The 72,089-nt window shown below is 37.9% G+C and overlaps 3 protein-coding genes across 5 annotated transcripts in view; 1 reads left to right on the top strand and 2 right to left on the bottom strand.

Annotated features, from left to right (window-relative positions):
- Window positions 1-17,310: 17,310 nt before the first annotated feature.
- On the top strand, window positions 17,311-23,775 carry fsta (follistatin a). Of its 3 annotated transcripts, none has more exons than XM_036598974.1 (6): window positions 17,311-17,529; window positions 18,877-19,068; window positions 20,001-20,219; window positions 20,719-20,943; window positions 21,480-21,710; window positions 23,584-23,775. In XM_036598974.1, exons 1-6 carry the CDS (start codon window positions 17,439-17,441, stop codon window positions 23,673-23,675), a joined length of 1,050 nt encoding a protein of 349 aa, XP_036454867.1. In that variant the 5' UTR covers window positions 17,311-17,438; the 3' UTR covers window positions 23,676-23,775. The 3 variants fall into 3 exon arrangements, with proteins under 3 accessions (XP_036454867.1, XP_036454868.1, XP_036454870.1); XM_036598975.1 differs by having other exon boundaries at window positions 23,561-23,775; XM_036598977.1 differs by lacking the exon at window positions 23,584-23,775 and adding an exon at window positions 23,296-23,550.
- A 2,113-nt stretch (window positions 23,776-25,888) lies between these two features.
- ndufs4 (NADH:ubiquinone oxidoreductase subunit S4) lies at window positions 25,889-51,728 on the bottom strand. The gene is made up of 5 exons (XM_036598670.1): window positions 51,609-51,728; window positions 47,209-47,284; window positions 27,867-28,039; window positions 26,363-26,436; window positions 25,889-26,087 (listed from the first exon to the last, which is right to left on the bottom strand). Exons 1-5 carry the CDS (start codon window positions 51,689-51,691, stop codon window positions 25,984-25,986), a joined length of 510 nt encoding a protein of 169 aa, XP_036454563.1. The 5' UTR covers window positions 51,692-51,728; the 3' UTR covers window positions 25,889-25,983.
- Window positions 51,729-71,049: 19,321 nt separating this feature from the next.
- arl15a (ADP-ribosylation factor-like 15a) overlaps window positions 71,050-72,089 on the bottom strand; it is a 101,837-nt gene continuing 100,797 nt past the window's right edge. Inside the window, exon 5 of the mRNA XM_036598177.1 lies at window positions 71,050-71,495. Coding sequence (XP_036454070.1) covers window positions 71,343-71,495 — 153 coding nt within the window. The 3' untranslated portion in view covers window positions 71,050-71,342. The remainder of the gene's footprint in view (window positions 71,496-72,089) is intronic.

The raw sequence follows: 72,089 nt of genomic DNA, 5'->3' as shown, positions 1-72,089 counted from the left end.
TGTCAAAACTCGGCAGCGCACGAATGGCTAATGTTTTTCATCCATTTTCCCTCGCAGCTAAACGCGACTGGCCAGAGCTGCGCCTGTTCGCCACCCCGCATCTAACCAACCCCCTCCTCCTTCCCTTCCCTTTTTTCCCCCCTCTCCACTGATCCACCCCGTAGTGCAAGTCAGCCAGCCATGCTAAAAAACGTTTGCTTTTTAATTAATCACGGCAATACAACAGCGGTCCAGTGCACCGACCCCCTGCTACCCCCCCACCAAATTCAAATCAATGGCACAACCCTGAGCTCCCTGTCAATATTTTCCAAAGTGCAAAAAATGCTCAGAGTCACAGCCTGGGTTGACCCAATAATGTACCCTGAGGGTAGGGTGGGCGGAGGAGGGGGTTGTTGGTCAGAGGGCTGGACAAACACAATGGTCGCTTCGCCTCCCTGCACAGATTAGGCTTCATTCTTGTGTTGCCAGCTAGTTCGTTTTACACAGGAAACACCATAGCTAGGCGTTTACAGTGGCAATGAACTCAAATATAGTTCTGTTAAAAGTTTTGATCTATTGTGCATTGTACTGGTTCAGCTTACTGTTCCACTATTTTATTAATTACTAAATTGCTAACTCTAAACAGAACAGCTTTCTGTTCATTCTGGTCAAATCAAAGCTCTGTAACTCTGCATTTTTGATTTTTTCCATTTTTTCAAAACTATTTGAAAAAGCTGCCATTCACAGTGTGTGAACATTTCATGAGCAGTATACCAAAAGAAAAGGTCGAAAATGACTTGGAATAAAATCTAGGTTTTGTTATGACAGTGACACATTCTGCAACGGTCAGAAAAAATGAGGCTCTCATTTATACAGAGTTATTTTACATAAAATTAAAAAATACATATAAAAAATCTCAGAATATCAGATTAGTATAAGAACCAAAAGGTTATGAATGATTAATTATCACAGAGAACGCTGGGGTAGTTTCTTAAAAAATAGTAATTCATTACAATTTACTAATTACACAACAAGAATACTGTACTTATTAATTTACTCATTTATTAATCTCACTACTTACTTTCTGTCTATGTTACTCTCTAAAACCCTAATAAATCTAAATAACTGTACAAAGGAAAACTCAGAAGTCCTTTTCAGTACTTTATTTAGAAACAACCAATAAAAATACACACTTAATAGCGGGGATGCACAATCCAAATCTGCCAGGATTAGAATCAATTTTTGCTCAAAATATGAAATCAGCAAACACCCAATTTATTGTTTTTATTTTGGCAGATGCGTTGAACTTTTATGATTTAGGTGACGTGCGGCAGGTAAGTGCACTCTATGTGCACTCTGTATGTGAATGCTGCTACTACACCTTTACCAAAATGTCACAGCTTATGCATGACTCAATTTGCTAAATAGCCAGTGCTGCTTCAATGTGTGACTTCATTTGATTCATGTTATTTAAAAGAGGTAACTTACATAATTGAACAACTTTAGTAATGTCAGTTTGGCCCATTAAAGACAAAACAGAATTGTTTGGCTAATAAAAAACACATCGCGTGTTCATTTCACCCACACAATGTGAACTTCAGATAAAGAGGCTAATAAAAAATGGCCTTCTGCCAATTTGGCTGTAAAGAAATCGGAATCGGTCATAATAATGAACAATGCATTCCTACTTACAAGGTCTGTTACTTTGCCCAACTTTGAACAAGACAGAGCCAGTTATACTTGTTTAAATTCTGATTTTTTAAAATCTATTGACTATCCGCTAGAAATGGTCTTTTTTAACGAATAAAATGTAAAGCTTACAGAGCTTACTTCCCCTGCTCACGAGGCACTGTGATGTTCATGTTCAAAATTATGGATTTTTTCATTTACGCATCTGCCGATGACAGTTTCCAAAGCCTTTACAGAGTGTAAAAATTGTGACTAAATCCACCTGGATAAGCATCATGGAGAAATATATACATATATATATATATATATATATATATATATATATATATATATATATATATATATATACACGCATTCTATACACAGACCGTGCTGCCAACGCACAACAGGAGAATCCAAGTGAAAGTTCCTGAATGTGCAGCTCATACTTTGTAGCAATAAATGCAGCACACTCTCATGGCTGCCGCCTCTCTGTTCACTATTTAGTCATTTTTTTTCCAAAGAGGACCTCCCACAGAGAACATCAATTTCTAGCCTTTAGGTGGCTTGTTCAAAGGACAGCCACTGTGTAAAGTTTTTTTTCTTTGAAACAGCTGGGAGCATCTCTCAAATGTAATATAATAACAAAGGCACTTCAAAAAAGGACAGCTCTGTGAAAAATCTAATGAAGTTAGATTTGACTGTCAGGCCATCTTAAATTAAGTCCAGCTCCTGTGATAGGCTTGTTATATTACTGTTATATTGTTTGCTCATGTATCAAGAAAGCGTCTTTACCCAGAGCTTAATTTTCATCTACACTGCACATTTTATAGTTCATACCACCACACCTTTTTTCTGAAATGATGACCAAATGATGTGATATTTTACTAACCACACCTTCCATGTAGGTGTACTGTCTGGACAGATATCTGCACTGAACCGGAACATGTGATAAGAACAGTGTGTGTCTAATGCTGCTGTTTTATGAACCCAACGCATCTAAATGAGCGTAATACCATACCTTCTAGCTAATTAAGTAAACTCAAATGCAAGGAGTTCTGATTTACTGCCATCTTTCTGTCAATCGTGACGTGTGCTACAGTGAATTTCACAAAAAACTGTACCTAGTCAGTGGTGTAGATACAATCTCTTGGTGTAAAAACATTACTTCATATGAAATCAACTAATATTACAACATAATTTGTATTTTTATTCACTATTGCTATGTATCGACCAAACTGATCCTCAAATTCTTGAAGAATATTGTCACTGTCAAAAAATTCTACCTGTGCAGAAGGCAAAAGCATTCTGTAGTAATGTAAGTCTGTGTAATTAGACTTTTTTTCCCAGTAGTTCCATTTTACATTACGTTATGATATGATATAAAGGACAGCTGTTTTGTTCAAATAATGTAGAAAAATACAGAAGGTCTTTTTTTACAGGTAGTGATAGAACCCTAACCCTAACCCTGGATTTATATCTCAACCATTGAATTATGCAATTTTTTTAAAAAATCAGTTGACTTCCCCTTTAATTAATGATACAGGGGTAGAAAGAACTATAGGCCCTAGTGCAATTACCCTGCCTGCAACAGATGTCCTTGCCAACACAGCCACAATTCCTAAACTTGAGACTTGCTTGGACTACAGATCACTCTCATCTGCACAATTATTGCAATAAACAACATCATAATGATTCAGTTGAGTGAACAAACCCATTCCCCTGTGAGCTAGCTTCTAATATTATTTAATTTATAATTATAACTATATTCTGTGCAGACAGCACATAACACTACTAACACATCCAGTGGTTCTCCATGTTCATTTGGCTGAAAACCAAAACAATGCCAAGCTGTCACGTTGGCATCCTTCTTTTCAAAAAGTTAGTGAACAGTACTCTCTACCAGAGAGTAGGTCTCATGTATCAGAGTTTCTTTGATTCATTTGCACATTTCCCAGAATTCTTTGTCTGAAATCTGTTATAATCTTCCCAGGTGGTGTTAAAAATATTTGTGTTTAGCTACTTAGTTGGTGATGTTCTGTTTGTAGAGTATATATTTCAGTGCAATCATATATACTGTATATGTTTATCTAACCACAGATTAGAATGATTACTAAGGGAATGGTTAAGTAAAAGCAAAATGATGTAAATATATATATATATATATATATATATACACACACACACACACACACACACATATATATATATATATATATATAAATATATATACACGTATATATGTGAATATGGCACATGAAAGAGAATAATAATCTGCATATCAGCACTTCAGTATCAATTATTGGCCCAAGGCTGGTGATCGCCTGTGCATACAGCAAGTTTGTTATTACTTTTTTTTCTTTGATGCTAAAACACCTCTAAAAGTAACCTGAGGCACCACCACGAATGAATGAGATTAACAAAAAGTTCTAAAGACATTGTTTCCAGTGGCAGCTTCCACTTGTATTGACTCTGTCCAGCCAGCAGATGACAGTGATTGATTTTAGCTGGCTTTTCCAGTGAAATGGGATCCTCACGGAGCACCGTGGGAATGCTTTGGCTCCCTGATCAATGCTGCGGGTGCCCCTCTAGTCGGAGAGCATCAGGCCGACATGGTGTCTGAGTCCTTGGAGTGTCCAAACACCTCTCGTCCTTCTGCTGCAGCTCATATTCCTTCCATACAGGCGGTGAAATACCCCACTGGTAAGGTCCACGTCGATGAAATTCCCCTTTTCAAATGCCATGTACAACAGAGACGGTTATCCTCTGAGGTTCAGCTGCACGATATAGACTCAATTCCATACTGCAATTACATTACTACATATCTCAATTGAGAAAATAAGCTAATAAATCATCTACAGCCCATGTGTCAAACACAAGACCCACAGGCCAGACAAGCCCACGACACAATCCTCTCCGGCCCCCAAAACTATTTTAATTTTCTATTAATATTAGCCTGTTTTACAATGCGCTGCAGCACAGTCCCCAGCATGCACTGCAAGGTAATGTGCTCAGACTCTCCTACTCCAACAACAATCTATAGGACAGGGGTTACACCTCAATTCTACACAATTCTACGCAATTCCACACCAGTCATATCACCAAACACACTAGCTGCATTTCAGCTGCAGTTCAACCAATATAAACACCTAATGTTACCTAAGAAATTGAGCCCACGTCTTAATGAACTTGCAGCAAAGAAAGGATGCTATGGAGTCTAGTTCAAGCAAAGAGGTAGGTTTAAAAGACCGAGGACCTGGGGACATTTAAATTTTGAATATTTCAAGTATTCATGTAGTATTTCAAGGTCTACTACAAGTGCCTTTATTTTACTGCTGAAGTTCTGGTGTATTTTGAATAAACAATAGCCAGTTCGGTTTATAACACAACATTAATTAAAAATGAAATAAAAATATTATTTTTTCTGGTCCACAGATTTGTTGAGATTTTTTAATATGGCCCCTTTAGTGGTTGGGTTTGACAACACTGATCTACAGAGAACACGCTTTTGCACATTTTAATATACAATTACTGTTTATTTGCTGAATATTAACATTTTGGAAAAATCTGTGGCCTGTGCAAAAGTTATGTTACATTTTATACTGCAGGTGCCCCTCCAGTTGGAGCATCGGACCGACATGACACATTTTACACTTAAAAAAAAAAGTTGTTTTTTTCTCAACACAGTTTATTTTTTCCAACACATTAAACTGAGCAAATAAACATAAATTGCAACAAATAAAAAAAACATAACCTAACCGGGGCATTCAGACGGCTGCATTTGACTGTATTAACAATACACTGGTGAACTCTTGATGTGTTGAATCAGATGAACATCATTATTAATATTAATTCCATTATTTATTAGTCAGGATGCTGACAGCACTCAGTAAAAGTATGGACACTAGTAGAATAGTGGGCTTGTTTGCATATTGCAGCCTTCTGTAATATTACTGCATAGGCTGATACCACAATAATAATATACAGTGCAGTCTTAATCTAGGGCTTCTTTAAATGACAGCTGTTTTAACAGAAAACTCTTAGATATACAGAATGAGTAAGTGAGCAGAACTGACTATCGTATGAAGCAAAGTGCTGGTAACTGTGAAACACAGTATGATGAAAGCACACATTCTGGGCAGTGAAATATGGAACCATCTCCTGAATTTGTTGCCAGCATTACTAGGTTTAATTCCCTCCTAGATCAGAAATACACTACCACTAAAGACGTTTCAGTTCCAGTTAGCAAATGTGGCTGAATGCTGCCATCTACTGAGAGAAAAACGTATAGTTGGATAAAATATCAGTGTCACTTCTAGTGATTCTATTGAAATTTAAATATTTATTTAAGAAGCCTTTATGTATAGTTTCATGTATTTACAGACATGGATCCAGCAAAAATAGCTTGTATTATAATTCATTTGTTTATGACAAATAACCTCACACAACACTCAACAGTGATAATACTTAACAATACTCAATAATTTTACCTATAATCAACCCTGAAATATTTGACATAATAATATTTGACCTAATATGCACAGCATAACGGTCAATTTGCAGCAAATTCCACAGAAATGAGACGTGAACTCTCCATTGCTCAATATTAGATCTACTTCTTAGGCCCAAATGAACAAGCATAAAACAGAAGCAAAATAAGATGGATGTAGGCTCATTGCATGTAACATGATTACAAAGCCAAGTGTCCATACAATGATTATATATTTAAAAAAATAATGATAAAATAAACCTGCAGCATACTGAATCATAACTGAGTTTATTTTATGTCAATGTAAACAACTCCAAAGCAGCAGCGTTTTTTGCTTTATTTATTTATTTATTTTATTTCCTGGCAGAATTCAGACTTTGAATCTGTGCAAAATATCAGATTACAGAGCTAAACTTATGTTCAACCAGTAACTATACTGGAAAGTGTAAAGGGCTAACACAAGTAGGAATCTGGCTAATCATACAAACTTCCTTAGCATTTGCTGCAGTGTAATACAGCGGATAGGTGGCCATGATAGGCAATAAACAATTCAAGCAATGTGATTATTTGTTGGCTGATTTAAACTGGCTAATAAATTATGCAGAAAGAACTTTTATTTTACTAGCTCACTCTGCCCAGCAGCTCAGATTCCAGACACAGATGTCAAAACTGGGTTCCTTCAGGGCCTCAGCTCTGGAAAAATTAATGTTTTCTATCTTCTAACACTCTGAATTCAACTCATGAAGGCCTTACTACTTAGTGGATGAGTTGAATCAGATGCGTCTGCGAAGTCTGTAATTCTGTGGCTTGGAGAGAGAGAAGGAACAGCTCTCAACTCTTCTTCAAAGCCCAGTTTCACCTGAAATGCTCTTTTGCAAAGTAGGCACTGCAGACACTTACTAACTAGCTTACTCACTGGTAGTCGGTCAGGCACAGCCAAAGAGATTTTGGCTTGTGGTAAGCAGCCGCTGACAAAATATCTGAGTAAACACTTATCATCAGCATCTTCCAACACAGTCCTGCCCAATCCACCAGTGGAAACACAAAAGTACAAAAATCTCTCATTCAAATGACCAACACTGTTCTTTGACAGTGAAAAGTACATTCACACAAGACCCTATAGTTACAGTAACAAAATAAGTTGACAGCCCCTTTAATATTGTGAGTTGTACCACACTGTGCCATCTCTTGCAGAGTTCTTAGAAGCTCTGTTGTTATTTGTGGTTGACAGTCACACTCTGTCTGAGTAGTTATCTTAGCATCGGCTTGCATCAATTATATCATACAGTCATATTTCAAGTTATGCAACAGTTAGTTCCCGCCACGCAAGCTGACTGGTTGAGAAGCGTCTCCTACAGCTGTCAAAGACATTGCTTAGCAACTGTGTCTCAGCGGAGTGATACGGTGTTTGTGAAAAACCCGTGAAGTTATGGCAAAATAACAGCACAGTTTTTTCACAAACACCGCATCACTCCGCTGAGAAACGTAAGAAGAAAGACGTAAAAAACAGAGTTAACTAGTTAATAATGTTATTTTGTTCTGGTTTATTTCCATAAAATTTAGACTACATCAGGCACATTCCATGTTGTATGGACTGAATATGGAATTAGATATTTTTCTACTTGTAAATCTGGGCTCATCACTTGGCATGAAATGATATATTTCTACCAATAATATACAATAGGCAAGAACATGCTGGCAAACCTACTAAAATAGTTTCTACACAGCAACAGCAGGAGAGTCACAAACAGTCCAAGAAGTGAGAGAAACAAAAACTATGCCCAATGAATACTGATTTTTGTTATGTAGAATAGCCTATGTACCCCAAACTAGTGTAAACATACAATGAAAGAAACACAAAAAGTGTTCCAAAAAACACTAAAAGCAATAAATTAATAACGTATAACTTTACCCTACTATGTTTCGGTATTTCATTCTGTCATTCATTGAGACTAACAATGAAATGCTGACTGTCTTTTACTATTGAAATAAACTATTCATTATAATAAATCTGATAAATCTGAAGCTATCTGGTAAGCTACTAAGTTGACACATGAACAAAATATTTTCAGTTTAGCTTATTTTTTTTAAAAGTATGTACACATATTGTAACTTTTATTTTCTATTATTTAGTCATTTCTTTATTTGCCTAAAATTGAGAGTCAATTGTGGCAGTAAGACTTCTAGTACTAATGACAATGTCTGGTGTAGAACACCTGCAATTCCACTAAAATGCACAAGATGTCACTGTTTTCACAAAATGTACAAGGTTATCTGCAGTTCAAGTGGAAGCTTCACATCTTATTCATGAGTATTACATTGACTCTTTAAGAGTTGAACTCATTTAGTTGTCTGGACTCAAAGCACCATGAATCTTTCATCAGCCCTCCGCTTAAGAGGAGCACAGAGATCACTTCAAATACATGTTATATCTTGTAAGATATTATTTAAAGACAAAGCGAACAGAAAAATCACAACACCTTTTCCCTTTGTAGCATGATGTATTTCTGAGTGAAACATGGTATCAGGGAGCTGAGCGTTCTGCTCAATGATACGTGGGGTGGGTGAGAGGGGAAGGTGAAACATAATATTAATGGTGAATATTTTCACCCGCCCACTGGTGCACGGTGATGCAATCAAAACGCAAGACGTTTTATTGTTGGTAGAAGTCAGGACATTTTGATGGAGTATTACAGGGCAAAAAGTTTGTCTTTTAAGTGATATGATATGATACATCTTGCTTAATATGATGAGGGTCATGACCTAACAAGGTCAGTTTTGATTTCCGGTTGTGTTTTATAAAAAGACCTTCATTGGCGAATACTGTTACTCAAGCATTTTTGTGGCACGGGAGTTGACAGCAGCCAAATCAAATACTAGAAACCTGTTTTTATACTGTTGGACCAAGATGGCATTGTAGAGTGTCTCGTATATGGTTGAGATCTTAGATGAATTACTTTGTTTCCACAGTCAGAGCCATCTGAATTAGTTTTAAGTAATTTACCATTATTCTCCCATGTGTCTTCCTAAATAGTTTAATATTATGTTTGTTTTTTGTTTGCATTTCAGTTCTGGTTATTTCTTTGCCTTATTTGTTCTTACGACTTCTGTATTACAGGAAAGATTTTTTTAGCCTTTAAGTATATCAACCATCGTTCACATTTCTTTTATTGCCATAGTCACAAAGCAACAGCCCCACTTAATTGGTAACAAACTCATTTTTAATGGCACACTTTAAAAAGCCTACTTGCTTTGTCAGAACATAGCTCATCACTATCATTTAGAGCAAAGACAGCTTGTATGTGCTTCATTAAGGAGGCTGTGGGTTGGTTGACACATGTAATCTTGATCAGGTGTGTCTGAAAGTGTTTCTGTTGCCCAGCTATCCAGAATCCCTGCATTCTTTATATTGTCGCTGTCCAAAAATATATATATTTTTTCTACTTCATTTGAACACAGCAGCTGTCCTTTACATCATGTGAAAATTCCATTATAAATGGATCAACAGACATTACTCAAAATTACTTGAAATAAAATCACTTTTAATTAACTTACATTAAAATTAAAGAATGTTTCTGCCCTCTCCTACAAAATTTCCATTTTGGAGATACTTGGACAGCGACAATATTTTAGTTTATCTTGTCCTAAGAAAATCTAGTGTGAAAACTCCTCTTCTGGTGCCAAAAGAACAGCTGTATTTTTTTTTAACTAAGGTCTTGTAGGCTACTGTGCCACAGATTCACACTCTGGTGGCTTAACTAAATCAGTATTAACCCAAAAAGCCTTGGACTCTAGGGCTCAGCAACCCTTCATGTTGCAGACTAAGAGACTTGAGAAAAATTGTTGGTCAGAGTTCAGAGTTGGTTCTTTATCACAGGCAGAGACATGAAGTTTATTCTTTGTGAAACCTGTTTGTATCTAATGTTACACAGACAACTGGTTTAGACCTTATAAAGTACATAGCACTTCCAGTTCACAGAATAACATGTCAAAGAAATGTGTATTAAATGTGTATTAATAGTGTATTTTGGGCATGGCTAATTAAATAAAAGGAACTGAAGGTCACTACCCTCAACTGATGCTGACTGTCATAAACTCTCTTGCATTTCCCTTTGTATAATCTCTGGAAAAACAAGGCCAGTGCTGGGACAAACATAATTAACAGAGAGTTATTTAACAGATGAGTACCAATCTTGGTCCTAATTCCCAATTTGAATGTAAATTTAACTTTCATCCTAAAAGGATGAGGGTCCAATACCACAAACAGAACATTTCGATTTTCATGTTTTTATACTTTTATATCAGAACTTTATATAACATATTTTACATGAGGTCGTTTCTAGCCTGAAGCTTTACTAGGGCAATTAATGGCGGGGCACTTACCTCAGACCTCCTCCCTGTGCCCGTTCTGCTCTCACTCCTTCTGCCTGTACCTGTTCCTCTCTCACTCCTTCTTCCTAGGACAGCTCCTTTCTCACTCCTTTTCACTGTGCATGTTTCTCCTTAACTCCTTCTTCCTGTGACAACTACTTTCTCACTTTTTTACTGTGCATGTTCCACTCTCACTTCTTCTACCTGTACCTGTTCCTCTCTCAGTCCTTCTGCCTATGACAGCTCCTCTCTCACTCCTTTTCACTGTAGATGTTCCTTTCTCACTCCTTCTCCCTGTGTTCATTCTCAGCTCACTCCAGCTCCCTGCCCAGTCTCCCTGTCATTAGGAAAAGTTCAATTACATTATTTCGTTACTTTTTTTTAATCATTTACATACACGCCAGTTAAATTTTTCGAACAAGAGTACATGAGATCATTAGCTGATCTCATTTAATTGGTCTAAGATCATCTCCTCATCTGCTGCAACACTACAGTACATTACTCTCCTATCAAACATGTATGACTCCTTATATCAGACTTTAACTTATAATTTACAAGTGGAAACATGTTAACAGAGATCTGATTGTCCTATTGTATTAACTATTTTAATTAACCATAATGCGAAGCACTTTAAGCCGCATTTTTGTGTATTAGAAGTATTACATAAAGATATTATTATTGTTAGCTGGTTTGAGAACCACAGGTCTACATGCTAATGACTATGAACTGTGGGTCAAATTCATGCTTTGAGCACTGGTGCACACAAAATTGAGAATCTCACTCCAGTCACGTCATCTCAAGTTGGCAAACCTGTATTCCAAGCATTTCATTATTTAATTTGGTTTACACTGAGAATTAGATATTCATAAAATGATGAGTGTGTGCTAGGCCCACATGTGATTATACTGCCATGTTTAATTCGCTCTATAAGTAGCACTGCCGAACCATCATTATTAGAATTAGGCCTCCATTCCGGGGCATAAACAACAAAACTGTCAAAAATAAGGAAAAAAACACCCACAATATTGCTGATATCTATGGAAGCCCATTCCACCACTGGAAAAAAAATCTAGCCATTTAGTAAGTCATAATAATGATGAAGTTTTAAAGTATCTCATATGACTTTTCATAATAATGAGATTTTGTTTCTAAACTAAGACCTAGTGTCTCATAATTTTGGCTTACTTTCTCATAATTAGGACTTGGTAGGCTTTCACATAATGATACTCAATCTCATAATAATGATTTACTATGTCATGACATGGCATCTCATAACACAGAAAATGCAATAATCAACCCCCAGTAAATCATTTAAAAGACTGACAGTTTTCCCAACTTCTACTGTTTAAAGATCGTTTACAAAACTATTCAATGACAAGTTCCTAAAGTTTTTAAGTCTTTCTGTAACAAATTCCAGTCAAAGAGGAATTTGGTATAATTAGCCTGTTTTCCTAATTCAGTGCGTGCTTGTAAAAGAGATTACATGTTTCAGTTGAACCTCTTGTCAGATATTAAGACATTCTGTTTACCTTGTATTTTGCAGTTTTACAGTAAAGAGCTCTGACGCAGCGCTGCTGCCGCCGGTTTTAAAGACCGACTGAAACCTGCCCGCGTTCGTGACTCAGTGAGAAATGGAAAGTTTACGACTAGGTGGGAGTCAGTCATTTTAGCGTCCCTCTAAATCGTAATTTTCACTCGGAAAACCGGAGTTGCTCCACAATTCTCCGAGCTGCTGATCCGTTACATCATTTCAACATGGCGGCCAAGAAAACGAGAACAGCGCGTTTTCAGCGACGTTTCTGTTTGTGTATGAAATGATATCTGTGTCGATAAACACACGAGGATATGTGAATAATTGTAAGGCTGGGCCCTTCTGTGCAAGATTATTGACCAAACTGCACGCTTTCGTGTCATATTTCGACACTACATTAACGGTGAATTGTAATAGCCTACAACCGTGTTTTAAAAACACCAAGCACTAACCAAACATCGATACGCAGACAGCAGCCAGACCAGCGGGAGCTTATGTGAGCATCCATTTTTCCTAGGAACAGCTTAAGTTGTATGAATGCTTTTAGATGGGAAATCGGAGATGCCAAATTGGAAAATGAGCCCCAGTTATCCTGAAGGAGGCTGTGAGCTCCTACTCCCAGTAAGTGAACAGTCTAAACCCAGAGGTAGCGCGATGACTCTTAATTAAGAGAGACTGTCTACAGTTATTTTTAAACAGAACTGGGCCCAGCCATTGTAAATCAAAATGTGATTGGTTGAGTCCAGTGTCACTAATTATGTTGGTAGTTAATCTAACGTCCAATGAGAGAGCTATCTTTGGCTGTATCGACCCAGATACCGCAGAAACAAATCCTGATTGGACAATTTTTTCAGTTTGTAACGCTTTTGAAATAAGAGTATTAATACAATACTTGCACAGTTTGAATACAGCATGATTTTGTGTCAATCTAGACCAGTAACCACCTGCAGGAAGTTAGATTAGTTTTAGCTAATTTAGCTTTGCAGGAAGGTGGATCTCCAGGACAAGGGTTGGAGACCTCTGATGTAGACGTTTACTCCGTTTTGTCGCTCATTTAGGCTTTTTTTTTTTGATATTGAAAATCTAGAATGGCTAGAAAATCTATTAGGGTTCTGATGTTTCTGAACCATAGCCAGGTCTGTTTTATCAAGTTAAGCTAGTCTGCCTCTTAATGGCGAACTTTTATGACAAGACATACTACATACTATAATAATCAATGAACCTCAAATACGAATTGAACATCACACCTCCCTCCCAACTATGGCTTGAAAATAAATAAATAAAAGTGAAGTCTTGATGATGATGATGAAATATTAGCGTGAGGTCCAACTGGGTTTAGACATCATTTCTCAAATATTTATCAGGCTATTTGTTGAGGTTGGGTCATGTTCAAGTTTCTGTTTTTCATAGCTCATCTCCCACCTTTAATATTAACATTTTTTGCCCTGCTCTTTGGCCCTGCTTTTTCTACCTGTTTCTCATTCCTTCGCCTATCTTTTATTACTTTAAACAAATACTTTGAAAAGTAAATTAACAGGCCATAAACCTTCTATACACTCAGACTGAAGCTTCAGTGTGCTGCAACATATTGCTTGGAATTCTGTGTTGCGTTATGAACTTTGGGAATGCATTTCATTCTGCGTTAGCCTCAAGTCAGGGGTGGCTTGTCACGCCAATCTTTGATAAAATATTTTTGCAACATTCGTAAAACCAAATGACATGGCCTTTCTCTTAAGGCCACACTAAAGAGTTACACCGAAATGGATGGAATGTCCTGGTTTGGTAAAGCACTAGGGTGGAAAACCATCATTGCTACAAACAAATTAAGCTTCTGTAAAGCCATTATGATCTGATGAGAAAACATATCAGCTGGATTGTTGTAATTATTCACACATGTGCAGACAGAAAACAGGAATAGCGCTTTGAATCAAATGGAATAATAGTCAGAGGCATTGGAGAAGCTTTGTTTTAACGCCTTAAATGGCCAGGGCCCAACGACAGGCCCAAAGTTTTATTACACACTTCTATGACCTATAAATAGCTCAGCCAGTTTGCAGTGAAGTCCCTGTAGTTACTGAATAATAAGCCTAAGAATGTAATAAGCCTGGGATTTTGGGGTGTTTAAGGACTGAAGACTCAGTGGTATCAGTGGTAGCAAATGTTCAAAGACTACAGGAGCAGAATCAGGTGTATGAGAGGACTGAAGATGAGGAGAGCTATCATGCAGTAGATCACATTATTAAATCACCTTGGGGAAAATGTAACACTACAAATGGATCACTAGATGTCACCATTGCAAAACCCATTATTTGCCTGACACAAATAGTCTAGGCTCTTTTCTGGTGGAAAATAATCAGTCAAAATGCTTTAACTTAAAGTATAAACACAAAGTTCTGAAGTGTGTATTTCAATCTTAGAACAGCAATCTTGTGCACTAGGAGTACTATACTATAATATACTATACTATAATATACTATACATTTTAGGCCTATTTAAATATTTAAATATTTCAGATCTTGGTATAACTATACAGATTTAGAGAACCTAAAGAGCATTAGAACACTAATGCTTCTGATCCATCCACTCAAGGACTTCTGAAGAAGGTAATTAGCTGGATGATTGTGGTTAAAACTAGGCTCTGCTGGAAGACAGATCTCTAGGACTAGTGTTGGTGACTATACAATGAAAAAGTGTTGTAAAAATACTGGTGGGGAAGACTGTACAACGCAGAATGAATATAGATATAATATAGGATAGAAATAAGAAGTTTTGGTTTGTTTTTTTTATAATTCCCTTGCGTTCACGATGGACTACAGCCTGTTTAATGCAAAGTGAGAGATTTCCAGGAATAGGCCTGACAAGAGACAGAGAGAAATTGCACTTTTGTTGAGAGGTGGAGTAAAACAGCTATAGTTTGCTGATTGTCATTATGTTCCCATGTTTAATGTCTTCACCAGTCCCAGCTTTTTAGAAACTCATGGGTTCAGTAGATTGAATTTGGGGCACAAATAAAGTTTAGCCCATTTTCATTACCAATGTAAATGTGTTACAGAGGGCCCTTTTGCATTGTATATATTTTTTCTTTCTATCTTTCTATCTTTTTTCGATTTTCAGATTTTTTAACCTTTTTCTCATCTTTATTTAAGGCTTATTAACACACATGATCTCATTTTTCCCAGCTGCATAGGTACATGAACACTTTGGACAGCCCAATGACACAAACTGTGTATGGCTTTTCAGACAAAAAAAAAACTACAGAGTCAAATGCTGCATCAATTAATCATTTAAATCTGATTACACAACAGAAAAGAAATAAAAATCATTGAATTGATTAGATAAATATGGAGATAAATAAAAAAGTAAAAAAAAAAAGATCATATCATTATACTGATATAATGACAGAAATGTTGTATGTAGTCTGTATCGGGTCATCATATTCTATTGTGTCCAAAACTTTTGATTGATTGGATTATCAACAGTAAATATGAGTCACATGTTCATGACAATAATATAAACGTGGTAGTATGTTATTAAAATATCAATAATAGACACTTTATGTGCTAAAAATGGTAGCTGCAGATATATCGTGTTTTCCTTGCTTTGTTTTGCAGAGCTTTAATGCAGACATCACCTTTCTCAGATGCATGCTTGAAGTTAATGGCTCTGGTCATTTGAACATTTACACCACCCATATTTCATATGAAATAAAAAATACAAATTACTATTATATAACTATATTTAACTTTAATATAACTATACTATAATGTTACTATAATACACTTTAATAATTTACCAGTCAGCAGAAAACACATTAACAACTCAACGTTTGAGCTTTACAACCACAAAACTACATTTTGATTACAGTTGCGATGACCAGTGAGATTAAATGGACTAATGTAGCATAGAAAGGCTAAAAAAAATGACCAGCAATTTGATTCAAATCCAGAAAGAAAGAACATAGAAACAAATGGGAAGAGGTCGGAGATCTTTATTTATTCATCAATTGATTGATATTTATTATTTTTTGCGTTCTCTAATTGGGACAACCTCGACAACTGATGCGATATCGGTTACTGATCACTACACGTTATAACAGGATTAACATGGTGACGATGTAACTGCCCTGTCGTATTAAACACGAAAAATAAATCTTTTTTTCGTTCGTTTGGCCTTCTGCTTGAGGCGAACAGTAGAGGTCGCTGTTGTACCTCTGTGTGAAAGGCTATTGCAGTTCCAGAGTCCTCCGCAGGGTGGCAGTGTTTCGCCCCACAGAAACACGGCCAGTAAAGCTGAGGGCTTTGCACGACGGCCGTCCGGAAATTGAACAGGATTCATTTCAGTATCTGAGCCGTGAATGAAACCTCAACAACTGTTGCTTCTAATATTAGCTCGTCTTTGTTTTAAGGTATATTGTCTCCTTGAGTGCATCCTCTCTCTGCCCTTAAAGGCGGATTAGACTGTTGTCGGAAAATAACAGATCAGTCGCTACCAAACAAGTTGACTGATGAACGAGGTTTTAATCACTGTAGACTGATACAGCAAACCGTGTTATGGAGTTTCAGTCTGCCAACATATCGATTAGCAACATCAATTGTATTATTATTATTATTATTATTGCTTTTATTTTTAAATAATTTTATTTATTTATTTATTCATTTTTAATTTCCCATTTTCTATTCCTGTTACTTCTCCTGGTGCTTTAGTCCACTTTTACTACGTTTCCAAACCGCCACCCCGGGGCTAACATTGAAACCTTATTACCAAATAGGAAACTAGGTCGTCCAAGCCTGGCTCACGACAAGTGATCTGATTGTTAAAAATGTGTTGCTGTCCTGTAGAGGCTTTTGCATCCAGCTGGCCGCCTAGACTTAAAGCTCAGCTCAACACTAACGTAGCCTACTTTTCTGTCTTTCTTCTGCTCGTGAGACACAAAACCTTAAGTGAGCAGAGAAACGGATCTCCATCCTCCGAGCTGACAGAAGTCCAGCCCACATCACCACCAGCCTCATGTGAGCACTTCTTTATTTTGCTCAACTTTTGATCCCAATGGATGATCCCAGTCCAACAGCCATCAAGTACACTTCAGTGTGACTGGAGAAAGTTGCAAGTAGATGTCACCTGATTAGGACTGAAGAAGAAGGAAGAAAAAAAACTTAAAAAAAAAAAAGAAAAGAAAGCCAAACTCCTCCCTTCTCCCCACCCCCACAGAGTGAAAAGCCCGCCCACTACAGACAGTCGGCCCTTAGACCCCCTTATACACTTAAAAAGAGGTGGCACACTCACACAGTCAAGCATTCATTCAGCACTGCCTCCTTTAAGCAGATTACTTTTGCGCTGCTGTTGCTGCTGCTGCTGCTGCTGCTGCTGCTGCTCCATATCCTATTCCACTTTGCCTTGACCATGCTAAGGATGCTACCAGTCCTTCAGCTCCGGATCCTGCTCCTCCTGCTCCTCTGGCTCTGGCATTTCACTGCAGACCACAAAGTGCAAGGTGAGTTCTTGGCGTGTGCCATTTCTCCACTGTCTGCTGCCAACTGTCTGCTCGTGTGAGACGGTTTGAGTTCTGCTCAAGTCAGTGAGGCTGTTCAAAAGTTCTCTGTGTGTGCTGTTGGTGGTTAAGGCTGTTTGCTGTAAGGCTGCTGACAGCGAGGCAGGTGTGCTCAGTTAGTCCACCTTGAGTGGGCAACAAGATTACAGAAGGAGGGGGAATAAAGGCCGTTAACCGAGGGGGAAAAATGCTTAAATAAAGTTGATTGAAATGCAACAAGAGGCCATACAGAAATTGTCAGTCATCGAGGAGACACCATTGCTGACCACCGGTGACACCCACGACCTGAGCTGGACTGCAGAAAGATAATGTACAGGAATTCAAGAAATGTGAGGTGTTTTATTTTGGGCTCCCTCTGAACGTGATTCTGCCCCCCCCAAAAAGAAAACTGGCCCCCACGAATACAGGTTTTTATTATTATTAATAATATTACCTTTTTATTATAATTTTTTATATATATTTTTTTTTGTTACTGGCTCCTCGTTTGCTTTCCAAAATGCAAGTCATTGGGCACAATTCAAATTCAACACAACTGCCTAGCATTTATTATCTGATGCTCAGGTGTTCGTTGATTGCAGTCGTTTTCTGGATCTGTCGTCAGATGGCACGTTTTTTTTCTATCAAAAAAAAAAGTTTGTTAAACGCTTTAATAGGATCGTCTGGCGCGTGGTGTCTCCCTCTAATTTAATAAATAAAGGAATATGACAGTGAATAGAAATTCTCCTTTTGGCTCGACCTCACAGGCAAGAGGGCTGATTATTCTGAGCTACATTAAAAGCGGCAATAACGGTATATTTTTTATTGATTTTGGTCCAAAAAAACGAAAAAAAAACCCAAGCCGTGGTGTAGCGCTAATGGTCTATCCTGAGCAGTCTGGTCCAAGTGGGAGCCTGAGGAAGTGGAGTCTAGACTGCACATTGTTTAAATAGGTACGAGGCTGTCAGTCTGGCACTGGCTCCGTCCAAAAAAATCGCTCGGTCGAAAGAAAAGAGGGGGGAAAAAAAGGAAAAAACGAACACGGGCGACGGGAAAAGTCCTAGAGACCGAAAGGGGCAGCCCCGTTGAGTTTGTCTGGGTTCAGGCATGCAAGTGTGAAACAGTCGCATTACTGAGAAATCAGACAAAATAGAGAGGGGGAGGGGGGAGCGGGGCAGCTTCCAGCTAATACAGCCTGCACGTGTTGTGTCTGGGTCATTGGCTTCAGACTTTAATGCGACTGGCTTTCTGTTTTTCTTTTTTTCCTCCTCCTCCCCCCCTCCTCTTTTTTTCCCTCTCTTTTTGGTTTCCCAGCTGGCAACTGCTGGCTCCAGCAAGGGAAGAACGGGAGATGCCAGGTTCTCTACATGCCCGGCATGAGCAGGGAAGAATGCTGCAGGAGTGGAAGGCTCGGGACATTTTGGACTGAGGAAGATGTGCCCAACAGCACCCTGTTCAGGTGGACCATCTTCAACGGGGGAGCTCCAAACTGCATACCTTGTAAAGGTAGACATAGCATTGTCTGGCTGTTGGGGGGCAAGTGTGGCACATTTGTGTTAATTAATAGCAATTTGGAGTTTACTGACAAAAAAGCATGAAATTTTGGAATGTATTGTAGGATATGGATTGAAGTCATTGCACACAAGTTGGCCCGTATTTATCAAGTGTCTTAAATTATTAATACTAGTATATTGAGCGCCATTCAGTGTTATGTCAAGAGCATAACGTTTCTGTTGGATCCAAAATGCTAACTTTACATGAGAGGAATGAAATATTCTTAACTTTCAGTGTGAATTAATGTAAAGGGATTTTATTCTCTTAGGTAATTTTGGACCATTTGTGTTGGTTCATTTGGCATCATATGTTCACATAATGTAAAAAAGCAGCTGGTACTTTCAAAGCAAGTAAGTAAATAACGCAAAAAAAAAAAAAGACAATCCAATGCTACACTCCCAGCCTCACCACCACCAATACACAACCCCTGCATCCCTTCCTCCTCGCTTTTTCTTCACAAACGCTTTACAGAAACCCTCCCATTTGTCAGATCTAAGCTACAGAAAAGGACTAACATTCTTTACTTTTAATGTAAGTTAATGTAAAGAGATTTTATTCCGTGTAATTTGGGACCATATCTATTGGTTTATTTGTCATTCAATTTTCACATACTGTAAAGAGCAGTAGGTATTTTCACATTAGGCCAAAAAATGGAGATACAAGGTTTTGTTCCAACAGTGATAATACATTTTTCATTCTTATACAATGATAGTTTGATAAATATGGGCTCAACTAAGAACAGTGACACTGTGGAACAGGTTTCAATTGATGTATGGGTTAATATGTTTCATTAAGATTTAAGCACAAATTGCCGAACCGAATCACCACTCTAATACCAAGTTGCCTAACATCCTTTTGCCTCTTGGCCTGTGGTTGATTTTTAGAGACATGTGATAACGTGGACTGTGGCCCCGGAAAGAAATGCAAGATGAACAGGAGGAGCAAGCCGCGTTGTGTCTGCGCCCCCGACTGCTCCAACATCACCTGGAAGGGGCCCGTGTGTGGGTCAGATGGAAAAACCTACAGGGACGAATGTGCCCTGCTGAAGTCCAAGTGTAAAGGGCACCCTGATCTAGAGGTGCAATACCATGGCAAATGCAAAAGTAAGTTATGTTTTAAATAACTCCAGTGGGTCCCTTTCAGTTCCTCACAATCAACTATGTAGCTACTTATATATTAGCCTGAAAAACACACAGTAGTGAAGGTAATCACTGAATATGTCTTAAGATTAATACTTGAATAATACATCTGCAGTTAAAGGAGTTAAAAATGCAGTTCAAGATTTTACACATTCTGTTTAGTCATCTACAGTTAGCAGAGTTAAAAGTACATACATACTAGGAGCTAAGGTATAAATGCTGTCCAAGTCTCAACTTAATAAGACTCCAAACCAAATTTGGTGAAACTCCAAGTAAAGACAAAATAATTGACTAACAAGTCTTTAATTCTGAGTAATGCTGAAATCTGAGAGATTGCGCTTGGGGAACACTACTGTCAAGGCAGTCAGCAGTGTAACAAGCAACTGGCTATTGGCAAACAACATGCGGGGGGAAAAATGATAGTGAAACAGTAGCCCTAAGTGTTTGCCTTTGGTTTTTGCAGAGACATGCCGTGATGTGCTTTGCCCGGGCAGCTCGACGTGCGTAGTGGACCAGACCAACAACGCCTACTGTGTGACGTGCAACCGCGTGTGCCCCGAGGTCACGTCACCAGACCAGTACCTCTGTGGCAATGATGGCATCGTCTACGCCAGCGCCTGCCATCTAAGAAGAGCCACATGTTTATTGGGCAGATCCATCGGAGTGGCCTATGAGGGAAAATGCATCAGTGAGTGGCAAATGGGAAAACAATGTTGCATTTGTTGATCCCAGTCGAGCATGAAGTTTAGAGGGTAGATGAAGTTCAGGAAGCTTATTGTATGCAGACTTTCAAAGTGGTGGTGGTGGTGGGGGGGGAGTGGGAGGTGGGCTTCAGTGACTTATTTTCCAACTTGCAGTTTATGTGCATATGCAACCATGCCAACATTCCAAACAAATTCTGACCTTTCATACTCTCATGACAATCGTGTTTGCAATTATTATTTGCAAAGCAAAGTCGTGGGTGTCTAATTGCTTCCTGATGTTGGCAACACCGGCCTGTCTCTTATTACAAACTGAGTGTAACTTGCCTTCCAACCCCTTTTGTGCAACTTCTACCTCCCAAGTGCTGTTAACCCCTCAAATCCTAGGCTTATTATTTAGCTATTAACCTTAAGACTTATTATTCAGTGACTATTATGAAACTGTGTGGGGAGCTATAATGTGGGTTTACCACAACAATGTAAAAATGTCAAAAATTCAAGGTAGCTTTTCATTTACTTGCAGAAGCCAAATCATGTGATGATATCCAGTGCAGCGCAGGGAAGAAGTGTCTGTGGGACGCGCGGATGGGCCGAGGCCGCTGTGCCCTGTGCGAAGAGACCTGTCCCGAGAGCCGCTCGGAGGAGGCAGTGTGTGCCAGCGACAACACCTCGTACCCCAGTGTGTGCGCCATGAAGCAGGCCGCATGCTCTTTGGGGGTTCTTCTGGAGGTTAAGCATTCAGGATCTTGCAACTGTAAGTAACACCCAATTAAAGACAATCCAATGGTACACTCCCAGCCTCACCACCACCAATACACAACCCCTGCATCCCTCCCTCCTTGCTCTATCTTCACAAACGCTTTGCAAAAACCCTCCCATTGGTCAGATCTAAGCTACAGAAAAGGACTCAAGATGGGAAGTTGTTTTGCATGTCCTCTTGGGCTGACTTCATGCAATGCTGCATTCTGCAATTTTGTTTTGCAAAAATAAATACATAGTCAGGAATAATCAGCTTCGTGAATAGATATACACCATGTAAACACAGTAAAAAGGATTTGTATTACATTTTTGGCTCATTTTTGGGAGTCATTTGAAATACTAATTTACTGCATATAACTAACAAGAATATATGAGCAGACTAACTTTTGCAGCTAGAACATGTAACATTTTTATCCTCATTCTACTGAGTTGTCATGTTACCCAACAGGCTGCCTTAACCTTTTTTTATTATGATTTTTTTAAAATTGTTGTAGTTTTTATTCCAGAGACTTACAACATACCATATCACTATAGCTTGTGAATTCCATGGTCACGTTGCTAATTTCATGATAATCATGTAATTTTGTTTTTTAATTTTGTATTGTTTGTTTTAATGTTTTGTTTGCTTCTGGCTGTAATCAATCATTTCAAAATGCACTACGTCTCCATGACATAAACAGCCCTGCCAATCTGTATGAGAGTCAGGAAAACAGCAGCATCCATGTTCTAAATAAGCATAAGGTGATTGTAACATTGGTGCCAGTGTTTAAATTTAAGTTATGTTACGCTATAGACTACCTATTTAGACAAAGATGGCTCCATGTCATCAAATACTCTCTGGTCCACTAATAGTTTAGCAACATTCCAGTTTATGGTGAGTCTAGCAAGAAAGTCTGGCTAACAAATTTCCAGTCCAGAACTGGGGGGGTATTCACAGTTTCGCCAGATAAACTAAGCCTAGTCAAGCCTTTCTAATAGGAAAAGAGCTGAGAGACATTCCTGTTGGATGAACCTCAATTTAGGGCTTAATTTATCTGGCTCAGAAAACTCAGAAATCCCTCTTTGTGAAATATTCCCTAGGTGCTTGGACCTCTAATAATAATGTACAACAGTAACTCCAAGGGACCAACTTTATGATCACCTCATGGAAATAATCGAGCATTTTACAGTTTGCAGGACAAGCAGAAGGACTTTGTAGTTTGTAGAGCAATGCTTTTCTCATTTCTACTAGGCTAGTAAAAGTCTAACAAGGATAAGAATTTGTGTTTCGCAGGTTTGCTGTGAATGTGTTTTCTTCTAAGTGTTCATATGGATTATGAGGGACTGCCTATTTCGTTCTGTTGCTTTGTGTATTTTTTTTCTCATTTTCTTTTCTTTTATTAGTTCCCAATGTAAACATTTCTGTAGAAGAATATACCTCAAAGCTGTGCCACTACTATGACCAGTTTGCTAAAGTCATCTTAGGGCACAGGATGCCATCCTAGTCAAGCAGCAGCAACTGTTGTTCAGAGTTTTAGATGGAAACCAGAAAAAAAGAGCCAATCCTATAACACACGAGCACTTTTTTTTTCCTTTTTCAGGAATCTGCGAAATTAGACCTGAGCCATTGAACTCTCCGATCACCCTCTATTGTCACAGTACTGACTTTCTTCATTATGTAAAGCTTGTTGCATAATTGGGGTGGGCTGGGTTGGTGAGGGGAGCGGGAGGGGCAGAGTGCATTGCCGCTGCCAAATCTGCCTAAAAGACAAAGCTAGATTGTGGCATTCACAGAAGGCTGAGGAAAAAAAAAAGACAAACATTCACTTAGATTCTGCGCTGTTGTGGTCTTTATTCATACAACAGCTACCATGTATTCTCCCATATAGCCATTACGGAAGACCAGGAGGAGGACGATGATGATGATGATGACCAGGACTACATGGCTTATATCCATTTATCGCCAATACTGGACGGATAAACTGCCATCAAATCAGTGGAAACAGTCCTGTGGGAAAGGAAACATGTCCACACTGTACAAATGTGTATGCTAATTTATTTTTCAAAGAAAAAAAAAGGAAGTATACATATAGTTCAGTCTGATAGATGTTTATTTATACAGTGTTTTTTTGTTTTGTTTTATAATTTATACATTTACAATGTCTGACTTACTATCTCTATCATGTTATTTTGTGTTCACTTGTTTTGTTGTCTTTTTCTCTATTATGAAGAAGTATATTTGTCCAAAGAGAAGCAGTGTTATTTATTGTGAGGTTGAAAAAAAAAAGCTACCATGTAAAGTGTAAGTCTTCTGCAAGCTGTAAATTGCATTCCCTGAGCTGTAAAAATCTGCTTATCACTGTCCATTCTATATCACAGATGTTTATTTCACACTTAACTGCATGTTTGCCTGTGTGTTTATTTATTGGGGGAAAAATATGTCACTCTTTAATGTACATAACCTGTTTCTGGTTTTGTTTACTCTTCACTATAACTGACCAAAGGGATTTTCTCAATGGTTCTTCAACGTTTTGCTGCACAACGCAGCATGGTAATATTTGAACATGAGCCATTTTTCAAGACAGAAACTTTTTTTGTATTTGTTTTCGTGAGATGTTCAGTTTGCCGTTGTTCATTAGCAGTTTCATGCATCCAGCTATAGAGCAGAAATCAATTTTGGGTGAAACTTGATTGTCAAAAATGTGCCATTAACATGTGCTATTGTTTTTGCCAACGTTCTGCTCCATACTGCTTTCTCCAAGCTCACGTGATACAGGATCAAGTATCAGTATATCGAACGTTATCACTTTTCTTTGCTTGCATTGTTTTCAAAATGCATTTTTATTTTCAGACATCACAAAATGAATACAAGATTCAGTTAAAAATATATAGTTTTGTATTTTTTTAATGTAAATGTCATATGTATATACAAAGTTTGATGGTATTTGTACAGATATGAAGAGTGAAACAATAAATAAAAAAATAAATAAATCTACTGTCATTCTGTCTTGTTTTATGACTTGGGCTCTTCATTTTAGATGCTGTTGGCTTTCCAACATTATCCAAAGAGGATGCTGGCTTTGAAGTGGTAAGCCACTGAACAATCAAATCAAACTAAGCACAATTGATCCGATAACACATTTGGTGTCTTAAGTTTTTTCTGTAGTTTTGGACTAGAGCTACAAAGCTAATGTAGCTAACAAATAACAGAAGCATAAAGCGATCCTGAATTTTGTACAAACTTTTATTCATTTTCTTAAAGCTTTAAATGTCTTACATTACAGTGCAGTACTTTCAGTGCCACTCCAGCACTGATCTTACGGTAGGTCATCTAGTTAAATATTTCATTCAGCATTATGAGCATTATGCAAACTAGCTTTATCAGTTTTCCAAGTTAGTCCACAGATATATAAAAAAAAATTATTCTAAATGTATCTGAGGACTTTATATACTTAAAAAGTTTATAAACTTACATAAAGATTCAATAGGCCAGAGTATTGTGACCGAAACAAGTGAAATTCCACAGGAAAAATGAGGGCATTTGTTTTTAACTCCTCAATGGCACGGATTCTGTTTGCATCTGTGATTCAAAGTTTAAAAAGCTTTTAGTAATAAAAAAAAGGCACCTGAGTGCAATTTAGTGTTAAAAAAAAACACATGAATTGCAGATTTGTGCAATATGTTACAGCAGTTATGTAAATATGAGAAGACAAAGCTTTTTCCAACAGGTGGTTTCCTCATCTCATGTCATACCCTAGAGTACCATGAGATAAAACATACCTACCTGCTCTCAGTCTTTCAAAGCTGGACACTTACAATGTTCTCCTATTTCAGAAGCTTTAAGCGCTCTTGAAGAAGCAGAAAAACAAAACCATATCTGGCAAAAAATAATCACTTTCCAAGAAAATGAAAATATCATGTTACTGCAGATTTTCTGAAGAACAAGCAGTTCTGAAACTTCAGCAGTAAGATCAAATACAGCCTTTGTCCATAACTATTATTAATAACACTTCCCTTTAAGACATGTACTTAATTAAGTACATGTAGTCACTAGAAGTACACCATTAAATAGTCCACCCTGACTACTATCCCAATGCTAAATGGTGGCTATTTTTATGAACTGGTTGCAACATTAGCATTATTGACTGAACCACTTCTTTCTACTTTTAATAGGAAAAAACAAAAAGGCACATGTGTAATTGACTCCAGGAGTCTTTATTAGATATAGATACAGAAAACTTATACAAGACTGTTACAGATAACAGCAACAGTTATCAGTGACTGATCGTCTACTTGGCAGATCTTCTAGTTCTTTTGTCCCAGGAAAAGTTTGCTCCATATGACTTAAATCTCGGCTTCGGCGTCCTTTTCTCTGTTATATCGTAATTCCAACCTGCAAAAACAAACAAGACGATGAACGAGTATCTTCTAGGGAAGTATATTCTAGGGAATCAATTTGGGAGCGGCCAGTTGGTGTTGATGTGGAAAGTAAACACAAGACACGAACAATTGGGGTGAAAACAAAAGCAAATCTTTAAGTAACAAACATGTCTATTCTTTCAGTGATCTTTCCCTTGGGAAACCCATTTTCCAGCTAGAATCTGACAGTGCAGCGTTACACGGAAACACTGTCATGATTTAGAAAAGACTGATGTTTAAACAGCTTACCATTCTTCTCAGCAAACGCAATGGCGTCCTCCTTGGTGCTGAAGGTAAGGACCATGTTGGACAGTGGGTCGGCTCTGTAGAAGACATACATCAAGATAAGGTTAGGATGAAAGGATGAAACATTAATGCGCTGAAACTGTCAGTGGGTGAAATGATGATCTACAGCCAAAGGAACCCACACACCAAATTACTAGACACCAATGCCATAAAAATACAAAAAAGGGCGAAGCTGCTGTCAAAAGGAGTTTGCTTTTCTTTGATGTCTTTTCTTGTTCTGACTGCACTTCGAAGCATGAATTTGATTTAACCTCAGTAAACTGCCTCCCACAGCAGCTTTCCATTTTTTGTCTTACATTTTAATTTACTTTAACATTATTAAAATGTTAAAGCAAGATTAAGACCAACAAGTAATTCCAATGGTCATGAAAAGTTTAATGTAATGGACAGCTGAAGTTTAATGGTATAAAATGGTCTAAAAATATTTTTAAATCAAACAATAAAAAAACACTATAAACTGCCTAAAACCAGCAATGGTTTCTATAGTTCTATTTAAACACAATCCATGATCTTACTAAAAGTGATACCACAAATGTGGTTTATCAGCTCTCAAAACTGGAAAAAACAGCCTACCTTGGATAGCTGACTAGCCAAGCTGTTTGAAATGCTGACCACATGAAGTAAGCTTGAACTAAAACAAGCAAAATCATCCTTGCACTCATCTCCTGTTTGGGAACACTCTGGAGTGGTAGATCACGCGGTGACAGTGTGCCGACACTGCTCAACACAAGGATCAAATACCCATGCTAATACTTCGACAATGCTAACTCATTTGTGAAGACATCACCGAAATGTGTCAGTTACCAGAGCTTTGTACCCGCAAGCTTCTTTTTAGATTTTCCGTCCCACCTTAAATGGAGCGGCAGTTGCATTTTCCAAATAAGGTCGAATGAAACATTTTAAAAGAAACTGCCAAATAGAGAAAAGAGAAAAGACTCAGCAGCTACTTTTCCTACTTACTACTATTGCCGAATGAGCGAAACAAATAACTCACTCCGTATAGATATTTATAGCTTCTGATTTAACCCTCTACTCGGCTCTAAAGACTGCTGGATCCCAGTTTGCTGGGAGTGATTTAGCCACATTAGAAAAAACCTCTCTTGCTCATTTCAGCCAATAGGTAGGAGCTACACTGCCTATACAAACACAAGATCTGATCGTACACACACTTTGAAAGGTCAGTTTGTTTAATTTTGAGAGGTAGCTTTATAGTCTGTAATTTCTTTTTGTGTACTTTTATTTTTACAAACCATAACACACATGTGCAACATGCAACGCAGATTTTTTTTTTTCATCTTTTATTTTTTATTTCATTTATTTATTTTAAAAAATTGGGAACTACCAATAAATAAATAAATTTGTGTCTCGTTAGACGCCTAGACAGCGTATGTGTCTTCACTTCAATCCTTGAATGATAGCGCTCATTCAGTTCATTTAGTAAACTTACGTGGAGGCCCAGCCCATCAGAGGGTTCTCCCAGCGCTCCCGGGTGTCGAAATCCATCTTCCACTTCTTGGTGTTCTGGACCCCTGACTGCATGGCCGTACGGGTGGGCACGAAAATGCGCACTTTACGAGTCTTGATGTGCTCCTCAGGAACACCAGTTAATGTTGTGATGTCCTGCAGGAACAAAGAAGAGAACTACTGTAGATCTCCAAAGCATGGCGATTAACTTTATTTTAACATAGTAATAATTTGTTCAGGTACTTTCTGGCTGACGAAAAATATTTGGGAAAAGAGTCTAAAAAGTCTATGCTTTGTAAAATGCAAATTTGAGCTAGTGGTAAGCATCCAAGAAGGGGGGAAAAAGCAGCAGCATTAAAGAGCTTGGCAGCCCTCACGCACTTACACCTAAGGGGCATAAAAGCCCAAATATTTCCTTTTGAATGTAGACGCGCACTCTGTCTAGACAAGCTAATTTCTCACACACGCGAAATGCTTTGAGACAGTCCATTGTGATCTTTCTTTTTTCACCACAGGGCTTCAGTCACAGGCCAGAAACCTGCGCTTTCAGGTGTGAAGGCAGAAGGAAAACACTTCCAATTCCTACATTAGGTGAAGAATGAAGCGAGGAAAAAAATCTATTAAAGGCAGGCTAATTGATTCTGAAACCAAGCAGGCTGTTTAATACAAGATTACACATTTTAATATGCAAATTACCAGTACTGTTTTGTGCCTTTCTGTATTTTTAAGTATCAATACAGAGTAAACAATCATTTGTTTATCAACCATCATTGTTATTAGGGCTGGTGACATCCCAGTTTTATTGTTTAAAGGACTGGTATACCGCAGGATCTAATTTACATACCTTTTTTAATATATATATATATATATAAAATAATATTCATTCTTTTCTTTTTTATTTGACCAACTTTGATTATTCAGTGCTGAATTTAACAAAAAAAGTGGGCTGTGCCAAAAACTTATGGTACATTGTATGTTTCATTTTTCTCCAATATGTTAAACTCAGCAAATAAATAGCAATTGTGCACAAAATGCCATCATTTTTTTGCAGACAAATGCCATATTTCAGGTTGTTCACTATAGAGGACGTGTTAACTTATCAACAAAACATGCAATTTGACCAGGGGTGTTCAAACTTTTGCATACAACTTTATCTTACTCTCCAACAGATACAATATCTAATATATACAGGACAGTAACTGACAACTAATCACTGCTGATTCATTAAGATACATCAAGTAAATTTGAATTGTTTATATTTTTTTTTTAAATCAAGTTATCGATTTTAATCAAGTCGCACTGTGAAAATGTCAACCAGCAACAAGTAGTGTGAAAACTAAGATCTGTTCAAAAAGCAGGTGTTAACTGACCATGGTCCTGAGCAACAGGCCTCTGCTGAAAGATTGTGTGAAAGCCTGGCCCAATTCTTCAGGGAATTAGCTGACGAGCATTGGGAAGTCGGCGACGACACACACACACAAACCTCCCAGCACGCAGCCGGTAACCACCCAAGGTTCTGAGCCTCACAAGCAGCGCTCCTTTCAATTCTTCTTCACACATTTCAATGGCCATTACAACTTCAAAGAATCAAATTTTTATCATTGTCTGTCATCTGCCAGTTGATTCTTTGTAAAAGGGGCTCTTTAGCATGAACCCTGAACAAAGACACCCTAACAAATTGGTGTGTAGAGAGTGTTCGCATAACATTTGGGCAGACTGAATAATAGTCAACCAGAGAGACTATACAGTACCCTATGGCCTAATTCGTGCAATAGGGGGCAAGATCATGAACGAGTCTGTCTTTCTAAGGGAAATATATGTGAAAAGATAACCAGGTTTAATTCACAGCAAAAGGTAATTAAGAAAAGGTAACAGCTTAATTTGCATCACAGAAGCAAATTCAAAGTTTTGTTTATCTGGCATATTTTAAACAGGGGATAAAACTCCTGTGTCAGTATGATGGTAAATTAACAGGGAGACACTAAATGGATGTTTTCAGTAAGCTTATTTCAGTTGTGGGCAATGATAGTAAACAAAGATATTAATGTTTAAAAAGATCAACTAGAGTGCACTCTAATGACAACAGCCAATATGTTCTGACTTCATCCCACAAAGCCTTCATTTCCTGCAGAAAATCCTTGTTTTTTAGGCAGTTCATTTGCTGAATCTTTGCTTCTCAAAAATGATGACTTTGACCCTAGACAATGAGGGGCTGGCATGCCATACCCAATATTGCTGAGTGAGGTGCAAATGACAATCACTCTTGCAGACACAAACGCAGGGATTAAACATTATCTCTATGGGATTAACAAACCAGACTATGGTAAGCATTCGTAAGTTACATAAACCGCTGCTGCCAAGAACAGCAGCACACTGCACAACGCGACTCACTCTGGTTGTAAGCGCACTTGATGTAAAAACCTCAAGTTTGTGTTCAGTCAAATATGAAAATGAATTTGAAAGGGTCCAAATGAGCTAAAATAGAAAAAAAATCTTCATTGTTCCTGCAATGAAAAAAGGTAGTCTAGACTTTTATGCCTGCATACATTAAGGCAACAAAAACTAGGAGGGTGATCTGCACAACAGGCGAGAGCACAATGGGCCATACACAAAGCGGGTGACGGTGGCTTAAATATGGTTCTTGGGAAGAGAAGGGGAAAAAAAAACGAAGGGCAAAAAGGAACCACAAAGGGAAACGCTGCACGTTTCTCCTTCCATGTACAGGAAGCAAAATGAGAACTATGAAGTTTGACACTATTCACAGGGCCCTACAATCCCTGGTATGCAGACAAAATGCCAGGCTTAAGAGCGGGGGAGGAAAAGCTGGCAAAGTCTTCGTCACGTGAAAGCGTGTCTATATTTCTGACACCTCTGGCTCCTCAACAAATAAAGAGCATGGGAGCCTTTCAGAGTGGCAGACTGAGGGCCGAGCCACTCAAGAAAGAGCTGTGGAGCTGAGGCTGGCCGGCAGCTTTGCTAACTCTATGTAAACGAGAGAATCTTCCATGCGACCCCGCTTGCATGCAAAAAACAAAGTTTAATACCCAAATCCTAACTTTGCCCATGTTAACCAATAGAAATCTATCTGTCTGTTCATCTGTGTATCTATCTGCCTATCTATGTAACTACCTATCTATCTATTACCTATCTGTCTATCAACTAACTTATCTAAGCACCAGAATGAACATTTTCCTATTTGGAAAGGACCATCAACCTTGTAATGAAATTCAAAATAAATTGCTTGTGCTGAAGTAATGCAAACAACAGGGTGCTGACATTCCAATAGCCACAAAAACAAAGTGATAGCCCAGCCAAAAGTCTACTTTACAGTTTTTCCTTTATGCTAAATGTAGTTAATCAGCCAAGATGTGTTTCACACCCAAAGTTTGCTTCTTTAGTTTTATACTGGTGCTACAAAGCTAATGTTGCAAGCAAATAATATATCACAGTCACTAAACAGCAACATAAAAGAATCCATCACACACTTACCTCAAACCACGTAGAGTTAAGTCATCTCAAATTGACGTCATTGTGTTTTTTGTCACTGTATGATATATAAATGCACAGACGTTTTGTCACTGTTCTCTATATAAATATGCTGTATGGCTAAAACAGCAGTAGTAGACATCTTGAAGCCTGAACCTTGCCCATACTTCTGTCCATTTTTAAAAAACTACAGAAGCAACAAACTAGAAGTCTGCATGAGTTTTAACATTAATGCCTACACCCGCCCACTTCACCCACATATCATGTCCGCCTGCGCCTGCAAAACCCAGTGCTGTTCATGCCTGCACCCACTTGCTTTAACCATACCTCATGCTTGGCCACACCTGCCAATGTTGGCCTATAGTCTTTCTCTGTACCCAACCATGTTTAGCCTTTGTAATCCGTACCACTGGCACAGAGAATGCCCACGCAACCCCCCGCAACACAGAGTAACAGGCTCCAGACCCATCATATCTCTACACACCCAGCCACAAAAATTAACATTTGAATGTTGAAAAAAAGAAGTAAATATTTTGTGCATGTCTACGCCAAAGAAAACAGTGAGAATTGCATGTGGCGCCACACAATAAGCATCGCGTGGACTCATAAGCAGCCAACAGCTTTTATCTGTATCGTTATATTATTAGCTAATTGCGCTACAAAGCATCTACAAGTCAGCCAAAATTAAATTAAAGCCAAAACTGATAGCTGAGGAGGGTTGAAAAGCAAAAACAATTTTCTTGGAAAAAAGCATTAAATGTTATATAATACAGATTATACAGCTTCATTTTGTGTATGCTGCATGTGACAATTACTAGCATGTTTTTCCTCTGTGGCACACTTGCTGCTTGATTGTTGCCTGCACTTCCACAAACAGCCAATAACAGTCCACACACACCCAACCCAACAAGCCATAACATCTACCTGCATGAGTAGATAAATGTGTTAGCTGTTTACTTGCTGTGAAAATGAATATAAAGGAACCCCCTCTGGCAAATTATTTCACCGATCATGCAGGACCTGCAAGTGAACCAGCCTTGTGCAGACCTCTACACCAAACAAGGAAAATTTAAGGAATTACATTTTTGCCAGGACCATAAAAGTACCAAGACTAGCACCCTGTCTTGAAAAAGAGCAGTGAGCGAAGCATATGTTTTGCAGTTCAGAAGACCCTAACAATCATCCTTGTTTTTCTAGACATGTGCTGTGCTGTGCTGTGGGAATCCCCCTAAGGAACTCCTTCAGTTGGCTCTGGTTCTCAGGTAAACGTCTCCTTTGCCCATTAAGTTAGTGAAGTACAGTTTATACAGCTGCCTTTGGGACGGGTCCTTTTGTAAGAACCACACACATGCAGTGCTCCAATCGCACAGCCGTTTGATGGCAATCGCAGGCCCGGTCAGACTGGGAGAGGGGAGGAGGGCACCGGCGACTTGTAAAGCAGCACGGGGGGGTGGGGGGGGGCGACCTGATGGCAAGCTCTGAACTGGAGCTGACGACAATATATGAGAAAGTGAATAGTAAGTCATTCCCATCAGATACAGGTGGAACCTTTTCATGGATTTCCACAGGCCTGGAGTCCACATGTAATTTAATCAGATCCAGCGCCTCACTCCAGGACATGGAATTCAGATAAATAATACACCTCACTGGCATTCTCACACGAAAGCCTTTATAGTCTAAGCCTCAAGTTAAAATCACCTTAAACGGAATTAAATTTCGGATCAAAAAAAAACCCCAAAAAGAATAGTGAACATTAAAAATCACTAAAGTTGGAATAAACACCAGAGACTTGGATGTTGATCAGACGTCCACTCAGCCTGCTTGCACACGAAGATTAAGTTACTAAGGAGCTGTGAATAAATGATCAATAACTGTCAGTGCACTCACTGAGCATGGCATGTAAGTGAAGCTCTGGACGAGCAGATTTTAACGTTTGTTTTATTCCCTGTCAGATTGTACAAATAATCTCTGGCTATTATGTGAGCTCTCTGGCCCTTTACGGTACTTAGGGAGGACCATTTTCCATTATTAATGCAATGGGAGGGTTATCCTATGTTCAGTTTAAGACATCCAAAAACTGCAAACATATCTTTTAAAGCTGTGCTTAATTTGACCTCATTAAAAGATCCCCACAGCCAACACTCATTCGTGTGTTCACTTGAAAAACAGGGCTTTCAGCACTGTTGCTATCAGGATGTTATTACCTGAGGCTTGACCTCTCTCAGACATGTTGAGTGCTAGGACACAGACACAGACAGACAGAGACAGACACACACACACACACACACACACACACACACACACTGCAGTGTACAAACCAGACGGTCAGTTCAAAAATCTGTGGGTGAAAGGAGTTGGGGGTCTCAATTAGAGGTGGGCGATATGGCAAAAATATATCATGATACTTTAAGATGAACTACTAAAGAATGATCAAGAATCAGAAATGCCACATTAAATAATGCCATCAAAAATTATGAATACAATGACTTGTATTCACAATGTTTCACATACTACACTGCGCTAAATCCAATTAAACAGGACTAATTATGCTCACTTTGGTGTTTGAGCTTTGCTTCTTCAGTTTTGCACAGCTATAAGGCTAATGTAGCCAACGAGTAATGGAAGCTTGGAGCCAACCAATTAGCACTATGCAAACCACATAGCTAAATTATTACTCGCTTCAAAATGCGAGTTGTTATGTAATCTCAAAGAGACTTGCTTATGTGGTTTCTAACAATGAATGACATACTGCTGTCTATAAAACTAGACAAAAGTCTGGACAAAACTCAGGGTCTTACATGGCTGCTGGTACTGTTATTGTCTACATGACATTTCTGTTAACACTATTAAGATAACTGTATGGCAAACAGTGTCAGAAACTACATAAGCAAGTCAATTTGAGATGTAGCTTGTAATTTTTTTGGTGTGCAGTTAGCTGTTTGGTAATCTACAAGTTTCCATTCAATTCAAAGTTAGCTACCTCAGGTCCAGCGCAAAACTAAAGAGGCAAACTTCAGACACAAACATGTCTTGACTCATCGACTACATTTGAGGTAAGTGCAAAACTATGTCAATCGGAATTTTCACCAAACTATCTCTTTAACCTCAACAGCCGAGACGTGTCTGTTGCGCAATACATCCCGTTTGGTCATCTTTGAAGTGTGAGGACTGGGCTAATTACAGACTGGACATACGGGGTCACTATTAGAAACAAACAACATGTACTACTTGTGTGAGTGAAAGGAGGGTGCAGCTGGTGCTGAGGGTCAACTCTATTCTCACATTACAGCGAGGGATCAGGGTGGGGCGGACAGAGTGTGTGTGTGGGAAGAGGCATTTCCGCATCCTATTAGCCACGTCCCACCTGTTTGTTTGTTTGCAGGCAACGTCCGCGGAAAAAGCTTGTATCTTGGCAAAACAGTGGTGCTTTTCAAGTGTTACTCACAAGCCATCTGCGCTGTTTGAAGAAGAAAAAAAAACTTTTTGGGACAGAATGCATTCATAGCTACGTTAACTGGCAAAGTGGTACCATATGTATGTGTCAATATTAGGAAAATGTCATTAAAACGTCACTCCAAAAGCATCACAGTTTTTAAGTTGAAGGTAAAGTGACAAGAAAGAAAAAAGTGATAAGAAAATCTACAGATGTGTGCACTGACCTCATCAGAGGGAAAATGATCAGCAGAAGCGTCAGCTGTATTTTATTAATGTTACATTCATTTACATTAATTTATTACATGCATGGATTCCTTTTTTCAGTTATTTCTAAAGCTGCATCAAACTATTACTTTTTTCTAATAGTATTTTCTCACTAAATAAAAAATATTATTTGCCATTATCCTGGTTAATTGTCAAATATTCATTTTTTTCTTCTACATTCATTGCTGTGTAAAAATCAGAGACCACCCTTCACATATTTCACTTTAAGTCAAAATGCTTAAAGTTATCAATTTAAAAGATTATAAAGTTTTCAGCATCAGGAAAAAGCAGAAAAAAACAACGAAAACAAAATTTCACAGATCACATTATATTAAGTTATTGAGGCAAGTTTTTATATTTTTATCATTTTAAGTGTGTCTACACTTTGCCAAAAAACAGTACAAGTCGGACTGGCTACCTCCTCTCAGACCAGAAGTTATAAGCCAATAAACAAGGAACTTCAACAAGCTAGTTATTCCAAGATGCTGGACTTAGAGCCTGTTCCTTATATGTGCAGAGTATTGAATGAGAATGACATCTAGACAGCAGAACAGCTGAAATCTTTTTAGATTTACGAAATTATGTAATTTTTGACTACTGTTCTTGTAATTTTCACTGTTTCACTGAAACAGCAAAATTATTTTGTTTTTAATAACATGGCTTTTTAATGAATAAATCAATAAATAAACAATGAACTTTTACACATTACAGTCACATACTGACTATATCTAGGACAAAAGGGGTGGGAATGTTAAATCTGAATATGTTCACATTAACATTAATGTAGTCTTTCACTTCAGAGTTCATGGCATCCCTTGTAGTTTATCCCATATCCTTGTAGTGCTTGGAGCTGCAAGCTGAAAGAATCAGTGTGAAATACTGGCCTATTATATATCAGATGCCGCTAATTAATTACTAAGTATCTCCTGATACAGATATGATTCCTGTAATATCTTTCATCACTAATAATGACTTATAATCCAAAAATACCCAAAGACTGGGGGAAAATGCGCTGCCGAAACACACTGCCATTTTCCTGGTTAATACTTTACATGTCTTTGTGTTCTTGTTTCCGCTCCCCCCCCCCAACAAAAACACTCCTACATCACTATTGCGTTAGTGGCAAACAAACAAAATGTACCCTGAGCTTAAAAAAGCAGCCTTTCTAACACGAGCCATTCATTCCAAAAAATGATATTCATGATGCAGGGGAAGTGTCTATTCTAGACCTGTATGTGACTAATGACAGAACGTATAAAGCATCACACAATTACAATCCATCTCACTGAGTGCATTCATGACTACTATCCTTTTAAGCATCACACACAAGAGCACTGCAAGTCCAACCTACAACATTAACCAAAGAAGGGGGGGAAGACAAGGAAAGAACATTTTTAAGCAAGGCATGCTGTGTAAATGAGTGAACACTGTGGTACAGCTGAAGTAAGTTTTGCTCCTGGGCCACACAGAGGCAACCCCACTGAAGGGTGCTTTAAAGGTTACTTTCTCTTGAGTGCTAAGTAAATGAAATACCATTTAGCGGCTAATACACAAAGCCTCTTGTCAGGCTCTCTTCAAAAGAGCCATATCCTTTGACCTAGTTGTCCAGCCTTGAAATTTTTGCACAAGCACCTGGTATTAGGTTCAACTAGACAAAACAGACACTTGAGATGTGTGGTGTAGGGAGAGCAGGGAGAAGGGGGAGGACAGGTCAGCATAGTCCGTTTCACAGCCTGGATCTTCTCTACCTGTCTGCCAGCCAGCCTGAGAGAATCTACAGAAAGTTCAGAACAAATTAACGCTTACATGGCTCATATTCTACATTTTCTTACATTTAATTTTCTTAAGGTCCTTTTTACAACATTTATGTGAGTTTATGTACTTTAAAAAGTAATAATTCATATTTCTTCTTTTCTATATTCATTAGATTTAAAGAGACTTTTTCTTACGGTGCCTTTAAGACTTATATATGTAAACGAGCTCTGTTCTGATTGGCTGCCCTGTACTGTGCCTCATTCCAAAAGCAGGCCAGTGGGCTGCCCAGTGAGTGGTCCTAAACTGCTGTAGACCGAACAGGCAGATTCAGGTAAATGCGTTGGTTTTCGGGACATCACAAAACAGCAAATTCAGTACGGGCTGTATTTGTAGCTTTATTTCCACTTATAGACCATAAGAACTTGGGAGTGAATAGTAGTTCATGTACTACCTTAAACTCTTTAAGGAATATTCGGTTTTCCATGATATGGACCCATTAACATAAACCTGCAGACAACCTTGGGCCATGTGACAATATATTATGGCTATCGCAAACAACTGCACTGTGATATGCATGAATTTTTGAGCACATCAAAGGCAACTTAGTATTTAACATTTCTAGAATTCAGTATTTCTAGAAAACTGGACAATTTAGAGATTTAGAGTAACAACCTTTTGTGTTAGACCATCAAGTAAACTCCAAAGTAGCAAGGAGTTGATTGGATATTAGTCATTATAAAATGAAATCACCTTATTTCTAATTGTTTGACTTTTCCTCTTGTTCCTTTTTACATAAATCAAAATTAAAGAAAAAAAAAAACAATTGAGAGGGAAAAAAAACATTCAATGTGCAGTTTCTCGGATTTTTAAATGGGCAGCACTATTTTGCTATTTTGCAGTACTATTTGTGTCTTTGTTGGCGAATCTCAATTGAATTATGGATCATGAAGATATCTTCAAGAACATGAGGTCTCCACTGTACTGCACCTGAGTATTAATAGCCTGAGAGGACAAAGGCCACCATATAAAATGCTGGTACATAAAGCTTAAAACTGAACAAGTGCCACTCTTGGTGCCCTAGTGTTCCAACTCAGCCATACACGTTTGTACAGACGTCTGGCTTTCGTCCTCGTTATTCTTTTTTTCTTGTCATCTTCGAGAAGATGGCCAGGAATGGCACATGGTGCAACTGATGGCACTCTTTGCTTATTAGTAGGGATGCACTGAAATTCCCTCCACCAAAAATGACAGAAAAATGGACAAAAAAAGGCTGAAAATCTTGATTAAAAAAAAATAGGCCTACAACGAAGGGTCAAAATACAAGACTTTACAAGTAACTTGAGCAGTAATGACAAGGAGAAATAGTGATTAAAAGTGATGTTTCTTTTCTTAGCTTTATTGCACTGGTTAGCACGTTTGCACACAAACAGCAGCAAATCAACAGTAAAAACATCAGCTGTGTGGAACTATTTCACAATTTCTACAAGGAACATTAGACAAGCAATTTGTATTCACTGTTGATACCAAGCATCAAGAAGGGATACAACTCCCAAGAACTTTTTCACTACAGGTTTGATATCACTTGAAAACAAGTCCCGGTCAATATGCATACAGCAGAACAACAGTAGCAGAAAGGAGAGTACTCACTAGTACATCTATAAATACAAATTTAAAAAAAAAAAAAACAACAACAACAAAAAATTCAAAACAATAGCACCAACGCACAAAGCTAAACTAAACAAAATCTTGTTATTCATTGCCCTGGATGACCAACCATTCTCTGGACCTTGCAGCCATATACTGTAGCCTCCATACTTCACTAATTTTACTATGTTCAGTTTATGTTATATATAACTTACTTTTTATTATTGTCAACCGTTTTTAGTTTTCACACCAGTGGGATCCGAATTTCTGAATTTCTAGTATGATCCTTTTTTATAAAGTGGATTAACTATTTGGTGTAAGATATCAGTGCAATGAATTGGACTTGCAGGTAAGTGATGGGTTTGTTTTATTCTACCTTAGGTTGTACAGCTAAACCCAGGCTATTACACAAACTCTTTGGCCTTTTTGAGTGGAAAAATTAAAGAAATATAAAACGGGTCTAAATGCAAACAGTAGAAAACAAGCTAGACTGCTGAAATTTGCAATTCTATGCAAGAACAACAGAGTGCCAAATTAGTGCAAGGCACCATTGAAAACTACAGTGAATGAATAAATAAAAACACTGTGTCTGAGGGACTGGCACAAACAGACTGTTTTCCACCAAAAGGGAATTGTGTAGTTAATGAGACAAACAGACTGGACAGTCACTGCATGCCAATCAGACAGCTGGCACAAACCTATTCCACTGTCTGCACTCCACTAAACATTTTCTAAGCTCCCAACACCTTTCCTTCCCATTCTGTCTCAATGAGATGTGCATTTTCTTTTTGACAGGCTCTATAAAGCTGCTTCAGGTGTGAATGAGATTTCATTAGTTGAAATCCTTGGTGTTGGTAAATCTCCTCGCTGCCTTACCATAAGTTAATATCACTCTTTGAACTGTATTAATAATCCACCAAGGCTTCAGCTTTTACTACCGGGGTCAGTGAGTGTAAGAAAAAAAAAAGGAAAAATATGAAGCACAGTCAGGTAGGTAGGGGTGGGCAAAATCACAATACGATTTCTTTATGACAAATTATATGACATTACATCACATATCTCACAGAAAAACTACATGTATCATAATAACAGATTTATAAAAATTATAGAGAGCCTGTAAACACTAAAAACAACGACAACCAGTGTGCAGTAACTGCATAAACAGCATATAAACAAGTAGTTGTTTGGCCATCCATCTATTATGCCATTACTCTGATTTTTCCTACTTTTCAGATTGTGTATCTGGCCAGCAAAATCCCTCACTGACCTGTGAAAATACCTGCAGAATCGCTTGTTATGCAGCTTCAGCTTGCTCTTGTAAGAGGTTGTGGGACTCCCCATGTTGTTTATCTTTTTTGTAGAATGGGAATACACAGTTTAGGTGCAGTACTTAAAAAAAAAAAAAGTTTGAGTGTTCAGACAGAAAAACACTTCAGACTTGGTGCGAAGGTCCCACGATGTTAAAAGCACATCCGTTTGTTTAATCTGAAAAAAACATACTTGGGGTGAATAAGCCTTAAGAGTCCAGCCCCGCCCTTGATCAGTATCGTCTATCGTCCTGTCGCGCTGAAAGGTGATTGGCATTGGCCCCGGCCCCAAAAACACCGAACGATCCATCTCCAGTTGGATAAAATACTACTAGTGGCACCACTACCTTCTGAGATTTGTAAAGTGCATTACTCTATGTTGCAGGGTTTCAGTAAATCCTTCAGTAAATACTTCAACCTGAAGCCTCATTCTTAATATTTGGAGTAGCTTTACTATAGTATGCCTCACTTTGCTTAAAGCTGACAAATACAACTTTCAGGCTCTTATAATATGTTATGAACACTATTTTTAAGACTACTTGTTAAGAATTCATAATGCATAGTAAGCGTGGCTATAAAGTGTAATGCATTTATATAAATATTTACAGCCATGTTTATGCCTCCTTATGAATGCATTATAGCATGTACGAATGTTAAATGGTTCTTATAGACATTGTATTCCTAAAAGTGTTCCCCAATTTTCTTTCTCAGCATCAAGTTGATGCTACTATTATCCAAGGAGTATCTTTTACACAATATTGCTGAAACTATACTGTTTACTTGAATAATGTAAACAATAAACGTGAATAACAAGGTTTACTTTTCAAGTACTAAATGCCATTATGCCGTATGTTTCAAGTGTTAATGTTTACACAATGTTTGCTTTGAATTGTGAACTGCACAATTTCACTTGTAATAGTACTGACTACCAAAATGGTATCTCAACGGGCGCAGTTAGATACATCTGTGATGAGGGAGATCTTCACAAATTGAATTAAATTACATTTAGGATCAGATGCACAAACTAATTGTGAATTGTATTGTGAATCGAATCATGGGCTGAGTATCATTAAACACCTAAGTATATTCTATTGGTACATATTGCGACTGCAATATTCGTTGCGACACTAAAAACGTAGTTCAACACTGGCTTGTATTGTCTTGACCAAAATTATCTACATTTGTTGTATTACATGAATACCTTGACAACAGCCACAGAATATCCTCACAACAGCCACAGAATCAGTCACCATGGATGTCATTTTAGCCTTCTGCAATACTAATATTCCAAAGACTAATATTGCAATAAAGATTAATGAGCATGCTGTCTAAATCAGGGGTGGGCTGTATTTGGAATGCAATTAAATACAGTGGCATTTTATCATACATATATAAGTTACTTGTATACCAAATGTGAGAATAAAAAACACTTCACAAATCACAGATTTGAGTCTGTTCTTTTAAGTAATCTCCGCCCAGGCTCAGGCATACCATGTAAAGCTGTGTATCAGTGGCCAGCCATGCAGGCTTTCTCGCAGCTCAGAATGCTTAATCAAACAGTAATTACTAACAAAAGCAAGCCAGGGCAGGCACCAGTGGGAGAGAGTGCCAGCACTCAACCACAATCACGCACGTCTTTAATTGCCATCATTTGATATGCCACACATTTGACTGCTCACAATAGGGTACATATGCAAGCACTTTCACATGAACACACACTTTGGGACTTTGGTTCCATTTTGAAATTCAAGTTTCATATCTCAGTCAGACAAGGACATTGAAATTTAACAGCAATGTTATCAGCTTCCTCTCCAAACAAATGAAAGAAAATGTGATAGGAATCTCTGCACTGATGTTATTAGGCAATACATCAAAGATGTAGTAAGTCACTGTGGTTTATATCCCTTTGAAAATCTAACAATTGTTAGAGTCTGTTCCTAGAAAACAAGAAGGCCATGGACAAAGTACAAGGAAAAATGTTACTATTGTAATGAAGCTTTATACTGCTTCCTCTGGTTATGACATTAGTAAGATGTAATATAATGACACTCTTCATCATTACGAAGTTCATTTTATCTATTTAATAGACATCTTTTGCTTGTGTAATGACTCACTGAAAAGCATCAACCAATGCCTCAGGCCACTGCAGTAAGAAACCAGAAGAGTAGAGTTTAACATTAATTTTAAAGCAGCTAATGTAGTGCTCATGTGGTAAAAGCATGAAATCATCAAATGAAATGGTGCCAAACAGCCTCAACTGAGTTTAGGATGTAAACTGCACAATTTATGCCTCAATATTTCTAGGAATTGCTTTTTATGCTTTATAGCGGATGCTGCTTTGACTCAATTCATTACCTTTCTATCACATTCATTACACTCCTTCACCTGAAATAAACTATTCAGAGTGGTCAGATTTGCTGCAACCAACCGAACAGTGGAAATCGGCAAATAAGTAGCTATTAATCAGCGTTCAACATAAGCAGTAGCCCAATGGCCTGGGGCCAGTAAAAGAAGCATGTCGGGCAAGTTGTTTGACCAGTCGCTAGCCCGTTCTTGCCAGTGACAGTCAGTGTGGCTCATTTAAAGGACTGTTGCTAGGTATAATGTGCCCTCTGTAACGTTTTCAGCAACTTGCAGTATTGTTGCCATTAAGAAGAGATTCAACTCGAAGCCTCATTTGTTTGCGTTTTCTGCCCCTCACCTCAAAAACACAACTGAACTATGAGTGCACAGATCAGTCAATGAGGTCACTGCCCCGTCTGCCGCCACTCCACTCTTCTATATAATTCAGCTTAAGATGTGGCTTTGGCTAGTGAAGTTAGCCTGCTTTCGTCCATTTTATTTTAATTAAGAGCTCCGTTTTGGGTTCAGCTTTAAGTTAGCTTTGCCTAACTCGCTTGCCAGTTTGTTAAACCAACACTCGATTCCCACACTCCACCTGTATTAGTGCCCTTCAAAATAAAAGTCCTTGTCTAAACAAACTCCACACACCCCAGCATACACGTCTCATTTTTAATTTGAACTACATAGAGCAGAATGACTGTGCTGCAATATGAATGAACGCAAAAATTTAATAATTAAATATTAATTAATATACATTAAAAATAAATATAAACTTATTTAAAATGTTCTAAGAAAAAAAAAAAAAGAGTCACTTCTTAGTTGTTTGGACAAATCATTGCAGTTTACGATTCATAATTTAACAGTTTTATGGAAAAGTGTTTTTTCCCCAGGCCAGTAAAAATATACAAAGAGCCAGTAAAACTCTGATCTACTTGCCCAGGGGCCAGTGGAAGAATGTTACGTTCACCGCTATTAACATTCCAACAGAGCGAGTTATTCGTTTTGCTCATTCAAAATCGGCACCAAAGTAGCTGCTGAGACGTGAGTGTTTTTTCCACAAGGCTGAAGTTGACTTCCTGTTTGCCAGCTTCTTATTAAAAATTTGCGTTCCATTTCAAATGCACAAGAATGGAGTAACATGTAACTGCTGCTCCAATGAAGATGGAAAAGAAAATAAATAAGAGGGCGACTAACTATAGCTTCATATTTCCTCCTTGTTCCGGTAACTGACCAGGTAATGTCTTCACTAATGAGTTACCATATTTGAATTTTTAGCATGGGTATTTGACTCTCACGTTAAGTAATGTTGGCTGACTGTCACCATTCAGTCTACAACTCTTTGTCCATCATTATCGTACTTGACCGAGAAATCTCACCATTTCAAACGGTTTGGCTAATCATCCATTTTTTCTAGTTACAAGGCAGCTTATCCAGTTTTGAGAGCTGCATAGTTGAGTTTTTTTATGATTGTGATTATCACTTTAGGAATACAATGGATTGTGTTAAACAGAACTATACAAACCATTCCCAAGATAAGGGTTGCACAATATTGACATAAAATGCGATGTTCGATAAAGCAGTCTGATATTATGATGATGATGATGATGACGACAATGATGAGAAGCAAAAAATTACTATTAAAATAATGAAAATAATTAAAATTTGACTGGATTTAATAACCTTAACAACATATCCTAGGAAGACCTCAACTGTAAGTTGGTGACTTAACAGAGTCACATGGTCAATCATGTTTTTACCCCATCAAGTTTAAAGACAAATTTCCTTCTTTAAATTTTTTTTGGAATTCAAATTCTCCTTCTTGGTATGAAGAGCAAGTTTTGTTTAAATAACAATTTGACAGTTTTCTTTTGCTTAAAGAAAAAGCACGTTTTTTCACATATATCAAATGTACATATTGAAAAAAATCAGGTTTTGGCCCAAACCTGAAAATGGTGATTTAAAAGGTGATTTAATAATAACGGGTGCTTATAAGTGCTAAAACCACTTTCAAGAAGGGGATACAATTTGTGGGGTTTGGTATCATTCCCAAAACTGGGCTTTTGTCTGTTGTTCCTTCAGGTATGCAGTTTTAGATGTTGAAAAATGGCAAAATCTAAACAGCTTCATATTTAAATGTATCTTTAATATGTTAAGTCACTGCAAAGCAAAAAAAGTTCCACTATTATAAACACTGCAAAGAGACTTTTGATGGACTCTGTACCTCACAAGCACCTAATTATTCAACGGATAAGCAAAGCTCCTCCTCAGCTCAACAGGAATGAATGCCCTGTGGCCAACACTAAATGGACAGCCTTTTCCTACCAGACGAAGCTGCTACTGTCTGTCTAGTCTTGGTTTTTCTTTTCATTCCATTCTTTCTGGGGGGCCCTTGATCAGTTTTTTACTAAGGCGGCCCCAAATTTGAAGTGAGAGCCTTTACTGAATTAGGCTGGACTTGTGGGGAGCAGACACACAATCAAGAAAAAAAATCTGCACCCAAACACCCACCTCAGGCTCCAATTTTAAGTTTTTTTTCAGTTAGGCCAATGATAAGAAAAGTACACTTACCCACCAATCAAAATGCAAACAAAAACATCATCTGTTTAGAAAAAAATTAAGGAATGTCAAGCCAAAGGTTTGAGTCACTTTCTGTCACTTACAATTGCAAACAACTATATACAATTTAATTTCTATGAAGAGTTAGAGAAGTGTGCCACAAACAGAAATCACATGAGGGATGAACAGGTACATACTGCTAGCTAATGAAAAGACACAGCAGGCTGATGCAATGAGAAACTATTTAAAACAGGACCATTATGACAGGTTAATGAGAGGTTTCACCAGTCTGACATTTACTTACAGTTATATTCATATATTTACATAGTACTGTGTAGCTCTGTCTACTTCAGCTCCTTTATCTACTGTTTCTACCCAAGTTGGTCCAGCAGTATTCAGAGGCTTTTATGAAAAAAAATACAATTAAATAAGTCAACTCATAGCCATTTAAAGCAATTAAATATAGTAGTTATCCCATTTTCTTTTCAATTACATATTTACCTAGTGAATATGAAATTAAAAAGAACAAACTAAAGACGTCTAAAAGAGCCAAGCACTAAACAAACTATCATCCCCTCTGTACACACCTTCTTTGGTATGTGCAACAGGTGAATTTCTGACACTGTTTCTACAGATGGATGTGTTTCATCATCTCTTCATATGCTCTGAATTGGTAAAAAATAAAACTGAATGTTTAGGGGTTTTTGGTAAAGCCATTATGAAGACTCGATAAAAAACACGTTTTATAAAACACAAGTTTTATAAAAGCAGAAAGACCCTCGAGGATGTGTGTTCTCACAGCAATCTAACAGTTCAGGCGCTCACACTGTGGGAAAGCCATGGAAATGAACGGATGGCTTATTGCTCTAGAATATCACAAGTCATAGATAAAACAAGACATACAAAAGCTCACAAGCTCAGTTTAAGCAGAGTACAGCATGATTCAGAAAGTCTGGTGGATATTATCCCAGTTATTGTGACTTTTGGTTCAGTGTCAAACATGTCAGTGTGAATTCTAAGCGCATCAGAACTAAAATGCGTGTTGCTGGGATTTTTTTTGCTAGGCTTTCATTTCATTTTTTTCAGTCAGTTACTCCACATCAAAAAACATGTGACACGATCACAACCAAACAAGCCTTTCTGTAGTCAACTGTGGTACAACTGCTAACAGGCTTTTACAGCACTAAAAGAGAACTTGACACTATTATAGAATACCTATTAAACCAGACAACAAAAAAAAGAAAAAAGAAGAAGCTGAAACCTTGATGGACCGGTAACGTTGAAATGAAAGCTTTAAAAAATAATCCCCAAAATAAAAAAATAATTAAAAAAAAAGTTATAAACGATTGAGAATTTAGGGATATATGCAGATAATCGGGCAGTTGCATGTATGTGTGCGGGTAATCAAGTATTGCAAGGGATGTGCACACCTAATCGAGTAGTAGCAGGAATGTGCGCGGATAATCTGGTAGTAGCAGGAATGTGCGCGGATAATCTGGTAGTAGCAGGAATGTGCGCGGCTAATTTATTGCATTTTGTCGCCTTGTACTTGTACTGAGCAATGACAATAAAGTTGAATCCCTCTATCCATCTATCTAATATCTATCTTGGCAGTAGCAGGGATGTGCGCAGGTAACTGGGTAGTAGCAGGGATGTGCGCTGGTAATCGGGTAGTAGCAGGAATGTGCGGGTAATCGGGTAGTAGCAGACGTTCACATATAATCTGCTAGTAGTGGAGATGTGCCCGGGTAAATGGGTAGTAGCAGGGATGTGCGCGGGTAATCTGGCAGTAGCAGGGATGTTCACATATAATCTGGTAGTAGTAGAGATGTGCCCGGGTAAATGGGTAGTAGCAGGGATGTGCGCAGGAAGACTGGTAGTAGCGGGAATGCGCGCGGGTAACCGTCAGAAGCAGAGCAGGTAATCGGGTAGCAACAGAGACATATGCAGGTAATCAGACAGTAACAGAGATGTACACGGGCAACCAAGCAGTAGGAGGAATGTAAAATCCTCCATTCTAGAGAAACTTACAGAGTCAGAATTGTTCACAGTGGTGGCGATAGGAAACAAGTATTAAATGCCTCTAAAAAGTTCTCTAACATAAAGTTATTACACTGAATGATTATGAATATGCTGCCTGATACATTGTCTTATGAAAGTTCTTGAATGTAAAACTGTTATTTTTAAATATATTCATACAGAACTACATGCAGGCATGTGCAAGGCAAAACAGTGCCCAAAGAAAACTTCTTTTCCCAGGTTTTAAAGAAAAAAAGTCTGTAAATTCTCCATAATGCACCATTTCACATCAAACCACTCTTAAACATTTTGTTTACATTTCAATGACTAAAGTCTGCAGAAATTTTGAAAAATCTTTAGAAGAATCCCTTTTACTTAAACCTGATGCAAAATGCATTCTATACTTGAAGGCCATGCCAGTCAACATGACAAGTCTGAAATCCTAAGTAAGCTAAATTAACCTTTTCACCAAGACAAACAGTAACAGCAAACAAAGAACATTCACTGTGCTCTTACCAGCTTCTCATCCACCGTGATGAGCTGGGACTCTTTCTCTTGTTTCTGGGCCAGACATCCTGACGTGCTAACTGACCTGCAAGACACAAAGTTTGGGGGAGGAAATGAGACTGACAAGCAAACAAAAAAAAAAATCTCACTTAAGTAAACAAAAAGCAACCACAATGCATTGTCTTAGGGAATGGGGTGCATCAAGGGAAGAGAGAGAAGAGCACGCAGATCCATTAGTTCTGTCTGCTGCTTTCCTGGCATGCTCCCATCAGCGAGTTAGCAACAGACAGCACTTTATGTTGGCCCACCGACCCACAGTCACCGTGAGAGCATTCGGGGCAAGAGCTACGCAAGAACTCTGTGCAAAATGTACAGCCGCCAGCTTGTCACGAACAGCCAGGGAAACTCTCACTGACCTCTCTTGCATCTCCACTACACACAGAAAGCATACGGGCGGTGGGGGAACCATGCCAGCTTTCATAATTTGGCTGAGTTTAACAGCCTAAACAGTAATTGTGGAAAATATGACGACGTTATCGTCATACAGTACACCACAATCAACTTTTTGGACTATGAGTATCATACCCTCAAACACAGAACAATTGTTCAGTGCATGAACTACACAGTAACAACTAGCTGACTGGATGTCAGCTGATGCTATGCTATTCATTATTTTATTAATTTATTTTTACCTGTTAGATTTTTTCCACCTGTTGCAAACACTGCAAAACCACTGCACTTACTCTACTCAGCTGTTTCATATGTGACACTACAGTTATGCTGGTGCATTCTGACCATTTCAACTTGTTTTCAGAGCTCTGTTCTGTGAGACAGTTCATGTATGACGACAATGTCTTCAAGTATTATAACTTCATCTTTATTAAATAGTCCTAAATCACTGTTCTCTTAATAATTATTAGGGGTTCATGAACAGAATCAGCCAAGACTGGAATCCAAAAAGGCAGTCGGCCAATTTATTCTTTGTGTTTTTGCCAACGTATTGCAATTTTATGACCTAAATAACTTGGGAGAGGCAAGTGTGCTCATGCTGTATTTGAATGCTGCTGCTACAACACCTGTACAAAAAAGTCATAGAGTAGTTATGCATTAATCATTGTGCTAAATAATTAGCTGCCTCTTCCTCTGAGGTAGTTTGTATAAGTATTTAAAATGCCATTTTGGCCCACTAAAGAGCAATAATGTTATTTATGTCGTAACTTTGGCACATGGAAAGTACTGGTACTAGTGTGTTTCACACTAAGTCTCAAAAAAGTCTCAAAACATCCAGTAATACAGAAGAGTAGCCAGAAAACAATCAAAACAAACAAAGCTGACAAGATATTAAGAAATGCTCACAAGCAAAAACAAAGCACTTCAAATGCCTACCTCCATGTTCTCCACCAAACATTTGCACTGAAAACATGAATCTTAGATAACCACAAGTTTAAAGACTCACTGTACCATTCCCTTTATAAACAAGTATGAGCAGAGCAAGAAATACAAATAACTTCTGCTGATCCTGCTGCATTATGAACGCCAAAGTATTATCATTTTCAAAAAGAATTCCAGGGGCATTTACAGAATATGGGCCCAATCCCATTTCATCCCTTGCCCCTACCACTTAGCCCTTAGCCCTCCGTTTTGTGCGTTCACACCTAGGGGGTAGGGTGTCCCAATTTTTGTTGAGATAGAGGGGTAGGGCAAAATGTTAGGGCTACATGGCCCTACAAATGGAGTGTTATAAGAAAAACAGAAAAACACGGCAGGACGGGTGCGCAGGATGGCTATTTACACAATTGTAAATATGTCCTCCGTTAAATCACTATTAGTTATGATAATCATTATATCGTCTTTGTATTGTCTAATTAATTCTATTAATGTTGTTTCAATGTATTATGGTCCTTTTTTTCATAACAAGCATAAAATCACTAGTAGTTTGCTGTTGTCTCGGTAGCTAGCTAGCTAAATTTCCTGTTCCACCTTAAATAGTCCAGCAATTCTGACGTCTGAGGCGCCAGAATGTAACTGCTGCTCCACTTAAGGTGGAACGGGAAAATCTGAACAAGAAGCTGGCGAATAGCTGAATTCAGCTTCATATCATCGAAGAATAAAAGGTGGGCAATAGTAAAGAATTGTCGCCCCCCCCCCCCTTTTTGAAGGCATATGATGCCCTAAATTAAATGAAAACCCAGCAGCGAGGTTGCTGAACTTTATCCTCCCCTGCTATCACTGAAGACGGGCCGGGTTGCCTACAGAGCACCGCTATCAGCCTCTTAATGAAGTAATGTTCTTTTTTTTTATTTGAGGTTTGTCTCATTTTGTAGGGGAAGATTTCAACCACTATCCCTTGTAACTCAGTTCCAAGGGGCAAGGTGGCACTCAAGAACAACGGGTAGGGGTAAAAATAAGAAATGGAAACAGACTTTACTTTTTGATACACAGAGGCAAGAAACACAAAAGATTAACTTTAGTACTAAAAACCACAGACTAGTGAATATAAACCTGTAGACAGATTCAGAACCTGCGGTGGTTTTTTGTTTTACACACTTAGTCTACATGTGAATTGATTCATAAAAAAAGCTATATAAAGAGAATTCGGCAAAAAGTGGCTGCAACTAAATCAATACAACCCAAACACAAAATACCACAAAGTCTTAAAGGGAAATTCTGGCCAAAATGAAAAATGCAACCATTGCTACATCTGTTGTGAACATGCCTACTTCACGTCTTATCGTGGAGCTGTAGTTGTCCCTAAAACAAAATTTCCTGGGTTAAAGAATATGAACACTCCCATCTAATGATGTACCTTAAAGGTTAAAGCACACTTTGAATATGTGCTCTGGGGGTGGATACTGCAAGCTGTGCTAGATGGCTGAGAATTGTGATTTGTGTTATATTACTAGCTGGCACCACATATGCATTCATTAGCCTCTGGATCAGTGGCTAGCAGTCAAAATTTGTTCAGCGCCTTAGGGCAGTGGTTCCCAACACTGTTCCTGGAGAACCACTTGTCCTGCACATTTTGGTGTTTTCCCTGCTCACAACACACCTGATTCAACTTATCAGCTATTTAGCAAGCCCCGTCTGAGCTGAGGTGGGTGTGTTAGAGCAGGAAAACACAATAATATGCAGAGCAAGGTTCTCCAAGACCTGGGTTGGGAACTTGTGGCTTAGGGATTCCCAGTGGTTGTATGACGTATTTGCATGATGCATGCTGGGAACTGTAGTGACAGAACACTGATGGACTTTTGAACGATGGACGAAACAAAATTGTCAATTCTGTCAAAGAGATGAGGCTGAGGGATGCCATGCTGCACAAAAGGATATGGAAGAACATAAGAAATAACACGCTAGTTTTTGGACGGAACATGCCAATAAGGCTTGCTGGTGGAGGTCATTCATCCTAAAGGCGTGTCTTACTCCTTGCTTAAACCACAGTTCAAGGTTACATTTTAAATATGACCACAGATTATACACTGACCTACAGGAGGCTAACGGGAAGAAGTCAAATAGCTTCTAAGCACTACAATAGTGCTTTCAAGTTAAGTATGTTGACGTTAATGTTTTTTGTAAGTGTTATTTTCTAACATTTGCATTATTTCTGAAGGTAAAGTGAATGGTTCTACTTAGAACCATGAGTTCTAAACGGTTCGTCAGATTGCTGGAGAAGTGTGGGATATGGTTCTATTAAAAAGCTTTTTGAACAAAAATGGTTCTTCTATTGTTACCAGTTTGACATTTTAAGAATAGAGCAATTCTCCTTGGCGCTATACAGAACCATTTTCAAAAAGGGTTTATATAGAACCATATAAAACACCTTCTCAAATCTGAAAAAACATTTTACCACGCAAAGGACCATCTGAGGATGAAATGGCTCTATACAGAACTCAATATTCTAAACAGAATCATTCCTTTTCTTAAAGAACTTTTGAAAAATCATCTTTTTAAAGAATGTACTACCGTTACTTAACATAATAGTTACACCTGTTGGCTAAAAACTACAGAAATAACATCATCTGCGCTGTTTTATGTTTGTATTTGTATTTCCGTTCTTCGTTAATGCCGCTAAGAAGGCTAACGTTGGGTCACGAAGGAACTGCAAACTAACAGCGTTTTCGTACAGTGATACTAATTACTCTAAGAACAAGAAAGTACATTACTTAAGCTTTAAAAGCACTCTGGGGAAAACTAGTCACATTAAATGAAAGCGAGAACGCATAACTGGAGAACAACAAACATCAGCTAAACCCCCTCAGAGCTGACCTAGCTTAGCCGGTTAGCTCGCTGGCTAACGGTCAACAACACCGGCCCGGAGCTCAGACACGAATATAAAACGAGCGGAACAGTTCAGTGAGCCGAACAGACAAGACAACAACCAATGCACGACACAGCAAAGCGCCTGTTATTACCTTAATGGAGTCAGTTGTGTTTTTGTGAGTAAATTTCGAAAAGACACTCGGCTCAAACCGAAGAGTGACATTGAGGAGGCCATGTTGACAGAGCGGGCGGAGCACGGCGTCCAGCGTGGTCCAAAAAACATAACGCGATTAAGACTTGAGGAAGGCCTGAATGTAGACCGGGCTACAATAACAGAACACTATACTGTCTAATTTAAAATAATAAATATCATACCCATATCTGAAAATAGGATGACGATGTTTCTTCTTATGCCTTTCTGTTAATAAGTTTCTTTATTGCTAAGATTTACTGAAAGAAAAAGGAAAGAAACAAGTATACATATTTATGAATATATCCCATATTTTGTTATTTGTATGCTCAAGCCTGTATTAGTCACTGTCTGTATGTATTTCTATTGCAGAAAATTCTAATACCACCCTTTTATAATAAAATATACAATTAAAATATATTCTTTTTTTTCTTCTTCGTCTTCTTCCGCCAGATTTTTGTCCGCTAACTTAAGTTTTTGAGATATCCGATATCCACACCATTCTGACTCCAAAATGTTCAGTCAGATCAGGAACTGTCGGCTTGCATACAGCTTTTTGATGCGACCTTCAGTTTTCATACAGTCATCAAGTGATTGTTTTTTTTCCCATAGGAATGAAATGGAGGATAAATGTTTGTACTCCCAGCTTAATTTTCAATGATACAAGTCCATTAGAAACACCCAATTAACCATGTGAGACATCATAACCGCCACCAGCAACCACCTAGGAACCACCTGGGATCCATAGCAACCACCTAGCAACAACCTAGCAGCCAGCTAGAATACCATAGCAACAACAATTAGTGACCCAGAAATGTATGGATTAATCCTTTTTACATCATGGCTAGATGTCCCGTTACACTAACAACTATATATAAAGAAGATTGACACAGCAATCTTGAAAATGTTTTGGACTTCTTGTCCACTGTCCCTCTTTCCTTTAATGATTCAGTGCGGTAAAGTAGACCTTAGCTTTGACTTTTCTGAATGGCCTTTTTAAGCTATTTTAGAAAAAGTATTGTAGTAGAAAACTGTGTACCTGTGTACATAATTTATTGTACTTCAATACTTTACTCAAGCAATACTTTAGAATTTAGAATTACCTGAGTATTGTTGAAATTGAATACTTGAACTTTTATTCAGTCACATACATTTTACTCCTTGCGTTTTTATTTGGATCAGGGGACCACAAGCTTATCCACAAAAGGCCGCTGCAGGTTTCATGCCAACTAAGTAGAATCACACCTGATCCTACTTGTTTAATCAATCAGTTGGTCTCAGTCTTCTTTGAACATGTAATGAGCTATAGGAGGTGTGCTTCTACTTGTTTGGAATGAAAACCTGCAGGCACATTGACCCTTTGTGGATCTATTAGAGCTTCAAAGTACTTGTTACAAATCTTAAAGGCCAGGAGATTTCAGTTGAGTGTCTGTGGATTTGAATGTGTTGTTTTCATCAAATGCTATGTGCTATGCTATTTTGTCTTTGTGTGAGGACCCACTGCACCATACATCACCATAACACACACCACCACACAAAGAACCGCTTTATCCTACTTTTTATACTTGAGTACCTTAAATATTGATACTTTTTAAATTTTCACTCAAATATGTTTTCACTTCTATGTGTGAAGAGTTTAATTTCAAAACTGCTATGTATCCATTTGTCACAGTTTTTGAAAAGAATGACAGTTGATGTGTATTGGAAAGCACATCATAATTTCCCTAATAAAAGAGGTATTCATTTTAATATAACACTGATATTTCTATGTGTAAAGCCCACTCCCAACAACTTCTATTCATATCAACATACCAAAAATAAAATTCTTGAAAGTGGCCTATAAGTGTTTTGGAATGAAACCCTTTATATTTCCACTTTTTGAGAGATTTTGACAAAGTACTCATAGGTTAATTTCAGTATAATTTCTCTGTTTCTTTTTCTACACTGTATGACAGCATTGTACAGATCCTCTGATTTGGATCTGGTGCACACCAGATATTAAGTGCTTTATACCAGTGTTTCCCAGTGTATTTTTTTATCTGAAGCTCCAGATATGATCAGAAGGACCCGTAAAGACAGCCAGCACAGCAGAGTACAGTATTCATTTTTTTACCCATTTTCTACCCTTCCAATGCAAAAACAAAGTTATGTGATGTGTCATTGTCAATATTACGGAGCCCCTGAATGGACATTGTGTATTATTTTAGGTAAAAATCTGGTGTGCACCAGATACTATGTGGTGAGCACCAGATACTTTCAGGTGGTCACCAGACACTATTAGGTGCTCACCCAATACTATCAGGTGTGCACCAGACACAATGTGGTGAGCGCTATATACTATAAGGTACGTACCATATACTAACAGGTGGGCACCAGATATGGTGTGGTGAGCACCAGATACTTTCAGGCACTCACTAGATACTATTAGATGCACGTGAGATACTATGTGGTGAGCACCTGATGCTATCACATCCGATACTATGTACATAGTATCTAGTGCTCATCACATAGTATCTGGTGTGCACTTGATTTTTTTAGGTAAAAATCTGGTGCACACCAGATACTATTAGGTGTGCACCAGATTTTTACCCCAAAAAAATACACTAATTAATTAAGGGGCTCCATAGCATTGACAATGACGCATTAAATAAATAGTTTTTGGCTTTGGATGGGTAGAAAATGGATAGAAAACAAAATTACTGTACTGTCTTCCACAAGTCCTTTTGATCATATCTGGAGCTTCAAATGAAAAAATTTACTGGGAAATGAAGGCGTGCTGCTAAAACACTGAAAGCTTGTCCAAGGTAATGGCAGATAGCAACAATTGCTAAGCAGTATTTGGAGGGAAATAAGGTGAGGATGGACTACCTTGCAAATTCAGTAATAACATAGAGAGTGTTGTGATTTTCACTGGTCACTATACAATAACAAAACCCATAAACCATATGAAATGTATATTTTAAAATATTAAAATATTTTAGTTAAGATAACCAACAAGCTTTGTGTATATTTTAGGCAAGTGATTGTCTTCTCAATGTCTCTGGCAGGCCTGGCTGTGTGTGGGGAGCTAGGATGTCTTCTCAGTTCTCAGGGCATGCCCACCCCCGATTTACACCATGCCTGATGTATGGTCTGTCAGCTCATTTCTTTTGTTTTAGTAAAAGGTTGAAGGGTAATGGTGTGCATCATCACCTTTTCAAATACTGCAAATCAGACAATATGAATTAGTCATTTGTTCTAATAAAGACCAGCATGTATAGAGTAAAGAGTATATCATTCAAATTATGAAAAACTAGAGGAATAATTATGATTGGCTGTGCTTATCAGTAGAATACTATATACATTATGTGTCAGATTGCCATCTTTGCACTAATTAGAATTAGCTTTTCTGAATTTTATCTATATGAATAAATATTACATTTCATTAAATTAATTAATATGAAACTAATACAAACAAAACTTCCGACCTAAACTAACATGATTTCTCCTAAATGTCAAAATCCAAAAATGTCCAAAGTTTAGGCCTATTAATTGTCAAAAGGTTGGATAATCACCAGAGACCAACCACTTAGGGCCTCCTAGACCTTCAAAGAAGTATTAATGTCTGGCCTGATTTCTGTAAAATAAAAAAAATACATGTATGTAATTTTAGTTTATTGTTAGTTAATATGATTTTCATGCTTATTGTATTTAAACTCTGCAGGTATTGTAGTGTTATTGATTTGTTAAGTTTTGGTTGGAAACAAAAAGGTTACATTTTTGAAACTCCCAACAGAAAAGTACCCAGTCAGGACTTTTTTCTCTGTGGTACGTAGGTACAGCCAAGTGAGCTGTACCATTGGTTAGAACTTCAGGAGCTCAACTGAAAGCCTAACACATTAGATTAACTAGTAACATGATTAATAAGTAATTTAATTTACAATGTGTGGGACCAATTTTGAGATATCAAAACATCACTCTGTGCCTTCTGGAAGTCTGAGATACCACACTAACTTGCTAAAGGGTATTAGTCAGTTGTCACAAATGGAAAATGGTGGCAGCAGCTCTATGTCAGGGCTCTTTAGGGCAGGAGACAGTATAAAACTATATACAAGATAAAATATACCTCCGTTACAAGCTTCAAGCAGCACAAGCCTCAAATGTCTGTGTTTAAACTACTATGGCCAAAAATGTTCACGTTAGCCAGTGTTAACTTTGCGGCAAACTGCTAATAAAATGACACTTGCAGGAATTAGCATTATCATAGAATGGCTATTTTTTCTAATGTTTGACACAGATATTTATCACTTGATCTGAATGTCTAGTGTGATTATACTGATAATCTCACATTTCACTGTTTCTTATGTTCGGTGCTAAATATTGTGTCATTGTTGACTACATTAAAGGTTTTGATGGCATTAGACAGCAGTTTTCAAGCCAGCAGGATGAGATGAGCTATTACAATGAGTTTCTGCTGGTTACGAGGACCCTTCAAACACTACAGATGTTGATTAACTTTATTAAAAAGACAAAGGCAGACTTGACAGTGGGGACCAGACTCTGATTCAAAATCATTTTGCTGGATGTGTGAGGAATTTCTCTTGAGGAAATTGGTTCATACATAGACAGACAATACAGATTACAAACAGTGTAGCGACGTTCAGCATATGGTACCAAAAGGGTGTCCTGTTTCCAGAAGTTTGCGTAATTCCAGTCTTCATATCCAGTGTATTTTTTTGAAAACTCATGCTAGTTATTCCAGAATGTTAAGAAGCAGGCCTTTTATCCACAGAGCCCCCCACGTTGTTCAGTTTAATGTGGTCCATGATGTGTCAAATTGCCATTGTTGGCGTGGCGCCTTAGCTTGACAAATATATGGCTCCCCTTACCCCCTAAAACAGGAAAAAGGGGTCCTTGCAAAAGAAAAAACAGAAGAAAGCATCCATGGCATGCCGCTTAATTTGAGTTCAGGTCTCTTCAAAGGGCTCGTTCTTAGATGGTCGGTTTCCTTCTCTGTTCTCAGGGCCGGAGTGAAGCAAGAAAGCCCCCTCTTGGGACTTAAGGCATGCCATGGCATAACACACTCATTTTCCGCTATTTATCAGTCCCCCGGATTCTTCTCTTCCCATTTTACCATTCATTGGGATAAGGTTGTATGCGTCTGGAGGATGAGATCAAAGTTTCTATTGATCAGTGAAAGAGCTGAAGGGTCTAAGGGCCTTCCCCACACTTCAGCTGGCAGAATCTCAATTTAGTTTTAATGAGACCCATTCATCTACACTTACCCACAGAGGAAGTGAGGGCGTAATGGACTGGTTTCTCATTCTCCTAGGTGTAAATGGGTATTTATTGTTAATTTCCAGCACAACTGAAAATTACATGAAGGGAAGCAAATCTGTACTTTTGTGCAAAATTGCTGATTGAAAATGCAGATTTAAAACTTCAGTTACTCCAAGGTTATAATGTTAACGTGTTTGTATGTAACTTATTCACACCAGGATCTCACAGCATTTTTTAATTTTTTAATTTTTTTGCTAAATTTTGCAGCAGCTTTTCTCTTTTTGCACTTTGTTTAGTTTTCTTTTTTTGCTTTTAGGAGGGTGGTTGGTATAATTGTGAGTCTGATATATTTCTTCAACTTATTTTGAATGTGTCCTTGTTACAAATGGGAAAACCAAATTGGACATTAAGTGAACCTCTGAGAAAATATAACATTCAAAAACATACAGACTCTTAACTTTTTTTTAATTAAGTTTTGAATATTTCATTTTTATTTAATGTTGTTTAATAAATGACAATGAAACAAGATGAGAAATACAATAAAGTGCACTCAGACTTATTGTGGTAGAACAATATGATACTTTGAAGAGAAGTCTCAAATATGCAATTATATGCAAAAGTTTGGGCACCCTGGTCTAGTGACACATTGTTTTTCAAATTGAAAATAAGTTAACACATCCTCTACAGAGAGCATTTATTTATGTACTGAATTTAACATATTTGGGGAAAAACATCAACTGTGATCTGTGCGAAAGTTAAGGCACAGTTTATATTTTATTATTTTCCTATGTTAAACTCAGCAAACACATTGAAATTGTGCACTTAGATTTGAAAAAAAAAGTCATATTTAAGTGAGTTCTCTGTAGAGAATGTGTTAAATTATTTTTACTTAGAAAATCAACAAAAATGGAATATGGGGTGTTTTGCACACAACTGTATATCCACATGCAATTTTAGTTTATGCCATACTGTGAATGTCAACACAGTAAAAAAAAAGAATGGTGGTAATGCTGGTAACACATTGCCCCTGAAAGAGTTAATCTATGGGTGTGCGAAAGGAGAAAAACAGAATTGCCTCTCTCTCTCTCTCTCTCTCTCTCTCTCTCTCTCTCTCTCTCTCTCTCTCTCTCTCTCCCTATCTCTCTGTCTCTCTGTCTCTCTCTCTCTGTCTGCTGTCGCGTTTGAAGGAGATGCGAGTTGGCAGCACGGGAGAGGATTGAAGATTAATGGTGTAAAGAGGGGCTCTGACAGCCTTTCCGCTGGTTGCGGTTCTCCTGGGTGGCCCGATTGGTCTTGGATGTCACTTTTGCTACTTAATCTTGTGTATGTGAAACAGCCTGACGTGCTTGAAGAACTCGGGGCCCATCCACTTCTGTATAGGCATCAACCTGAGAGTCTGTTCAAAAGACCCTTTACATTGAACCTCACTTTAATAAGGCCAAAAAATGATAATAGTTTAGAAATGTAATCATTATCACTGACCTCTTTAGGCAGTGTTGTAAGGCTGTAGGTGATGTTTATTTCATTTGGATGCTTTGCTGTCTGTGACATTGTTATAAGGCTTTTAATTGTTATGGTTGTATCTTTATTTATTGTAACTTAAATCTTACCTTGACAAGAACACTTTGTTTCATATAAATAACACAAATTTTGATATCCCAGATAATATTATAAATTACAACTACGACCTATGACAGTCTATGAACCTTTCAGTTGTAGCATGGGACCAATAACACGTCATTTGGTTGCTTTGCTATTTGTAATGTTGGAAATGCAGTCATATGCAAAATTTGGGCTTGTCTAATCAAATCACGTTTTGTTCATTTTAAGTGAAAATACTGAACATACCCTCTATAGAGAACACACTTCTGCAATTTTTAATTCACAACTAGTGTTCATTTGCTGAATTTAACACATTGGGGAAAATAAAACATAAAGTGTGGCCTGAGCAAAAGTTATGGCACATTTTATATTTTATATCATAATCTTACTTGATTAATTTTACCATTATATTAAACTTAGCAAATAAACAGAAATTGTGCATTACAATTAGCAGAAAAATGCCGCATTTAAGTTTCTTGGGGAAACAACCATACAACTGTATGTGCTGAAAGTGTTTTAGTGCATTACCCTTCACAAGAATGCTTTCTTTCATATCAATTATACCCAAAATGTCTATTGTCATAAGTATAATCCCAAATTCAACCCTAATCATTAAACATTTTAGGCAATCTGATAATGTCATGTTCATTACATTGGATTTGATTGCCATGTGTTACAGTGGGTCATCAATTATGACAATAGTATCTTCATTTCTTGCAGCTGAAATCTTAATGTGATCTAAATTTGCGGCGCCGGAACCTAAAAGTAAACCTAACAGCTAGACAGAGCTTGCTGGGCAGTGGAGCAGGGCTATGGAGCAGAGGGATTCCCAGACAGATTACTGCCCTGAGTAGCTAAATTCTCCCCAGTGATTGTCTGCCAGGCCGTCTGACTTTAGCTGCCTGGGTAAATCCTGACACAACAATGAACTGGAATTGGCAGAAAGCGATACCTGTGTAGGTCAGAAGTGTAAAGAACCCATCGGATTGGACGGCTTACATTACCAATCCTGATTATGAGATTCATATTTTACAAGTGTTTTATTTTTTCTCACTTGAGGCTTAAAGATTTTTGAAAACTTGCATTGACTGTAAGACAGAAGGCATTCTTCTTTTCCAGCATATTCACTTTCAGTGAATGGATTCATGTCATTCACTCAATCCGGTTACAGTCATGACACTTGCTTCTGTATCATCTCGAAACTAACAATTTCTAGCTTCTTTAAACTTTACAAAGATTCTTCACAAAAATGTTTTTTTTTACAGTAACCATCCACTGAAAGGTCCTTTAGAGAACCAGAAGTGGTTCTTCCATTGTACAGTTCCAAAGAACGCTTTATTTTTAAAAGTGTGTTTTTTAAAGTATTTTATCCTTTAATCAGCTCGCAGTTGTAACTGTTACGTGATGTCACTCATATTACTGAAATATATAGTAATAAAGGGAGTAATGACAAAACAAGTGTTTTGCTTAAATTTTTCTTCTATTGGTTAAATCACACCACTAAGACAGTGGATGTGAACTGGTTCCTTCTTTGACCTTTCTAACTTTTAACCCTAATCCTCACCCCCTTAAACCCGCTTTCTGTCTGTCACCCTAAGCCTTTCTAACCCCTCTCGTCTCCTGTTTAAGTTGGTGAACCTTCACTGCATTGTGCTGGACAGTACAGTTATAAAAATGCATTTTGTTAAAGTTACAATTGATTATAATTCTAGCTGCGCTTTACATTGTGTAATGTTGGTCTATTTGTATCATGACGAAAAAAAGAAGTGTGGCAGTGCGAAAGTGCAAAGTGCAAAAAAGAATTTCAGGCTTGTAACAGGAAAGTCATAGCTAGACAAAAGCTAAAGCGGAGAAATATGTTTTTAGCCTTCTTTAAAAAATATTTAGTGAGCTAGCTTCCCTGGTATCTGTTGTTGACAAAGGCTGCATACCCGATTTTCTTTTAGCCGTTGCTGAAAGCAGCAAATGATTGCAGAGTTCTTGAAGGCAAACAGTCAACGGGGATAGCAATATAGCTTGGTCCTAGCCTGTTTAGGGCTTTGTATATAAGGAGGAGGACCTCAAAATCAGTTCTAAACATTACAAGAAGCCAGTGCAGAGCCGCTAAAACTGGACTAATGCGCTGTCTCCTGTGTTTTGAATGAGCTGACGTCTCTCTTTTTTTCGGAGACCAGTAAAACAGAACTGGTTAGATTCTGTGTATTGAGCTGTTGGCCTGCTAGCTAAGCTAGTATTTGCATCACTACCAGCTCCACTCTACTGTTCTAGATAGCGCTAAGTGCTAGCACTAGCTTATGTAGCAGGCTAAAAGCATCACATGCATGTTTAAGTCCTGGTAACAGATGCCTACCAGACAGAAGTTAGATAAAGACTGAAATCTGCCCTGATTAGCACCACTAACTGACACCATTTAGCAATTAGTCATTCTAAGATTGATTGTTTAACATGTATTGAGTAATGAACTGAAAATCTTGCTTGTTTATTTTATGGTTAATAATGTTAACATGTGAACTAATGTTTTAGTTTTTTTCCTGCTCCATTTTATCACCAACATTGACCTCTTGCAAATTTGGTTATAGCACAGTTTGCCAAAGATAATAGTGCAGCATAACCAGCATAGTGGGGGAAGCGGTGGTGTTTGGATGCTGACATGGCATGAGGATGTTTCCTGTTTGCGCAATCATGCATATTCAGAATCTTCAAACTTTTTTGAATGTTTAATTCTTTAGGTTTGGAGATGCTCTTATACTTGTATATTATATTATTTTTAGTATTTTACTTGACATTATTATTTTACATTGCTTTATTCAGCTTAGCTTATCTCCAGAAGGGTAACTTTACAAAGAAGTAAAAAACCTTTTTCATGGAAGTTAATGGAAAAAGATTTTTTTTCCAAGTAATTTTGGAGCATTTCTATTGGTCCATACATCATGAAATTTTAGTACATTGTAAAAGGGCAACTGACATTCTCAAATTCTGTAAAAAAAAAAAGGTTTTATGGTTTAAATTACACACAACATTGAGGTACGTCACATTTGTCACAAACCAAATAAGGCGTGATCATTTGAGTCATCTTATTTTGATCCGACAGGGGAAAGAGTTTTTTTTTCTGATGGTGCAGGTGTTTTCTGTCCTGGAGGATGGTGTGTTTACCAGACAGTGATGATGAAAAAGTTCCTTTTTTTCTGCCTCAATTTGTATTTGTGAGCAGCAGGCTCCCCACACACTGCCGTAAGTGAGGCTGCTTCCTGGTGTAAACTGTTTGGATTGAATTAAATAATCCACCTACAGATCTTGGAATGGAGCCCCAGAAGACCTCAAACAGACAATTTCAGAAGGGTAATCAAATATTTACAACATTATAACAGCTGATAAATTAAGTGTTCCACAATACAGTCCACCTTTTGCGCTTCATTGTCTGTAGGCTACTGGCTCATTTGCAGCAGTTCTTGGAAAGAGCCGGTTTTAATCATAAGCATTCTGGGAAATATTTCAAAGTATAAGCATTTTTTTGGCACTGGAGGTTTTTGCAATATCACTTTCAGTACAAGCTTTCAGTGTTAAATCAAGTTGGCTGATTTCTGAGCCCCTCCAACAAAAAACATTCCACCCCTTTTTTGGATTATGAGTTATTATGTTTTCTATTTTATTTTACATTAAAAAGCAGGTAGAGGGTATCAAACAATGCCATACCATGCTTATATGGGTCTCAGACACACACACACACACACACACACACACAGATATATATATGTTTGTTCAAGGACTCAGTTGAGTATATAAATCTATTTCACATTGAATTAGTATAAAAAACATACAGTTCTTAGCCTTAATGAATATAAGCCACAATAATACTTGTTTCTTGTCGCATAACTACTTATATGCTTAACTTTAAAGTTACCTGAAGCCAAAATTGACCTTTTTACCTTCTTAGTTCATGTTCCTAGCCATATTATGCATACATCATCATACCACACCATTTAAAAGACAAAGTTCTTCTTTTCCCGCAATTTTTCATCAAATAGTAAAGGCTTTTGCATGCCTTTAAAATGTCTTCTGAGCTTTGATCATGTCACCTTGCGCCAGGGTGTGGGGAAAATAATATCAACCAATATAATTAACCAATAACCATTACATTTCACTTCCCCCTCCAACCACTTCTATCCATTATCAAACAAAACCATGAGCTAGCTCAGAAACCCTCCACAAGTACCATGGTTCATTTGGAAACACAGCATGGTATTGGACATAAAATGCTTTATGATAGCCAATTGACTTCAAAGTTGTTCATTGCAATTAACAAATATTTTGCAAAGAGTATTATTACTGATAATTTTGCTTACCTGTTTAATAGACCATCCATTTTTGGGTTATTGTTTTATAAGATAAACAGTAAAAGTGATGCTTCACAGAGCCAACAAAATGTATGCTAGTGTACTCCATATGTAAACAGTAATGCTCTAAATGGTGATGTTTTTGAAGACGTTGAGAAACTATGCTCTAGCAAGAGTGACAGGAACACAAGGACATCACAGTAACCGTGAAAATGCCTTGGTCTATGTTAATGTCAGGATGCCCTTAAAAAACAAACTTCAAACTATTCGGTGGCATATTGTAACCATGCCCAATTTCAGAACCACGGCGCTGTCCACTACATATTTGATTTTATATTCTAAGGCAAATTATACAATGTTTGGCTGCACATTTTTAGCCAAATATCATATTGCTACATTGTGTAGCAGAAATTATATTAAAACTGGTCAAAAGTTAGGGTGGATTATTTTGACAAAAATATGGACATATCCTTTATTCCACATACATACTTTAAAGAAAAACTAATTGATGGAGGTTATTTTATTGAGTGTTTAAAGGGGAGCTTATTCCTATTGCATGTATGGTCTGCTTTGAATACATTCATACCATACTTCTGACTATTACGGCATAATCTCAAATAAAGCCATTTTAACTAGGCAAATAAACAGGCTTCTTCAACTTGGCAAAGGAAAATAGAGACTGTAAAATGCATGTAAGTACACACTTGTCAAAAGGATCCAAGAGGATTCAAACAACAGCTTAGACGTAAAGGGTTTATTTTAGCAGTGATTAAAACTTGGCAATGGCGAATGGCAGCTTTGGAGAAGGATGAAAATATAGCACAGCAGTGTCTTCACTCTTGACAGCCAAATGCTCTCTCCTATGTCTGGATGTCATGGAGGACTGAAATATAACGGCTGGAATTACCACTACTGGACATGCTTTTTCAGCAGACCTCACACCCTCTTGACTGATAGTTCTCTTTGACGGCAGGAGGGGAGCAGTTTTTTGGTAGGTGATGGGGTAGATCAGTTGTTTTGGGACAAACCCCCACCACGTATTTTCCTTTGGAAAACAAAGAGAGTGAGTGATGTTTGCTTGAAATAAGAAGTCGGATCTCTTGTGTTTTGATGAGCAGGCCACCTGGGATGCACAACTCCATCATCGCGTCAAATGTTGAGAGAAACGAGAGGCAGGAAGAGGAGAGCGGAGGAGAAACAGAGCTACAAAAGCAGCCGCAAAGCAAACACACACATGGGTGACTAGGCCCATAAAGGAGACTTGAGAACGCAACCAAACATTTTGGCAGAAACGTAAATCAACAAAAGTAAAAAATGATAGCAAAATGATTCACTTTGGTTTATTTGCAGTTTGTCAAGTGAAACAAGAAGAAACATGATGGAAAAAGTAGCTAAATTTACTTAATACAGGTTTTCCACAGCCACACACCTAAAAGGGCTAAAAAAGCTCCACTCTTGCTTCAGATCTGAAAACAATCCACAGGTGTTCTGTCCATCCTTCCACTATGAGAAGACAACACAATGCTGTATGAATGAAAGTAAAAGCATAGCTTGGATTGGAACATGCAGAAAAAGTAACCAACTTCTAAGACTAAATATTTGAGGTTACTTTGAAAAACTGAAACCAAGTTTCCTGAAAATAATGGAAGCTGCCACCAAGGGTGGACACACAAAATACTGAAAAAAATAATATTTAGTTGTCGAGGCTTCTGTGTGTGTAATTTTGTTTACAGCTTTCTTCGATTAAATAAATGAAAGAGTCGTCTCTGATTTTGCGTAGTGCTGTAGAACTCAAAGAAACAGCTGAATGTTTAAATGGTTCTTTGCATGGTTAAATGAAGAACCTTTTTAAAAAGTGTTCTATATAGCACCAAAAAGGGTTCCACTATTGTTATAAGTCAAAAAACTTTTTTGGTACTGTATAAAACACCTTTTGCTTTGAGTATAGAGCTTCAAAATGGTTAAGATGCATTGGGAAGTCAATAATTTACAGTCTTCTGTTGACTTTTGCAGTATCCAATCAGAAGCCTTGGTCAGATTTTTTACAGTAAACTATAATGACTGTAGGCTCCTCATCATGTGTTTATCCTCAGCCAATAGACATCTTAACTGGCTACTATATACTGATATTACCAAACACTGCTCTATTACTCTTGGTCTGGGTCTTTAAAGACCCTATCAGTGCTTCCCACCCCAGTTGATACCTCACAAATGTTGTTTGCTTTACCTGGGGAGGGGGTCAGTAGCCATGCTGAGGAATCCTGGCATGCATAGGAAAACGATTCAACCCCCCCAACCCCACCCACAACAACAAATAAGGGAACACAAACAAGGGCTTGCTGGCTGGCCTTTGTTCTGAGACGCCTTATCACAATCAGCTGCGGGTGAGGAGGTCTTGAGTGTTTATTTTAATCTCTGGAATCTGGAGAACACTCACTGTATCTTCAAGGGTCAGTGTCTCAGTAAGGCCGAGCATCATAGGGGGTGGCCCCCCGACAGGGAGCCAGCCTGAAACTGTGAAAGAAAAGGGATAGGAAAGGACCTCCACTCTACAGCACAGAACGCGGCAGATCACAAGGACCAGATGGATGTCATGGGAACATCTGTTGCATTTCCACAGGGGTGAGCCCCATCAACAGGTTGTGAAAGCTGGGGATTACTCCACTGATTGAAGGAGGGAGAGCAAAACATTCGCCATTTTCAGAAAAAAGGTGCTTTTGTTTTTTTTGTAAACAAAGAACAATTCCCTTAAGAGCCATGCATTACCATTTCAGATAGCCACAGCTAGGAAGGGGGTAACCTTGCCTTTGGGTAAACACAACTGGGAAAAGACCCCGAGCCTTTAAGTGAACATCAAAGCAGAATGCCATTCCCTTATTTCCGCAGGTCCTAATGAGACAACAATTCAAATGCAAAGTTGCTGAATACAAAGTAACTTCTAAAAATAATTTCTGTCTACACTAAGCCAAGCAATAAAAGTCCATGCAAACATACAGTTAGGGGTTTAAAAGAAGTGCAGACAATGTGGAGTGTTAAAATGATATTAAATTACATTTCAATATAAAACTCTGTCACAGGTATTACTTAATTGGAAAAATTGTCATTTGCTCAACGTTTTATTATATTTCCATACCACAGGAGATGTGATCACAGTTTAAGTGGACTGATCTTACCAAATGTTCACAATTTTTCTAATTTATTTTTCTGTATTAGTGTGATAATTGTTTTTTAATGTGCTTTTTAGGCCTTTACGATGTCCTCACTTTTATATGTGAAGTTCTTGTCAGTTGACAAGAACTTGTCAGTTGTTCTGAAGTCCATGCTACCATTTTTAGTGTCATTAATACAGTGGAAGCTAATGTAATAAGCAATTCTTATCTCAATTAGACTTAGATTTTCAGAACACATGAATATTGTAGAGTTAGAAAAGTCTGTATGATTCAGTTATGGTATTGCAGAACACTGACATGGAAAATAATATTATGTTGGTTTAAGTCATTAAACTCCAATTCAATTGTTTATGCATTAATCCTAAGGCTATTACTATCCAACAACTACTCTGAAACTAATACGTAGCTTTCTAATAAACAGACAACTTTTTTTTTACATTTTGTAAAATGCAATAAAAACAAGAATCTGTGATTTGTTAATTCTCTTGGACCTTTTAACTGACAAAAGTACAAAGAAAAGAATGTTTTCACTAACCAACTTCATTGTATTTTTATAAAAATAAACAAATTTAGAATTTGATACCTGCAACACACTAAAAAAGTTGGGGCAGATGCATGTTTACCACTGTGTTACATCACCTTTCCTTTTAATTACACTTTTTATTTGTTTGGCAACTGAAAATACTAATTACTAAGTTTTGCAAGTGGAATTTTTGCCCATTCTTGCATGATACAAGGCTTCAGAAGTTCAACAGTCCTTGGTTGTCATTGTCTGATTCTCCTCTTCATGATGTGTCATACATTTTCAATAGCAGACAGATCTGGGCTGCAGGCAGGCTAGCCCAGCGCATTCACTCCATTTCTACAAAGCCATGCTTTGTAGCATGTGCAGAATGAGGCCTGGTATTGTCTTGCTGAAACAAGCAGGGAAAAAGACGTCACCTTGATGGCAGCATGTCTCTCTAAAATCCCGATATACACCTCCATGTCAATGGCACCTTCACACATGTTCAAGTCGCTCATGCTGTGGGCACTGATGCACCCCCATATGACAGATGTTGCCTTTTGCATTTTTTGCTGATAAAAGTCTGTATGGTCCCTTTGGCCTTTGGCATGGAGAACTCAATGTCTGTTTTTCCCAAAAACAAGCTGAAACGTAGACTCACGTCTTAGCTGTATAGCTTTCTCCTTGCGTAATAGAGTTTCAGGTTGTATTTCTTCACACAGACTGTGTTAAATGACGAAGGTTTTCCAAAGTACTCCTGAGCCCATGTGGCTATATTTAACATAGTACCACAATGGTGTCTCTTGCAATGCCATCTGAAGGGCTCAAAGGTCACATACATACAACAGAGGTTTCCGTCCTCGCCTACATCTAGATTTCTCTAGATTCCTTGAATCTTTTCATGATGTACAGTAGATAATAATAATAAACTGATAGAATCATGATCCCCTCACCTGTTACCAAGTCACCTTCTTATTTTGGAATGTTTCAAAACTGTGTAACTTGAATATTCTATAAACCTTTCGTTCTTTTTCACATTTTGCCCCGTCCCAACTTTTTTTGGGTGTACTGCTGGCATCAACTTCAAAATTTGTTTATATATACAAAATACAATCATTTTGTCTTTAACTTCTTTTCCTTTTGTCAGTTAAATAAATTTTCAAAAGAATTAACAAACCACATATTCTTGTTTTTACTGCATTTTACAAAATATCCCAACTTTTGTGGAAATGGGGTTTGTAGATTAAGGGTAAGATTTCTGGACCCACCAACATGTTCTTAGAGCTTAGAAGATTCATCTGAAAGAGTACATGGCTCTGAATGCAGGATAATAAGCAGCAAGTTGCCAATGTCATAACATTTTTTATTTTGTGACATCATTTGAAAATACCAGTTGTCCTTCACATTGTGTGAATATTTCATGACAAATGGATGAACAAAATGGTCCCAAAAATACTTGAAATTAAATCTAAAATAAAACGCATGCAACGTACATTTTTAATATATGTTATAAATATTATTTTTAAATCTTTGGTAAAGTTACCATTTTAATATTACTAAACATAAGATGGGCTGAGTAATCCAGCAATCTGGAGAGACCCTAGATGGTGGTCTACAGGCCTCTGGATTCTGTTTGCAGGCCACACTGTGCCTCACCGGGAAGAGGCGGGCTCTCGTCTGTTCTCGCCGGCAGGTCGAAGCCGTTAGATGCACTGCTTCTGCTTTGAGGGTGGGCTCCTTTGGCGTGACCAAAGGGAAGCAGAGCGAGAGAGGGTAAGCGAGAGAAAGAGAGAGACAGAAGGGGCACAGGTCTTTCTCAGGCAGCAGCCAGACAAGAGCGCAGCAGACTGGAGAGGCGCGTCAGCCGCAGACGGAGAGAGGGAGGGAGGGAGGGTGGAAAACTGGATCAAAGAGTCGCCAGGGCAACCTGCGTGACACACATTGTATTAAAGCAACACAGGCAATTTGAAAGGAAGAGAAGGAGGAAAAAGAAATATAAATGAACGCAACTGTGGTAGAGTAGATCAGGAGCCCTGTTGCGGGCAGTTCACTTCCTACATTCTTATCTATGCTAAATTGTGGGTTTGTGAAATTTGGGTTCCAGACACAGATAAGGTGGGAAAAGTGATGGCATAAAAAGATGTCTAAATGCTAACGTGGCAGACTGATATGAAGCTTGATGTTACTGTGCCATACTGATGACAGTGGATCAGTGGGTAAAGGCTGTGCATTTATTAGTTAAGCAATGGACAGTGACCTCTGTACTGAAGGACTTGAATATTTTCACTTACACCTCTTAAAACCATTGCTGACTGGATCTTAGAGCAATGTAGTGAACCACATATTGCTCTAAGTAGTCTGTTATCTCACACTTTCTGTGGTCCAAACAACCAGACAAGTCATATTTGAGGATGTAATGTACAGGATTATGACACTGGTTCATTATTTTAAACCTCTGAAACTGCAAAGGTCTGTGTGTGGGCCCACGCTTCCTCATCCTCATAACAACATAATATGTATATTAATTTCATAGTAGCTACCAAACACTTTATAACTAATACATATTTATACTGAGTAATAAGCCTTAAGATTGATAACTAAGTTAAGTCTGCAGTACAAGGGTCTAAAAAAGTTCAGTAGTTGTGTCTGTCGTAACTCATCACAGACAAATAGATTTTAAGCATTTTTACAATGACTTTATTCATTTGAACTAGTTTAAATACAAACATGTGGATGAGGCGGATCGAGTCCTATAACAGTGAAATATAATGTGTCAAATATAAATATACAGTAGAAACCACCATTCATTTATTTAATTTCCATGAAGTTATACATTTTTCAGCATGAGGAAAAATGCAGAAAACCTATGTAACAGAAAGTTACACAGCAGCCTGAACAACTAAATATAGTATCTTATTTTTCAGCGTATTTTTCCACACCTCTAATGTTCAGTATTAGAAGTTGGCTGCATTTTTTGCTTCTCACGATCCAAGTAATCCCACTTTCAGTGATGATTTAAGTCATTAAACTCCAATTCAATTGTTTATGCATTAGTCCTAAGGCTATTACTATCCAACAACACCTTCAGCGATGTTGAGGTCTGGACTCTGGGGTGGCCAGTTCATTGTTCTAAGAACACTAGCAGCTTCCTTGATTGATCTGCACATTTTCTTTTTTGTTTATTTCCTTTTCTCAGTAATGGCTTCTTGACAGCTACACATCCTTTCTGACTCGCAGCGTTGTCTCGAAAGGATGGACAGAAACACCTGTGGATTTGTCAAGATCTTAAGGAAGAGTGGAGCCTAATTATCTCCTATCTCTTAAAGACAAAAACTTTTAGCTCTGTTCATCTGACAGTTTTGGTGGTCTACCAGGTCTTGCATGGTCCAATTTTCTCTATATCTTTTCGTGATTTTTGAACTCCAGTTTTGAAAACTCCTGTTTTTGCACTTTTTTCCTTTGACTTTCCCCTTCCTAATACAAGTGGATTATCTAATATCTAATCTCCTCAGAATCTCATCTCCTGAAATTAATAACTTGGCCACTTTGACTGGAAATTAAATAAAGGAGGGGTGGTGGGGACCTTTGTACAGTACTGTGTAGAAAAATATGTCTTAGCAGAATGTCAGTAATAACGTTAATAGTAATGCCAGTAAAAAATGTGCTTTTCAAAATGAATCATCAAGAAAACCTGACTAGGACAATATAAAGCAAAGCTGTTAATATCCTATCCAACATGTCTGTGTTCAAATGAAGATATACAGGTCTCAACAGCTCTGATACAAGTCTATAAAGGGGTCCTGCGAGACACCTGTGAGACATAAAATATCACACATCGCAGAGGTACGGAGGCAGGAATCTAAATTTGCAGGAAGGAATCTGGATAATACGGGCGAGAAGCATCGGGTGAGGGCGTGGAGAGTGGCGGGCCAGGAAACGAGGTGGCAGACGGGGAGGGGTCTCCGTACACAGTTGGAAGGCATTAGACTAGTGGACAGGGACTTGTCAAATGCAGCTGTTGTGGCCACTGATTGATAGTTTGTATTCCAGCCCAAACCTGAAACAGGCCAGGCGTTCCCTAGTAAAAGGGTGTGTCGCCTTTTGAAACAACAAAATTAACAGTGTAACTCAAGAAGCCTATATACAGTCCACCAAGAGTAGAGAAGAGTATAGCAATATATGTTTGTTTGTCAGAATTTTACATCTACAAATTTACATAATGATCTACCAAATGAATGAATGATTACATTGTGTGCATAATGTAATACAGAAAACATACACATTGAAACAGTTACAAATTAATGAAATACTTTTGGCTACATCCTCATATGGTATTGAACTTCTCATAATTTCCTTGTTTCACCAGCCAGAAGAGCTGATCTGAAGACTTTAAATAAAGGAAGTGATGCATACAAATGATGTCACGATGCTTTACACTACATATAAGTACTCAACAGGCTTCTGATCAGATAACTTTTACTACGTTAATCACAAAGTAAAAATTCAACACTTCACTTTTTACAAATGGCACGTTTTTCAAGTTAAAAAAGGTTCCTTTCAAAAAAACTTTGGTTCATGTGCTACTAAAAGTTGAACCCTGACCTAAAATTCAGGATGACTCCATCTGCATGTGGCTGTTGTTTAGAGTTGACGTCCATTTCTCCTCTTCAGTGATATAAAAACAACCTTTGAGGGAGAGGTAAAAAATAAACAAGTCCTGCAAACTCCTCCAGTCAAACAACACTCCCCCACAGACACATCAAGAATTTTTCGTTTTGTCTAGCTGGACAATCATTTTTACTCTGAATCTTTGAAGTAAGACTGAATCATATCCTGCCAGGTCGTAGCTCCTTCTCTTCCAAAAGCCTGATGAGCTGACTGAAGCTTTCCCTCACCGCCTCCATGTTGTTTATCGTGCTGCCCTCAAGGATCCATCGCTTCCCTCTTGCCAGTGGCTCCAGTTCAAAGTACTTTTTTATCTGGGAAAAAAAGAGAGAGACTCATTCAGCCCTGGCTGTGTTTTGATAACCTTTTTTTCTGTGTGTGTAACACAACTTACACAAAACCTGTTTTCATTCAATCAAAGAGTGGAGTCAGCATACACAGAGTAAAATGCATTTGCAATTAATGTTGACACATTTTAGGATCATAAGTTTTGGAGCGTAAGGCTAAACCTTAGTTTAAAAATAGTGCTACCTCCATGACGACTGTTGTCTCTTGTTCAGTTTATTTGGTCATGGGTCATGTTCAGTGTGCCAAGATTGATGGCCTTAGGATATATCTTTTATGGGAGAAATGCAGCGTCTGAAAAGTTCAAACTAGTAACTGGAAAAAGCGGTGGCTCTGCGTTACACCTCCTCAATTAGTTTTCCATCCTCTACAGATAATCACTTCTAAAGAGAAAGGAAAAACAGCTGTCAGGAGACCATTAAGAAAACATCAGAGCGACAGAGATGTAAAATCTGACAGCAATAACACTGTGGCTATAGTACCCAATGAAACTATGCACATTTGGTTAATATGGCCACTCGACATAATCAACATTCTGCGTAACGTTTGATTATGAGGATCAT

The sequence above is a fragment of the Colossoma macropomum genome, unplaced genomic scaffold (assembly GCF_904425465.1).
Source record: "Colossoma macropomum unplaced genomic scaffold, Colossoma_macropomum, whole genome shotgun sequence".
Lineage (NCBI taxonomy): Eukaryota > Metazoa > Chordata > Actinopteri > Characiformes > Serrasalmidae > Colossoma > Colossoma macropomum.
The sequence above is the reverse complement of the archived record's forward strand: the minus strand, read 5'-3'. Positions and strand labels throughout refer to the sequence as shown.

Coding starts and splice junctions, on each gene's coding strand:
- fsta (XM_036598974.1), top strand. CDS start 17,439: ATGCTAAGGATGCTACCAGTCCTTCAGCTCCGGATCCTGCTCCTCCTG. Junction 17,530..18,876: donor TGCAGACCACAAAGTGCAAG/GTGAGTTCTTGG, acceptor TTGGTTTCCCAG/CTGGCAACTGCTGGCTCCAG. Junction 20,944..21,479: donor CTATGAGGGAAAATGCATCA/GTGAGTGGCAAA, acceptor ATTTACTTGCAG/AAGCCAAATCATGTGATGAT.
- ndufs4 (XM_036598670.1), bottom strand. CDS start 51,691: ATGGCCTCCTCAATGTCACTCTTCGGTTTGAGCCGAGTGTCTTTTCGA. Junction 28,040..47,208: donor TCACGGTGGATGAGAAGCTG/GTAAGAGCACAG, acceptor TTGTTCCTGCAG/GACATCACAACATTAACTGG. Junction 26,088..26,362: donor TGCGTTTGCTGAGAAGAATG/GTAAGCTGTTTA, acceptor TTGTTTTTGCAG/GTTGGAATTACGATATAACA.